The 72,089-nt window shown below is 37.8% G+C and overlaps 1 protein-coding gene and 4 pseudogenes across 1 annotated transcript in view; all 5 read left to right on the plus strand.

Moving 5' to 3' along the window:
• The first annotated feature begins 11,780 nt into the window (after positions 1–11,780).
• Positions 11,781–12,829, plus strand: LOC116109765 (annotated as a pseudogene).
• A 4,245-nt stretch (positions 12,830–17,074) lies between these two features.
• On the plus strand, positions 17,075–18,194 carry LOC116109766 (annotated as a pseudogene).
• Positions 18,195–23,111: 4,917 nt separating this feature from the next.
• LOC116109768 lies at positions 23,112–45,025 on the plus strand (annotated as a pseudogene).
• A 21,913-nt stretch (positions 45,026–66,938) lies between these two features.
• On the plus strand, positions 66,939–67,910 carry LOC116109769 (annotated as a pseudogene).
• Positions 67,911–71,602: 3,692 nt separating this feature from the next.
• LOC116109840 (PR5-like receptor kinase) overlaps positions 71,603–72,089 on the plus strand; it is a 3,294-nt gene continuing 2,807 nt past the window's right edge. The window contains exon 1 of the mRNA XM_031396077.1: positions 71,603–72,089. This exon is cut by the window's right edge and continues 334 nt beyond it. Within this exon, the coding sequence (XP_031251937.1) occupies positions 71,730–72,089 (360 nt within the window). The 5' untranslated portion in view covers positions 71,603–71,729.

Raw genomic sequence — 72,089 nt, forward strand, 5'->3', positions numbered from 1 at the left:
CAACATAGAGGTTCTCTGCGATGGGACACACACAGCCCGGCATCCGCCAAGTGGGATGGCCGCGATCTCTGAGGAAATATTCAAGGGTGGGGGGTTGATCCCTTTCCACCCTTTTGTCAGGTCGTTCTTGGATCACTTCGTGGTCGCACCGATGTAACTCACGCTGAACGCGTACACGATCACTGTCGGCATGTACATTGCATGCTGCGACAACGGGTTGGGCGAGCTAACTGCGTTAGAGCTCACCTGCTCGTATATCCTGAAGAAAAGCAAAGACAAGGATTCATATTACTTGTCTAGGTGACCCACAATAGCGGCGGGGATACACAGTTATCCCAGCAATGCAGGGGCCTACGAAACGAAGTTTTTCTTCTTTCATTATGATGGCCACTATCATTTTCTGGATCCGAGTAGGTCCTCCTTCCTCGAATTCATGGATTTCGCTGTAGTTTTTATTACTAACGACCTGTTTATTTCTAGTAGTTAATAAGACGACCGATTTGGGGCTGCTCTTTGACACGAACAGGATCGTTTCCTTTGGTTTTCTGCCCGAGGAGAGTTGCAATGCGAAGAAGCTCATGACGACCGCAAATCTTAGGCAGTATGGTTTCTTCAACGTCGACGCGACCTTAGAGTCCCCAACTCGTAAGTAGTGCTGACTCGATTTGTTTCATTTAAATGAATCGTTTACTAATGATGTTCATGTGCAGCGACCATGCCTCCGAAGGCACCTAGGTCATCAAGGCCGAAGTAGTACATCTTTCCTTGGGTGAGGATGACCAAGACTGAAGCTACTCCCCGCGATCCCTCAACCGAGGGTGGTACGTTGGGAGCTCCGATTGAACATGCTAGGGCTTCCCAACCTCCAGCGGCCATCTCGATTCGACCTGAGGGTGCTTCTCGGCCATCAGCTGTCCATCCCAGGTCGAAGACAATGGCTGAGTGGCCTAAGAAGAGAAAGAAAATCTAGGTCGAAGAGTCAGAATCTGAGTTTGAGGACGATCAGGCTGGGAGGTCGCAACCACATCTTGGGTAGAGGTCAGGTAAGGAACCGACAGGTGACACGACCTTTGCTGGTGGCATCGGTGAGGATACTCTGGTGTTGGATTCAATGGGAAACCTGCCGGAGCACCTGCAGCTGGTCATCTTCACCCTGCTAGAGTGCGGACTCGTCAAAGTGTTCGAGGAGATCATGGGCTCCAGCGACGTGGACCTGATGTCCACATCAATCCAACATTTAAGCAAGGTAAAGGGGCTGTCAGCGGACTTTCTTGCTTTATAACCAATTTTGATACTAACTTTATTCTGTGTTCGCAGGCCCTGTTCTCCATGCAATTATCCATGTAGAAGGTTCGGCTGGGAGCTGCTGAGGGGGAGGTCGCGCTTAAGGAAGAGAACGCCAAGCTCAAGCGGGACCTCAAAGCTGCTGTAACAGAAAGGGAACGATCCTCAGCGGAGGTAAACTGGCTCCTGGGAGAAAGGAACGCGGCTCTTCGCACTATGGATTTCCAGAAAACCGAGCTCGAGAGGCAAAGGGAGGAGGTTAGAGAGCACTAGAGGACCATAGCTAGACTCTCCAAGGAGGTCGGAGATAAAGATTAGGAGCTCAACGCTACCTTCCAACGGGCCCTATGAGCAGAACAGGATAGAGAGGCCCTCGAGAAGCATAGGCAGGCTCTTGAGGATGAACTCCAAGTCAGTCAGGGAAAAGTTACTTCCTTGACCGAATAGATGAAGACCCAGGGAGCGAAGGTCGAGGAAAAGGCTGCTGAATCGGTGATTCAGTCTATCTACACCTTGCGGTCGAAGAATCTGCATCTAGACATGTTCGACCTACTAGAGGAATGGCGAGATATGCTCTTATCCATGGCACAGCTCAATGACAAGGATGCGGAGGAGGCCGCCTGAAGAGTTGACCTAGGAAGGAGTTCGGGACGACCCTCGGAGCCTACAGCCGACCAGCCCTGATGTGAGGTTGGGCCTCCCGGAGTTCATTGATACAATAATTTCCCTTTTTGTTCGTTGCCCACTATACTCCATTTGCTAATGAAATACATGGCCTTTACAATTTCTTTTGTTGAGTTCGCATTATTACAACTTTCCTAACTGATATCATTAGAACAAGTTTGCGAACACAATCATAACACGCCTTTACGAACGTAATTGTATGCGAAGATTATTACAAAAGAACGATACGTTTTTTATTTACATACAGAAAGATGACAAAAAATATTTACAAGTAAGATGAGTTCGGAATTACTAATAATATGGTCAGAGATGCTCAGCATTCCAAGCTCGAGGTACTTTGAAACCATTCAGCCGTTTGAGATGATAAGTCTTCAGTCTTATCACTTCGGCGATGCGGTATGAACCTTCCCAGTTCAGACCTAGAACTCCCGCGCTTGGTTCTTTAGTGCCGAGAAGAACTTCTTTTAAAACGAGGTCGCCGACCTGGAAGTCTCTTCTCCTAACCTTAGAGTCGAAGAACCTTTTTGCGCAATGCTGATAGGCCGCTATTCTTAGCTGGGTCTTGCTGCGATGTTCTTCAACTAGGTCTAGACTTGCACGCATATGCGCTTCATTATCTGCTTCATTGTAGAGGTCCCTCCGAAGTGAACCGGTTCCTACCTCCACCGGGATCATTGCTTCGCAGCCATATGCTAGCGAAAAGGGAGTTTCTAAGGTAGAGGTTCTCAGAGTTGTCCTGTATGCCCATAAAACTTCGGGGAGGTCGTCGGCCCAATTTCCCTTGGCTGCGCCAAGTTTGGCCTTCAAAGCATGCTTAATAGTTTTGTTGACGGCTTCAACTTGACCATTTGCTTGCGGCCTTGCGACAAAGGCAAACTTTTTGTCATCGTAGAACTGCTTGAACTCCTCATTATCAAACATTATACAGGAGGAGGATTTCTTGCGGTAGAGGCGTGGACAGGAGGGGTGGCTTCCCAAGGTGCTCCGTAATATTCTGGAATGCCTGTTCACACTTTAGAGTCCACTCAAATTTTTTGTTGGCCCTTAGAACATTGAAAAATAGCAAGCAGCGATCTATTGCCCTCAATATGAAGTGACTTAGCGCCGCTATTTGCCCGTTGAGGCTCATGACCTGTTTTTTATTGGTCGAGCTCCTCATATTGAGGAGGGCTTGGATTTTTTCGGGGTTGATCTCGATTCCTTGCTGGTTAACCTTGTACCCTAGGAATTTTCCTGAGGATACTTCGAACGAACACTTGAGGGGGTTCAGCTTTATTCGATACTGTCGGAGGATGTCGAACATCTTAGCGAGATGTGCTATGTGACCCGAAGCGACATGCGACTTGACCAGCATGTCATCTACATAGACTTCGATCGATCTTTCGATCTGTTCGGAGAACATTCGGTTAACCAACCGCTGGTAGGTTGCGCTAGCGTTCTTGAGGCCGAAAGTCATAACTTGGTAGCAGTACAGTCCTTGATCTGTAAAAAAGGATGTATGCTCTTCGTCCGATGCGTACATCAAAATTTGATTGTATCTCGAGTACGCGTCTATAAAACTTAGCAGCTCGTGCCCTGAGGTGGCATCCACGAGCTGGTCGATCCTTGGCAGGGGAAAGCTATCTTTTGGGCAAGCCTTGTTGAGGTCGGTGAAGTCGACGTAGGTTCGTCATTTTCCATTAGGCTTCTTTACTAGGACCGGGTTGGCAACCCAGGTTGGGTAGAGCACTTCTCGGATGGATCCATTTCGAAGGAGGTTATCTACCTCAAGTTTCAAGGCAGCATATCGCTCTGGATCCATCGCTCTCATCTTTTGACAAACCAGCTTGGCTTCACTGTCGATGTTCAACGCATGACAAGTAATATCCAGGCTGATCCCGACCATATCTGCTTGCAACCATGCAAACACATCGATGTTCTCCCTGAGGAAGCTGGTCAGGTCGTTTGAGAGCTGGGGGTTCAGATTGTTCCCAATCCTTAACACCCTGTTCGGTTCGTTCTAGTTGACCAGTACTTCGGATAGGTCCTCAATTGGCCCACTGGAAGGGCATTCCTGAATTCGAGGGTCTATATTATCCTTGACTGGGCCAGGCTGTGGCTCGATTTGGCTGATCGCCATCGCCTGTCTGGGAATGTCGCGCGAGATGCCTTCCCTTTGCACGCCATCTGCATTGCTTTCACATAATATTTGCGAGATGTGCGCTGAGATCCGCTGACTTCCCCTATCCCATCAGGGTGGGGAATTTCATCTTCAGATGATATATTCAAGTGACTACCTTGAAGTTTCTCAGCAAAGGTTGCCTGAGGATTCCATTAAAAGCGGATGGGCAATCCACTACCAGGAACTCTGTTACCTTGGTCACTTCGTCAAAATCACCTAGTATGACGAGGAGTAAGATAGTTCCTTTAGGGATCAGGTGGTCCCCTATAAAACCGTATAAAGGGAACAAGGCAGGCTTCAGTCGGCCTCGTCCAAGTTCATTCTTTTGAAAGTTGATGTGAACAGGATGTTCACAGCACTTCCGTTATCCACCAGCATTCTTTGGATGTTATGGCGCCCTATTATGGGCGTGATCACAAGGGCGTCGTCGTGGGGATGATACAATTGAGCTGCATCCTTTTCGGAGAAGGAAATTTCCTCCTCCCTGCGAACATTTTGTGGTCGCTGCGTCGCACTCATCACTCTGATAGGGTCGTGATGGGCTTCGTGAGCATGCCTTTCCTGGGCACCTCGCGAGTTTCCCGCGAAGTGTGGTCCCTCGAAGATCAAATTGAGGGTGCACACCCCTTTGCGATCATGATGCTTCCTACTCGATTCCCCCTGATTTTTATCTTGTGAGGGAGCTGAGTCATCAATATACTCTTTGAAGTATCCCTGCTTAATGAGGTATTCGATCGCTTGCTTGAGAGCTTGGCACTCATTGGTATGGTGCCCATTATCCCGATGATAGCGATAGTATTTTTTACTGTTCCTAGCTGATAGAGGATTTTTCATGGGCTCGGGTTCTTTGAGCAAGCTGGCCTTTTCTGATTTGTCAAGAATAGCCGATACGGATGCATTCGAGGGCGTATATTGGTTTCTACCGTGATCGCGACGAGGAGCTGGGGCATAAGACTTTTTGGGCTCATAGCGCGACTTCTTTTCTTTTCGTTGATCGTCAGGAGCCTATCTGTGATCGACTCTCCTACTTCCATCTCGACCAAGCGCACTACCTAAGGCGCCGCGGTCGCGGCGGTGGAGTGCCGCTACTGAATTTTCAATACAGAGGTACTTCTTTGTGAGGTTGTAAAAGCGGGTGAGGGAAACATCATCCTCAGCCTAGAGCTCTTTCCACAGGTCGGTCTGTGGACGAACTCCTGCAATGATGAGAGTCTGAACAGACTCTTCGGGAGTGTGAGCTACTTTGTTGAGTTCTTTGTGGAATCAGTCTATGTACGATTGGAGGGGTTTGTCCCTCTCTTGCCTTATATTGCCGAGGTAGCTCAAAGGCATTGAGAACTTTCTGTTCGTTTGGAAGTGTCTGAGGAACGTCGTGCTCATCTCAGGCCACGAATTGATCGATCCTGTCGGGAGCGACCTGAACCATTGTTTGGCATGGGAGGTTAATGTCACTGCCAAACAGCGACACTTTGCCAAATCCGAGACTTGGTGAAGCTCCATCAGGTCGTTGAATTCATATAAATGATCCTGCGGATTAAAATTTCCATCGAACGCCCGCATGTCGGGCATCCTAAATCTCGATGGGAGTGGGGCAGCTAATACCACTGGAGAAAATGGAGATGCCGATGCGACCTGCCCTTGCTCATGCTGCTGAGCTTTTAACTAGTCTAGAGCTCGCTGCAGCTCTTCAATCTGGGGCATCGGAGCCATCTCGGGATTGCTTTTGCCCACGCAGGTTTGACCCTTGCAGTGGCGATTAAGAAAAGTCTGAAGGTCGGACTCCGCTTCGCCTTGGTCGGCTGCTCTTGACACATGTTGGCTAAAGCCGTGTGATGGCGATGAACGGTGCGGAGAATTTTCACGACCTCCACGATGGTATGAATCGCCCCGTGGAGTGGGGGAAACTCCCGCACAACTATGATCAGGTTTGCTCTGGCGGTGATGAGAATCGTCCAGCCCAGCACTTTTATAGGGGCTTTCGCGTGACCTGCAAGAGTTTTTGGCGGTTGCACCGCTTCATTTGATTTGGGTGGTACATCCTGGTCCAAACGGTCCAGTCTTTGCACGACCGTTTGGAGGGTATTGTTGAACCTTTCCAGGTAGCTTAGGATGGCGGGGTCAAGTTGTGAACTTGATGGGATATCCCCCGCGGTAGTCTGTTGGACTGAGGGTACCCCGGGAGAGGTGTCCTCCTGTATTTGGGGGATCCCCTCAGTACTCTGGTTGGTTCGCTCAGGTTCAAATCGGCGAGCCATTTGCCGTTGTGGGATTGGTAAGTTAGAGATTCTCCTGATGAAGGATGAACACTAAATCAGGCCCTCCTTCTAGCGCCAAACTGTTGATGCTGGATTTTGACACCAACTAAACGCATGTGTGAAATGCTGAGCTGGCCTAGAAGACACATGTGGACGGTCAAAATGTGAGTGAAAGACTGTGACAAGACAATGTTTAAAGTGGTTTGGATGCTAAGGAAGCAAATCCTACGTCCACTTATGTATATTAATGATAGTGACCTGGTCGCGGTCAGCGAGCTGACTTTACAAGTGATTTTACAGATGAGAGAGAGAAAGTATATGTGGTTTCTTTCATAGATTAGCTCATCTCAAAATTGAGAGAGGAACTCTCAATTTATAGTAGGATGGATCAAGGTGATGATTGTTGAATCTGTGAGTTGGTGGGATTATTCGTACAAATCTCCCTTTATGTCCCATTGCCCGTTTTCCAGAGTGATTCGCGCCATTTGGTGCATGCAATTGGACACGTGGAAGCTCTCCAGCTCATGGATAGCCTGGCGCACCCCCACTACACTAACAGAAATAGGCTGCTCCTCCATCACGTGACTCGACTGTGGGTTCCCAGGTTCTGACTTTTGCATGCTGACTTGGTCTACGTCAGCCCTGCTTTCTTAAGGCATAACAACTATGACAAAACGTTTCAGAAGATTCAACCGGGGAGTCATGGGCCATAGTTTTATGTTTCAAGCATCTCTCAGGATAATATGGTCACGCTGCGTGAGCAAGAATATCCAAATCACTTGGACAGTGATAACTGCGGCTCCTTAACAAAGTTAAGTCTTCCCATCACTCCTTTTCTCTCTTTTGAAAATCCCTACAACCAAACCTTATTCAGATGCCCTCTAAATTATGTTAAGCCCACAGAGTCCGGTTCGGTCTGCAATGACTCCAAATACTTGTTTTTATACTTTTTCGCAACTGATGAAATGCCAAGTTTTATATTTCAATCATGTTCACTTATTCCCTTCCATATGAATAAGACAGAACACAGTGTTGAATTTTTCAATTTGTCAGCTTATGATTTCACCCTGGAAGTAAATGTGACAAAAGAATGTCGTGATTGTTATAAGGCGGGAGGGCAATGCCAAACTGATAGCGATGGAAATTTAATTGTTTAGTGACAGTTATTATAGTGAAGTACTAGGACTCGTTCCTGGGTACTACTTGTCTTACTTTCCATGTTTTACTTATTGGTTTCTTGTTCTTAGTTTACTAGCATTTTTCATGGATTGATGTGAACTGCGTTTAGTTTAGTTTAGTTCAAGTCTAGTGAATTTGGACTGATTCCTTTCTGGGTTTAAGAGAAAGTAGCTTAGTTTGCTCCACTTCGATCTATCATCTATATCAAACAAGAAACAAGATTGTGATTGACGGTTAGTAGAAAGGATAAACACAGAAAAAAAATGTTAATCACACATATTTCATATTTCTTATTCTGCATGTGTCATTACACTTATAAAAGTTCAAGAGAGTTCAGATGAAGGAAGGAAACCATCATGCTGATATCATCTTCTTTCATAAATTCAATGACTTGTTTTCTGTCACTAACACAAAATCTAAGGATGAGGATGTGAATTGGAGTAAAATTGCCTGTAAATATTTAGTTGCTGCACCTGTTGAATTGGAGGATGTGAAGTTGTTGAAGCATGAATTTATACTGAAATGGACTAGACACAGTTGGATACTGTCAATAGAATAGAGTCCTATGATCTGAGTCCATCTAACTCACAATTCTTTGAAAACTAATTCTAGGTCTAGGTGCAAAGTAATCCTTTCGAATTTCTAAGGTACTTGATAGAATTAGAAGGATACATAAAAGATTAGCATGGTCCTGCACAAGCTTAGTATGACATGCATGTTTCCACCTGTGTATAGAACTCCTGTAGAGCAAATAGCTACTCATAAAAGCCGAACACTAAGCGATTCTAAGTTAATGGATAACTTGAGATTGAACCTTACCAGTTTCTATATTGTTGATCGGTAAAACCACCATGTTCAACAGGATTCTGTGGTGTGATTGTATTGCTTGCTGTTGCAGAAACATGTTTGTCTGTTCTGTATGAATTATTTGTTCAGCCTTGAAGTTCAACTCTGAGGTACTAAATCCTGTGTCTCTCATCAGATTTCCTTATGCATACATTTTTTCTCTGCCCCGCTACCTACTTTAACTGCAAAGACTTTTCAAAGAAACAAGTTTGTCCTCAATTAATAGTCTCATCACAATGATAACTTGAATTTAAATCCTCTGCTTTATGAGACATAGTTAGAGAAGATAACCTCTTCCAAATCAGATAAAGATTCTTGAAATGTCAATAGATTTCCTTGTGCTTACATTTTGCTGCCCCATTGTCTACTTCACCTGGAAAGACTTTTCTTTATCACAATGAAAACCACCACTTAAATTTAGAGATTACAATGGCCCAATTTGCACATCACTTTCTTTGTAGAATTTGTTCCTTTCTTGCCTCGATTATCAGGAAGCAATTAACCCAAAACACCACCTTATCTATTTATATTTTTCTCATAGATGTCAAACTCGTTTTCTCTTTTCACAACGTTTTCTGAACTTTTGTCACAGGCCCGCCAAGAGCTTCGCTTCTCCAAAGTTTGTGGACCATTTAGCAAAGTTTCTCTTTTGTTCTGTAGAGAACTTGTGGTGCATACAAGCTAATCCCTTAGACCAGCCAACAATGAGTAGAGTAGTGGAGATGTTGGAAGGGAGCATCAATTCCTTGCAAATTCCACCCAAGCCTTACCTATCTTCACCGGGATCAACCCCAAGAGATTCTTCAATTAACCTACTAAGTTAAGTAGTTCCTGAAATGATGTATTAATCAACATGCCTATCTTCATACAAAGAACTGTGGCTTCAGATATATTAATACATTTTCAAATTTCTCTGTTGATTAAAACCTCTTCTTTTTGACTCCATTTTGATAACTACTTTATTCATAGGCACTAAATGATCATTGGCTTGCTTTGCTCCTTCACCTACACTTCAACCCAAATCGCTAAGAAAACTAATATTAGTTTATATATAAATTAGCTCTAGATCAGCGGATCAATCTTGTTAACAAATTCCATAATGATTGAAATTATGTATTTCTCCAAAGAAGAAAACTACTTTTAGTCTTTTTCTTGCTTTAGTAACTTTGGCCTTAATTAAACCACTCAAATTTTCTCCAAATTTGTTGACCATTTAATAAGAAGTTATCATCGTCAATCACATGTCACAGTTTCTGAAGGCAATGAGTCGTGTCTTCCCTGTACTATTCTACGGGAGAGTAGTTGGAAGTATTGCATTAACTATTGCCGGAATAGTAAAAAGATTGTCCATTGGGCAGCTTTTAAGACTGTTTCTGCAAGACTTTCCTACACAAGTTCAAGTCAACTGACGTGTTTCAAAGGATAAGGAATTGAATGATATGATTAAAATATTCAAAGTTCCTATTCTTTTTTGTAATGAAAAGGATGGACAATCATTTTATGGCCATTATTTTGTGAATTTTCTGATCTCACGAGAGTCATAGAGCCAAGATTTATGTAGGCTTTCCTTTATTTAATTAGCTTGAGGGAATCACATGGCCATGTTTTAAGTTTCTTTCTAGGCTTTATGTAGATGTGTCAAGTGAGTCAGAACAAGACAATTGTGGTCATCATCATAGTTTTTAAAGAGTATGAGTCAAATCTTCCCAGTATTATTCACAGAGAAAGAAGGTGTGCAAATGTTTTGTGATTATTGGCCGAACAATCAAAAGATTACCCTTTCCATTTCTTTTAAGTCTGTTTCTGCAAGTCTTTGAAATAACTGAACATATTGAGAACAGAACCACAAATAGAAGTAATACAAGGATTTGTTAATAGTAATAGCTGATGGGTCGTGCAACTTATCATGTGTTCTTTCTTCTTTCTCATATTTTACTTCTTTGCTTGGCTCAAGAAGAAAAGAGGTTGAATCCTAGATGTCCAAGTTTCCATTGTGGTTTCCTGGGTGATGTTGGATTCCCCTTCTCCAATCGAACGCATCCGGAGTGTGGGTTGCTGATTGTAGATGACTGCACTGAAGATGTTCAGAAGATTCAGTTGGGGAAGGGTGAGCCGTGGTTTAATATCACTGCCATCTCTCAGGATAATGTGGTGGATCTTAAGGAAGGAGATGTACTAGAACAATTGAAGAATTGTAGCCCCAAATCCTTCAAAAAATTGATTCTTCCCATCTCTCCTTTTCTCTCTTTTAATTTGCCCTACAATCAATCAGCGTTCCAATGCCCCCCCGGTTACAGGCCCCCCAAAAATTTCAGTTTTGGCTGCAATAATTCCCAACACTCTTATATCTTCTACAGTAAGCCAAGTGATCATTTTCCAAGCCCACCTCATTGTTCACCGGTTAACTACCAAGTGAATAACGCTCGGAAAAGTGTTGAACATTCTGATTTGTTCCCAGGTTTCTTCTCTTTGAAAGTGAATGTAACGGATGAACGTTATGACTGTTTTTTTGCGGGAGGGTAATGTCAAACTGATAGCAAGGGAAACTTTTAAATGTTCTGTGACAGGAAGAACTCACATCACAAATTACGGTGAAGTACTACGATTTGGTCTTGGTTAAATACGTCTTGCTTTTCTATGTTTTACCTACCGTTTTTTCTCTATCTTATTTGTAGCCTTATATAGATCTATGACTTTTGTTTCATTCATAATCTTGAGAAGAACTTGGATAATGATAGGTTGATCAAATCGCTCTAGTTTTTATTGTTTCAACTAAAACCATTTATTTGTAACTTCTTGCAGGGGATGGGAAAATGAAATCAGGAATGAAGCTAGGCATCGGACTTGGTAAGATACCCCTTTCACCAAATATCTTTGTGACTATCTTTTCTGCTTATTCTTTTCTTTTAGTTTTCCGGAAAGCCTGAAATCATCTAGACAATTGATTTTAAGAGGCAATCACTGTATTCAACTCAATAGTCTAGAATTTATCTGAACCAGTTGTTGAAAACAAAACAGAGGATCCTTCTAATAACCATTCAAAATTGTCTAAACAATTTTCCATCTTTATCTTCTGATGTCTCCTTTCAAAATAGTATTATGGTCTCTGTTCATGTTAAAGACTTATCAAAAGTTGCAGCAAAAATATAGCCATCAAGTCCCTTTTCCTAGAACTTGAACAATTTCAGTTAGTCTTGCATGAGATGTATATATTTGTGGCATTGATGCGCTTCAAATTAACCATTCAAAATTGTCCTAACAATTTTCCATTATTGTGTCTTGTTGATTCCTTTCTTCTATTAATTGCAGCCGTATCAGCCACTGCAATTGGTATAATGATATTTTTGGCCTTTTGCTTCTGGAGAAAATCGTCACCACATAATGCCATGGTTTTCTGCATGAAGAAAACTAAGAATTACCAAAATATTGAGGCATTTTTAAGGAATCATGGATCCCTTTCTCCTAGAAGATATAGTTATTCAGTTATTAAGAAGATGACCAATTCATTCAGACACAAAATTGGCCAAGGAGGATATGGATGTGTTTACAGAGGTAGGCTACTTGACAGTCGCTATGTAGCAAAGAAGAAATTAATTGATTCCAAAGGTAATGGTGAAGAATTTATCAATGAGGTTGCTAGCTTAGTAGGACTTCCCATGTCAATATTGTCACTCTTTTAGGTTTTTGTTTTGAGGGTCGTACAAGAACTCTCATCTACGAGTATGTGTCTAATGGATCTCTTGAGAAGTTCATATACGAAAAAGATCAATCCCAAACAAATAATTCACTGAGGTGGGAAACATTATACCATATTGCAATAGCCATAGCTCGAGGATTAGAATACTTGCACCGTGGTTGTAGCACACGAATTTTACACTTTGACATAAAGCCTCATAATATTCTCTTAGATGAAGATTTTTGTCCAAAGATCTCTGATTTTGGTCTCGCTAAAATTAGCCCTAAGAAAGAGAGTATTGTGTCAGTGACAGGTGCACGAGAGACAATTGGTTATATTGCTCCAGAAGTATTTTCTAGAAACTTTGGAATAGTCTCTCATAAGTCAGATGTTTATAGCTATGGAATGATGGTTATAGAAATGACAGGAGGAAGACAAAATAACAATGTTGAAGTTGATAATAGTGGTGAAATATATTTTCCACAATGGATTTACAAGCGTCTTGAAGTAGATGAAGAACTTGGATTGCAAGGCATTTCAAATGAAGAAGATAAAGAATGTGTAAGGAAGATGATTATAGTGAGCCTGTGGTGCATACAGACTAATCCTTCAAACCGGCCAACAATGAGTAGAGTAGTGGAGATGTTGGAAGGGAGCATCAATTCCTTGCAAATTTCACCCAAGCCTTTCTTATCTTCACCGGTATCAACCCCAAGAGATTCTTCAATTAGCTTACTAAGTTAAGTAGTTCCTAAAATGATGTATTAATCAACATGCATATCTTCGTACTGAGAACCGTGATTTCAGATTTATTGGCCATTTTCAAATTTATATATTATTAATACCTCTGCTTTTTAACTCTGTTCTGGTAACTACTTTACTCGTAAGCACTAAATGATCATTGCCTTGCTTTGCTTCTCCACCTACACCTAAACCCAAAACGCTAATTAAGAAAACTACATATTAGTTCAAATATAAGTTAGCTCTAGATCAACATATCAATCTTGTTAACAAATTTCTGATTCCATAATGATTGAAACTAGTAATGATTTTATACTTGAGTCTCAATCAAATATTTTCTATGAGCGTGATGTAACTTACCGAAAGTTATCATCGTCAATTAGATGTCATAGTTTTTAAAGAGTCAATGAGTCAAGTCTTCCTAGTGATAAATTGGCTTGGGTAGAACTCAAACTCAAAAGCTAGCTCAAGGGAGGAGAGAGTCTAACCACTTACATACAGCATAAGTGTCCACTATTAGGGCGATCTGGGACAAATTTAACTTCTAACCTCCATCATGCTGGGCGATGTGGGACAAATTCAACTTCTAACACAAAGAGGGGAGGTCCAAAACCATCATCGTCCATGAAGAGGAGAGAAACAAATATGACTCTAATATGATCATAAAGTGGCCTTGGGTAAACTCACTTCCAAAAGCTAGTTCAAGGGAGGAGAAAACTATATTACTTATATACATCATAACAGCCCACTACTGAAGCGATGTAGGATAAATTCAACTTCTAACACACAATACTATCTATTGGAAGATAAGTTGGAAATATTAGCAGAATAGTCAAAAGATTGCCTATTGGGCCGCTTTTAAGTCTGATTGCCTATTGGGCCGCTTTTAAGTCTGTTTATGCAAGACTTTCCTACACAATGTCCAAGTCAACTGACGTGTTTCAAAGGATAAGGAAAGCAATTTCTTTGCTTATTATAGTAAGAAATAATAGAGAATAATATGATAAAAAAGATTCACCCAAAAGACTACTTTATTAACAGTATTATTAGTTGAGAGTTGTGTAGCATGTTATGTTCAGACGCTAATTTAAGCAAATAAAGCTAATAGAACTTAAAATAGAGTGAGTAAGAAAGAAGAAATAGACATCAAATTTACGTGTTTCGATCGTCACAGAGACAATCTACTAGACGAGGAGGCAAAAGAAAACAAAGTTCACTATGAATGAAAGAATTATTACAACCTCACTAGCTCTCAAGAGAAAGAAAAAACCCCAGAAAAATTGATACAAGGCAAAACCCAATAAACCCAAATTTTCTTATATTTTTTTATGCTCTCTCCCTCTCATATTTATACACAAAATATGATAAGGTTAGGATAATCTCAACCTAGGATCAGATTTCTCTTTGATCTAATCAGCCTATGATATCAGCAAAGTCCAAAATAAAATCCCAAAGGAAATCAATCTGCTATCTGATATGTTATATCTTCAATTCTTCATTCATATCTCTAAAGTAATGCAACATGATAACATAGCAGTTGCAGCTTTTCTCGCCAAATGGAGAACTTTGGATTGAAGAAGATAAAGAATTTTCCAGAAATATGATAATAGTGAGCTTGAGTAGAAATAGTCATGGAGATTTTAACTTAGGATCTTTTATGCAATACACCCAAGAGTTTGAAGTAAATTGTCAAACTAATTAGAGGTAGTTATCATTGTTATTTTCAGAAGTTTATCCCAAAAAATTATATTTGACCAATAAATGGTGGAAAAATAAATTAGTTGCTGTCTTTTTTGGAAGACTATATCTATCCAGTTTCCAAGACAAATAATATATTTTATATTGAGTGGAAAATTAATCATATATGGGACATGACATATAAAACAAAAGGGATCTCTTCTAACATATAGAAAAATAAGTTAAGGAGAAAGATTCAAAATCTTTCGCTTTTACGTTTAATTAGTCATATCATGGGTCCAACAATCAACAAGATGAATTCCATGCACTACAGTACACAACACGTTTGATTTTCAATACTACCCCAACTTTAACTTTACTATCGTCCAATTTCAACACGTCGGTCTTCCTATCCATTTTCCAAACCGTGTGTTTTAGACGATAATTAAAAAATCATTAATTACGTGGTTAGAAATAATAAAGTAAATCAAAGATTTTTTGATGGTGGAGCTTTTGTTAAATCTGTTAGCAATTAGGGAACTTTTGAATGTCTCGTGTCACTAACCTTCTGTTCCTTATTATCTGTCGTCTTTTTGTTCTGTCCTTGGCTCAAGAATATGGAATCAACCCCAGATGTCAACCATTTGAATGTGGACTTGTGGGAAGCATAGGCTTTCCTTTCTTCAATGGAACGTATTCTGAGCGTGGATTCTGGAAGGTAGATAAATGCGATAAACAAGTTCCGAGGATTAAGCTGGATAAAGATTGGCCATGGGTTTATGTTGCAGCCATCTCTCAGACTAACGCAGTCACGCTTCAAGAAAACAATACATTTGCATCAAATCTTTAGAAAATTTATGCCTTCAGAAATTTGAGCCTTCCAAGGTCTCATTTTATCTCTGTTGAACCATACAATCAAACCTTATTTAGATGTCCCAGGGATAGAATTCCTTCAAATTTCTTGCCGGACTGCAGAGAATGTAAACACTTCAATGTTGGCTATCAAAACGGTTCAAGTAACAATGAATTCCAAAGGCTTAATCCTGATTGTTCTGTGATTCAGTTCCCAGTGAAGAAGTCTCAAAAGCATGTCGACTTAATTTATATACTGGTTGGTTCCGTCTTCAACTGAATTTAACCAGAGAATGTCTTGAGTGTTTTCAGAGAGGAGGCCAGTGTCAAATTGACCACCAGGGAAATTTTCGGTGTTCAAAAGAAGGTATAATATAAATAATTACATTATGTTTTTGAAAATTAGTAGATAATTTAGTTTCATTTCCAGTAAAATTCAGAATAACAAGAGCATATTAATTGCAATAACATATTTGTAATTTCATATCTCATCTAGCCAAGAAAAGTAACAGCTCCAGATCTGCACGTGTGTTGATTTGTATCTTCTGTTGCAGGCCGAGATGGAGAAGATGGAAAATTCAGACTGAAGTTAGGCCTGGGACTCGGTAATGTATCTGTTTAATCAAGTTCTTATTTGTATTTTCTACTCATTAATTCAAAATTATAATCTTCTTTTTCTCTTCTTTGTCTGTCTCATTTTATAATATAATGTTATTGTTTATGTAATTGTGTAAATATTGATTGAGAGATGAAGAATAAAAGCTACTCAAAAACCTTGTAAAAGTTGAACCTTTTTGGTGAATTAATCTTCAGCTAGGAACCTACAAAAACCGTTTGGTTCTCTGTTTCATTCCTCTGTTTTTCTGAAAAGTTTTAGATAGTATGTAACTTAAAAATATACCACTTCTACAAATAGCTCATAATGCTGCATCTCTTCCGAGACCCGGACCTTTTATCATGACTTCTGCTCGTTGCATACCTTGATCTGCTACTGCTCGAATAGCATTTCCTGCTGCGGTTTGAGCAGCAAAGGGTGTCCCTCTTCTTGTACCCCTGAATCCACAAGTCCCGACAGAGGATCAAGAAATCTCCCGCTACCGTACATCTGTAATAGTCATAATGGCATTGTTGAAACTTGCTTGAACATAAATAACGATTCAATATGCATTTTTACGTGAACCAATCCGTCTAGTCCTATGGTGAAACACTTTTTGGTATAGAATTTGCCATATTATACCATTTCATAAATATAAGCCAGATATATGGATATATCCATTTCATGTCAAAATAGATCTTTTATTTTGATTTGTTCATTAGTTCCTTTAGAGAGTCCCTTTTCAAAAGATTATCTTTGTCTTTGTTAATGTCTAGATTGGAACAAATTACTATAATGCTTCTTTCATCTTTGTTTGCTTATGTAATATTTTTTGTCTGCACAATTTCAAATGATATGATCTTCGTCTTCTCACCTTCATAAAATAGACATAAAAAATTTATATCAAGTCCTTTCTCCTAGAAATTTATTTTATCTTGTTTGAGAGTCTTTAAAAATCTATTTCTACATGAATGACCCTTCTAACCATACAAGATTTTCTTCTACCATTGCAATCCTCATGTTCTGATGATTCCTTTTCTTCAATTAATTGTAGCGTATCAGCCACTAGAACTGGTATATTGATAATACTAGCCTTTTGCTCCTAGTAAAAATCATCCGCATGTAATTCCATGATCTTCTGGAAGAAGAAAACACAGGATTACCAAAACATTGCAGCCTTTTTAAGGAACCATGGATCCCTTGCCCTTAAAAGATATAGTTTCTCAGATATTAAGAAAATGACCAATTCATTCAAGCATAGACTAGGCCAAGGAGGGTATGGAGGTGTTTATAAAGGTAGATTGTTTGATGGTCGTTACGTGGCAGTGAAGGTCTTGACTAGGTCCAAATTCATTCAAGCATAAACTAGGCCAAGGAGGGTATGGAGGTGTTTATAAAGGTAGATTGTTTGATGGTCGTTATGTGGCAGTGAAGGTCTTGACTAGGTCCAAAGGTAATGGTCAAGAATTTATCAATGAGGTTGCTAGCATTAGTAAGAGTTCCCATGTCAACATTGTCACTCTTTTAGGTTTTTGTTTTGACAGTCATAGAAGAGCTCTCATCTATGAGTATATGTCTAATGGATCTCTCAAGAAGTTTATACACGAAAAAAAAAAATCAATCCCAGACAGATCAATTAAAGTGGATAACATTATACGAAATTGCAATAGGCATAGCTCGAGGGTTAGAGTACTTGCACCATTGTTGTAGCACCCGAATTTTGCAATTTGACATAAAGCCACATAATATTCTATTGGATGAGGACTTTTGTACAAAGATTTCTGATTTTGGTCTTGCAAAAATTTGCTCTACGAAAGATAGTGTTATATCGATGACAGGTGCACAAGGAACTATTGGTTATGTTGCTCCAGAAGTATTTTACAGAAGCTTTGGAGTAGTCTCTCACAAATCAGATATTTATAGCTATGGAATAATGGTTTTAGAAATGGTTGGAGGAAGAAAGAATATTGATGTTGAAGTTGAAGTTGATCGCATCAGTAAAATATATTACCACATTGGATTTACCAATATCTTGAAGTAGACAAAGAATTTGAGCTACAAGGCATTTCAAATGAAGAGGATGAAGAATGTGCAAGGAAGATGATAATTGTTAGTTTGTGGTGCATATAGACTAACCTCTCTAATAGGCCACCAATGAGTAGAGTGGTGGACATGTTGGAAGGAAGCCTTGGTTCCTTGCAAATCCCACCGAAGCCTTTTCTATCTTCTCCAGATCTCAGGTAGATTCTTCAGCACATTTGTGAGACTAATATTGTAATCCAATGGCATACTGAAATGCACATCTTCCCACAAGGAGAAATGATTCCGTATTTATACTTTTCAGGCTATTCATTGACGATTTTTACAAATATAAGAAGAATATTCATGTGTCAATTGAAGTTATTCTCTAAAAGATTTGTTGTTGATATTTGATGATTGCCTCAACTAGCAATTTCAACAATCTATTCATAAGTTAAGCTGCGGTTGAATTCATGTCAAATTTATCTTATTTCTTTTCTATTTACTACTTTATTGCAACATATAGGGGCTACAAAGCAATGAGATATACAATTGATACTCTAGATTGAGATATATCTAATTACTTAAATGAATGTTAAGTGGCTGCAGTTTTTTAATTGACATGGGAGTTTAAAAGCATTGAATATAAACTTATCTTGCATGGTTTTATAAATTCTTGTATAGGTACTTGCCCTAAACTCTCATTAATGGCCAAAGAACTACCAGAAATTAAAGCCCCGAGATTGACTTAAGCATATAATTTTTCAACCATGAATAGGCTGTAGCAGACCGAAAGTAGTTTCAAGATTTTCCAAAGAGGCCCCCAAAAAATTAAAGATCCTGCTCCTTAATCAATCCTCATTCTCCTAAGTGCAGATAAATCAGCTAGAGTTAATGCTCTGTTTGCACATGGAATAGTATTTGAATGTTGAAGTTTCAGCATACTTATCACTTGTCGGCCTGTCCACCCCATGTGTGGGTTTGGACACAAAATAAGCCCAAAAGCCCAAAGTAAATGTGCAGCCTGTCTGTTTCCAACCAAAAAAAAAAAAAAATGTGCTGCCTGTTACTTTTCATTTAGAGAGTGGGCAAAGTTGTAGAAAGGGGTAGGGAGAGAGAGAGAGAGAGAGAGAGAAGGTGTCACTTTTTATTTTTAACTGTTCTTACGTTAGAATGAAGTTTATATATATCTTTTAAAATACTACCCTAACTCACAACTTTCTCTTTTGGTTCAGTTTGTCCAAGTCATCCTTTCTCTATTCACCGAGTCAACAGTGCATTTTAGAAATTAATTTAAAAACTAATTTCTGGGTAGCAATATTTGAAAAACATGTTTAGAAGAAACAATATAAATAAAAAGTAAAAAAAAGAAAACTATTAAACAAGTAATTGAAAGATTTCTTAGTAGTAATATTTGATGCTTGGTGTAGCTCACGAGCTACTGCTATAATTACTTGCCAGATAGAGGATTGTCAATGTCTCGTGGCATTTACCTTCTTCTCATCATTATCTTTCGTCTTTTAGTTCTGTCCTTGTCCCAAGAAGTAAATAAATTCAACCCCAGTGCCAACCTTTTGGCAAGCCGGGTATTCAGACATTAAGAAAATGACCAATTCATTCAAACATAAACTAGGACAAGGTGAGTATGGATGTGTTTTTAAAGATAGGTTACCAAATGTTCATTATGTGGCAATGAAGGTCTTAACTAAATCCAAAGGTAACGAGAAGAATTCATTAATGAGATTGCTAGCATCGGTAGGACTGCCATGACAACATTGTCTCTCTTTTAGGTTTTTATTTCAGGGACATAAAAGAGTTCCTATTTATGAGTTTGTGTCAAATAGATCTCTAGAGTAGTTCATAGATGAAAAGAATCTATTGAAAGTAGATCATCAATTGCAATGGGAAAAATTGTATCAAATTGCAATAGACATAGCTCGAGGATTAATTAGAGTACTTGCACCGTGGTTGTAGCACACAAATTCTACACTTTGACATAAAGTCTCGTATAATCTCCTAGATGAAGATTTTCATCTAGAGATCTCTGATTTCGGTTTAGCTAAAATTTGTCCTAGGAAAGAGTATTGTATCGATGATAGGTGTACGTCGGACTATTGATTATATTGCTCCAGAAGTATTTTTTAGAAACTTTAGATTAATCTCTCACAAGTCAGATGTTTATAACTTGTTAGAAATGATTGGAGGAAGACAAAATAATAATGTTGGAGTTTATAATAACAGTGAAACATATTTTCTATAATGGATTCACCGGCGTCTTGAAGTAGATGAAGAGCTCCTACTACAAGGCATTTCAAATGAAGAAGATAAATAATGTGTAAGGAAGATGGTAATAGTGAGCTTGTGGTGCATACAAACTAATCCATCAGATCTGCCAACAATTGGTAGAGCAGTGAAAATGTTGGAAGGGAGCATCACTTCCTTGCAAATTCCACCCAAGCCTTTCTTATCTTCTCCAAGATCAACCCAAAAAGATTCTTCAAATATTCTAATCAGGTAGGTCCTACAATGATGTATTAATCAAAATGCTATCTTACCAATAAGAAACATGACTTCATATGTATTAATACATTTGTAGTTTCATATTTCAATTAGCAAAAATATCACTTGCACTGTATGATATATATATATATATATATATAGAAAGAGAGAGAGAGAGAGAGAGAGAGAGAGATCAATGATTTCCATTTTTTACTGCGTGTTTTAGTAACTGCTTTCTTCATGGTCACTGAAATGGCTATTTTTCCTCCTCCACGTGCACCTCTGTGTTATAACTTTCGATATCTCATCTAGCCAAGAAATTTAATAGCTCTGGCTCTAGATCACCACGTCTTGTTGATTTTTTACAACTTTGTAACTTTAGCTTTCAGGACCGCCAAAAACTTACCGGAAGTTTGTAACCCCTTTACACAACAATTTATTTGATTCGATCTTCTTACCGTGCGAGAATATGATAAACTTTCTAGAAAATGAAAGATCTTCTAGAGAAACAAACAAAGAATTGAGAGAAAATGCAGAACTTGAAAAACAGGGGATTTTCTGCAAAATGGAAATTTTATTGAATTTGGATTAAAATTATAAACTGATTACAATCTATTTTTATAAGTAAAGTACACGCTGGCAATCTGTGTCAATCTGCCAAGTAAACAAACACACTTCATCAGCATCTGAAAATTGAATGGGCTTCAGTTGCGTTTCCTTTTACAGAAAGCAGCACTTCATTAATTCAGTGATCACCAAAACGCAGCACTTCAATTAAACTCAAAACGCATAATGAAAAACCCAGCAACTTTGATCTGAAACGGCAGCGTTCAACTAAAAGAATTTAATGCCACTTAACAGAAGCTGTTAATCGAACGGTTGAGCAGTGAGCATTTTTTAAAAACAAACGAAAACTGATACAGAGAACCGTTGAGCAGTGAACATCTTTTAAAACTGGAATCTATGTCAACATATATTACACCAATGAACCCTCTCACATGAAACTAGGATTTTTTTTTTTTTTTTTTTTTTTTTTCATGTGAGAGGGTTGGAAATATTATATCAATTATTGGCAGAATAGTCAAAACTCAAAAGTTGCCTATTGGGCTGCTTTTAAGTATTTTTCTGCAAGGCTTTCCTACACAATTTCCAAGTCAACCGACGTGCTTCAAAGGTTAGGGAATTAAACTTCTTTGCTTATTATAGTAAGAAATAATAGAGAATGATATGATAAAAAGATTCACCCAAAAGACTACTTTGTTAACAGTAGGTTATAATCTTAGCAGTGTAATTGCAATGTGTAATGCTACATGCACAAACAAGTTTTACAAAGATTTATGTATAAACTGATGTGGTATAAAATAAATGGAAGAGTGAATATAATGAGTTTGACTTTTTATATTCACTCATCCATTCACTTTATGCCACATCAATTTGTAAACAAATTTTTGTAAGATTTATTTGTACATCTAGTATTATTGAATTGCAATACAATAAACTATACAGCAATTTATGTCCATTATCTGTTTCTGATCTTTTTTAATCGGCAAAGACTTCTCTTTTATTTTGCTAGCCCTTCTGTGGATTTTAAAGAGTCAATGAGTAAGTCTTCCAGCCCGAAGGTGGAATTATTTGTTCTATGAATTATTTGCAGAACAGTCAAACAATTGCCGACTAAACTTTTTTTATGTCTTTTTCTACAGCACTTTCCATACAATTTCAAAGTCAATTGAGCTACCATAATGAAAAATAAATGACAATAAAGCTACTGACACCGAAAAACTTATACCGAAATTGTGTATCGGCTTACCTGTAACACGCCTCTGATTTTTTTAACAATTTTTTTCTAGTGAACGGTCATCCATCAAATTTGAACGGCTGTTCACTCACATGGACGCCCGTCCATATTATATGGACGGGGGTCCATATATCAGGGACGGAATGGACGCCCGTCCATACTTTAAAAAGAAAAAAAAAACATTCTAAACGGTGAACACCTCTTCTTCTTCGCCATCTCCTCTCTTTTTCTTCGTCTTCATTCCCCATCTCCTCGCTTAATGAGATAATTCCTGCAAGAACATCTCCCCATTCCCCAAGACCTTGAGATGCACTGCTTGCATCATACATGGAATTACTTTTCTCAGAACATCTACCCAAACCACTAGAATGAGATAATTCCTGCAAGAACTTGACGATCTTTCTGAGCTGGGAAGCTCCCAAAAAGCATATGCACATTGGCGTTTGGTCCAGACCATGATTCAAAAGTAAAACTTATACATCCATTTCCTTTACTCGAACCATAAATTTTGAGAAACTAAAACTTATAGCAACATTAAGCTATCTCCAACAGAAACTATCATTTTTAGGCTTTAAACACTAAAAACTTAGAAAAATTAACCCCAAAAAAAAAAACTTTTTAATCAGTAAAATTAATAAAGTGGTACAGAAGATCATAAGAGCTCCAGTCTCTTTGATAACAAATAAACATGCAGCAACCTTAACCAGAGGATAAATTATTATTCGAACAAATCTTCTGATAACAAATAAACATACAGCAACCTTGATTTTTCATGCAAGTAAAACTAAACCATTGATTAACCGTACTCAAAAGCGCATTCACGAGACGGACTCCAGTCCATAAATATCCATGAATATCTTCAACTTCCCCAATTAGCTCTCTCACTTCATTAATCATTCATTTCTTCTCCTTTCAAAATTTTTATATATAATCCCTCGCTTCACTTCATTTTATCTCGTCAAACCCTGAACTGGAAGCTCTTAGTTGTATTAATGGCAGTTGTCAGGCAGCGCAGACAGTTGAATCTGCAACCGTGCCATTGCCCACGTTTCCCCTTACCTCTCCCTTTACCGTGCTTTACCAGAATCCGACCGTTGCCCACGTTTCCCCTTACCTTGTAATTTATGCATTACAAGTAGCTCGATACAGAATATAATTCTGTGGTCCTCCCATGAGAGCGCCATAATATAGAGCTGTCACGACTCACGAACATCTTCATCTGCTTCTAACTTCTAAGGAACACTGCCCAACAAATCAAACCAAAATTTAATTAGCATGCATATTAACGAAAAAAAAGAAGTTAAAATGACGTTAAATATGTAAGAGAATATTATGTTATATCGTAGAATGTTAGAATTATGCAGAATGCAAATGCACAGAAGCTCACGTGCTACAATCGACGTCCTTGGTGATGGGAACGCCGATCTGAATGCCACAAGCTTGTGGAAGTTGGCTGGCCTTGTCCGGCTTGAGGCTGGCATAGCGACCGACAGCATCTTTCATACACTCACAGGCTGCTCATCTATCACCGGTGGTTGGAGTCATTGCTTTCAGATTCCTGACACCATCGCAGCAGACCGGTGAAGGGCCTGGTCCGCCGGTGAGAAACTCCAAGCAGTGAGCGAGAGCTGAGTCAACTTGTCCGCAACTTATGGCCCGGCCAGGCTCCACCATCAAGAGAAGCACGATTAGCACCTTTACCAGAATCCGACCGTTGCCCACGTTTCCCCTTACCTCTCCCTCCAGCTGTCGCCCCCTCCGGCAATTCTGCCGCCGTGGCCGCCGCCATAACGTGCGCAGACTTGGAGGCTACAAGTCCTCGGCCACGGAAATGGTGGAACTGTCTACAAAGTCCGTTATAAATGGATTGACAAGATATTTGCTTTGAAAGTTGTCCACGGCGAGAGCGACTCCACCCTCCGCCGGCAAGTCTTCCGTGAAATGGAAATCCTCCGCCGTACCAACTCTTCTTTCGTCGTCCAGTGCCACAGCGTGTTCGAAAAACCGTCAGGGGATATTGCCATGGTGATGGAGTACATGGACGCCGGCACTCTCGAAACATTACTGCAAAAAAAGGGGACTTTCTCTGAACAAAAACTCGCATGCATGGTTTCTCGCACTCACTGATAAAAACCAAAATAATGGACGGGCGTCCATTCTTAATGACGGGCATCCATTCCTAATGGATGCCCGTCCAAATTTAAGATGGCCGTCCAAAATTTTTGGACGACCGTCCCAAATATTCTTTTTTTTCATATATGGGTCAAGGACGGGCGTCCATTATTTATGGATCCATAATGGATGGACGGCCGTCCCTAACGTTTAACAAATTTGTTTAATTGTATTTTATTCAGGGACAGACGTCTTTTAAATGGAGACGTTCATCCATATAATATGGATAGGTGTCCATGTGAGTGAATAGTCGTCCAAATTTGATGGATGGTCATTCACTAGAAAAAAATTGTTAAAAAAATCAGAAGCGTGTTACACGTAGGTTGGTACACAATTTTGGTGTAAATTTTTCGGTGTCTGTAGCTTTATTGAATAAATGATAAGAGAATGATATGATAAAAAAGGAGTCATCCAAAGGACTTTACAGTATCATTAGTGATGCAGTGACAATTTAATTTATTCTTTTTCGTTAAATTCTCAAATATGTACGTTGATTAACTAGGCTTTAAGTAATAAAAGATGGTCTTGAATATTTTATTGAAGTTAGATTTTGTTCTTAAAATATTTGACTCCTTACTAACCTAGTTTAATTAGATAGAGAGTAAGGAGCCTCTTCAAAAGCTTAAAAAGATTCCTGAAATATAATTAGATTTTCTTCCCAACTGCAACTGACAACTGCAAAGACTTTCAAAAATATAAGTTCGTCTCAATTATTACCAATAATGGTTCATTAACAACCAATCACAAGTTTTATAGTCCATATCTTTGTCGTCTTTCTGTCTGACCTCGCCATGTTTAGCTTTTCCTTATACATGTCAAACCCCTTTTCCCAATTTATACCTCTTTCTCAACTTTTGTAATAGGACCACCGAAAACTTCTCCATAAGTTTGGAGATAAAGTTTCTGTTTGTTCTTAACGAACAAGATGGAAAATCATTTTATGGCCATTATGTCGTGAATTTTCTAAACAAAACAACTAAAAGCCGTAAAAGAGGGAGCTGAAAAGGTTTACTTTCATCTTGGGCCGAACAATGAAAATGGCTATTCATGCACTGTACGTGTGTGATTTACGTGGCTGCCGCAACTTACATTTCTTCATTCTGTTATTCTCAAGTCTTCCCTACGCAATTTCCAAGTCAACTAGCGGGTTTTGTTTTGAAGGGAAATAATTAATAAGCTCAACTTCTGTGTTGAGAAGAAACAATAAGAGACTCGTATGATAAAAATGAAGTGAAGCAAAGACTTCTTAACAGTATTATTTGTTGAGAGTTTGTGTAGCTGTTGAAGTTTTTTTCTCCGATGGAGAACATTGGAGTGGCTCGTGTCTCCTATGTTGTGTTCTTTGTTATCTTTCATTTTGTACTTCCTTGCTTAGCTCAAGAAGGACAGAGAGTCAATCCAAAATGTCCACGTTTCTCTTGTGGTTTACTTGGCGATATCGGCTTCCCCTTCTCCAATCGAACACATCCCGAGTGTGGCTTATGCGTAGTGGATGCGAAGATTCAACTGGGGAATCGTGGGCCACGGTTTTATGTTTCAAGCGTCTCTCAGGAAAATCTGGCCGAGCTTCATGACGCATGTTAAGAAGAATGTCAAAGTATGCTGTGTTATTTTGCAAAGATTAGAAGTTGGATGGCTCTAATTCCAATTAAGCAAAATGTAATACACTGTCGTTTTATACAGTGTAACAAACTATAAATATGTTTGTTTTCTGTTAAAGACTTAGTTAATAAAAATTAATGAATTCCAGAGTGTTCATCTTTCTTCTCAGGTTTGTATTTCGTTCTTCTTGATTTCTTTAATTTTCTTGATTCTTCATCTCAATACTGAATTTCTACATGGCATCTTAGAAATTTGTTACAATGCACTAAGAAAGAAAATTGTAGTGTTAGTGAATATGTATTGAAAATGAAGGAGTTGGGAGATGAATTGATAGCTAGCGGTGTGAATATAACTGATGAGGAGTTGTTACTCTATATACTGGATGGCTTAGGGCCGAAATATGATGTAGTAGTGGCCAATTTGACCTCCACTAGTAGTCAAACGATACTGCAAGAGGCTCAATTTTTATTGCATAAACATGAAATTAGGCTTGAAAGGCAACATAATGCGTTCTCTAACTTTCATGAAGCTCTTCTGGTGTCAAAACAGCAGAGTCAAACTGACTCATTTTCAGGTCCTCATCATGTCAATTCTACCCTAACCCCAAACTCTAAGCCTCAAATACACTCCTAGCCTGAACCATCTCTCTCACAATTCAATCCTAATACTTGTCAGTTTACTGGAAACAATATGCGTCAAGGCTTTTCCAGATCAGGCTTTGGTCTGCCACATCAACAATCACTCTATTAGTTTCCAGCGATGAGTGAAGGCTTTAGTCCTTTTAACCAGTACCAGGTTTTCAACTCACAACTAGTGCGTAGTAAGGGACGAGGAAGGGGTTATTTTAGACCCAAACTGATCTGTCAAGTTTATGGTAAAGGTGGACATTCTGCCTTGCAGTGTTACCACAAATTTGATCGTACTTACCAAAGTTTTGGAGTTGCTGGAGTTGGTTCACCTACTAATTCTCTTGGCTATAATGTTGAATCTGGTTCTCAAGGATCTTCCCACTTTAATGCCTCCTAAGGCCCAGCTCAAATTCCTCAGTCAAACAACTCAGCACAAGCACTTCTGATGACAAAGACTACGGCAGATCAGTTATACAACAAGTCAGCCTCTACTTCTTACAATGGTTTTGGACTTTTGGAATTTATCAGCAGAATAACAGTTACCCTCAACAAAATCTGACCTCTCAAGTGTTTTCACCCACAATTGGATCCTCTAGTGTTATTGCTTTACCTGAAGGAAATCAATCTTATCTGTCCTCTGCACATAATTCTCACAGTATACCAGTTGCCAATCCTCATACAATTATGGATCAGACCTGGTATGTTGACTCTGGAGCAACTAACCACATGACAGCATATATGAGTAACCTGGTTATCAACGACAATTATCAAGGTGGCTCCACAGTTCAAGTGGGCAATGGACAAACAATTCCAGTCTCCCAAACAGGTGTGTCTTTTCTCAACTCACAAAATTCTCCTAGGATCTTGCATCTCAAGAATGTGTTGTGTGTACCACATATAGCAAAAAATTTCTTAAGTATATCACAAATTACTAAAGACAATGGAGTTATTGTTGAATTTCACTCTGACCGTTGTCTTGTAAAGGATAAGTGCACTCAAGAGGTACTGTTGCAAGGCTTCTTGAAGAATGGTCTGTATCAGCTGAAAGGTTCTTGCTCATCTGTGGCCTCTTCTATTGGAGGTGCTTCTGGTTCTAAAGCTTTTTGTCATGTTGCTGCTGTCACCAATACAAGTACTAGTATTAGTAGTAGTGATGATAAGACATGTCATGTTCCTGATTTTTTCAGTTTTACACCAACTGTTAGTAACTCAAATAAAGAGAGTGTATCTCCAATAAGCAAGTCTGATGTACTATTGATAGCATTATGGCATGCTCGGTTGGGGTATCCACAAGTTAAAACTCTCAAGGATATTATGAATAAAATTCATGTACATGGTTGTTTTGATAATAAAATGTTTTGTGAAGCATGTCAATTCGGCAAAATGTCACAAACTTCTTTTCCCATTTCTGCATCCAAATCCACAAGACCTCTTAAGTTGGTGTATTCGGATTTATAGGGACCTGCTCCAATTTGCTCTTCCAAAGGTTTTAAATATTATATATTATTTGTGGATGACTATAGTAGATACATGTGGATATATCCACTTAAGCTTAAATCTGAGGCATTCAAAGGTTTTACACATTTCCATAAGTTTATTGAGAATCAACTGGATGCTAAACTCAAGACTCTGCAAACTGATTGGGGAGGTGAATTCAGGTCTTTTAATGAATATTTAAAAGAGCATGGCATTGGTTTTAGACATCCATGACCTTATCTACACTAGCAGAATGGTAGAGTTGAAAGGCGGCATAGAACAATCATCGAATTTGGATTGACACTGCTAGCAGATGCTAGTATGCCTTTGTGTTTCTGGTGGTAGGCCTTCTATACGACCGTATACATTGTTAACAAACTCCCTTCCTCTGTTCTTCAAGATATCTCTCTTTACCAACAATTGTTTAAGTAAGAACCAAAATACAATGAGCTAAAGGTAATTGGCTGTTCATGTTACCCTTACATTAGACCATACCAGAAGCAAAAATTCTCTTATCACACTGAAATTTGTGTCTTTATAGGTTATAGTCTTGCACATATAGGGTATAAGTGCCTTTCCTCCACAGGAAAGGTTCACATAGTGAAACAAGCAAAGTTTGATGAGACTGTTTTTCCATTTAAGCTTGGTTTCAAATGTTACCTCATTAAGGATGAAACTACAGGAGGGCTCAATTCTCAGACTAATACAGATAGTTTTTTGTCCTTATGGAATCTTGGTCATTGTTTGAACAAAAGCAATGTTTCTTTTGTTACTATGGTAGCTTCGTCTAACACTATTGTTTCAGTCCAAACTTCTACTCCTTTTAGTTATACAGTAGATGTTCCTGATCATTCATCAATACCTTTAAGCTCACCATATGACACCGCTACTGATGCAGTTCAAATAAATTTGTCTAAAGCTACTAGTGCAATTCTACAGCAGATGTTCATGGTAATTTATCACTGATTTTAAACTCATCTGATGATACAGCTACTTATGCAGTTCAAACAAATGCGTACGAAGCTACTGATGCAGTTCAGCCTATTCCTCCTTTTAGTTCTACAGCAGATGTTCATGGTAATTCATCATTGTTTTTAAGCTCACCTGATGATACAGCTACTGATGCAGTTCAAACAAATGTGTATGAAGTTACTGATGTAGTTCAGACTACTCCAGGATCAGTAATCCTGGATTCTGCTACTATCTCTCCATCATGAGAACCATCTATTTTCATTAATCAACTGGAACCTTCTTTCAATCAACATCATAATACACATCCAATGCTTACTAGGTCAAAAACCCGGATCTTTTCAAAGCCTGATAAGTTACAATCTCAAGGTTGTTCTGGATGTGCATATCTCTCTACTCTATCTGTTCTAGCTGAACCAAAAACTGTCTCAGAAGCTCTTCTAATTCCAGAGTGGAACGTAGCAATGAATGATGAGTTTTCAGCACTGGTGCGAAACAAAACCTGGGAATTAGTTCCTTTCTCTTCCAATACGCACGTTGTAGGATGCAAATGGGTTTTTAAAACCAAGCTAAAGTCTGATGGCACTCTTCAAAAATACAAGGCACGATTAGTGGCTAAAGGCTTTCAACAAACCCCAAGTTTGGATTATTTCGACACATTTTCTCCAGTTAGTAAACCTGCCACTATAAGGATCATATTCTCACTTGCTGTTCATAATAGTTGGGATATCCAACAAATTAACATTAACAATGCATTTTTGAATGGAGATCTCACATAGACTGTGTTCATGTTTCAACCTGAAGGTTTTACTGATCCTTAACACCCCAAACATGTTTGTAAACTCAACAAGGCCCTCTATGGCCTAAAACAGGCGCCAAGAGCCTAGTTTGACAAGTTAAAGGCGGCTCTTACTGATTGGGGTTTTCTTGGTTCAGTTTCTGACACCAACCTATTTTTCTTTAAAAAGGAGTCTCACATAGTGTATTTACTAGTGTATGTGGACGATATTCTCATTACTGGGAATGATTCTGCATTGATTACTCAAATAGTTATAGATTTAAATAACAAGTTTGCTTTGAAGACTTTAAGGTCTATCAACTATTTTCTTGGCTTTGAAGTGCAAAGAGACAAGTCAGGTTTGCTGCTTTCTCAATCAAAATATGTTCTTGATCTATTGAACAAAGCTGGAATGGTAGAATGTAAGCCCTGCAATACACCTATGGCCACTGGTACAAAACTGATGAAAGAAGATAGTGAAGCTTTCGATCAGCCCTCTCTTTATCGAAGTCTTGTGGGAGGTCTTCAATACTTGACCTTGTCTAGACTTGATCTGTCCTTTGCAGTGAACAGATTGAGTCAATTTTTACAGTCTCCTACTACAAATCACTGGATTGCTTGCAAGCGAGTACTTTGATACATTAAAGGCACTGTTAGACCGGTCGTCACGGTCACAAAATTAAACCTAAATACCGTAGTTAGCGGTAAGCAGGGTCGAATCCACAGAGAGCAAGACTAATGACCTAATGTAAATTTGAGTTAACGAAAGAGAAATTGACAGAATGATTAATTAAAACTAAAGAAACTAATTACTTGCAGGAAATTAAAAAGCATTAAATAAATTGCTAACTAAAACACAATATTAAAAGCGTTATCGCTACGGGTTCGGTTTGACTCAAGACCAACTCTCACAATTCCTCTCCTCGCTCTTCAATTTCCTAAACCTACAAGGCTAGGCAAATCAATAAAAATATCTCCCGGCAATCTAGGCATAATCTATCCTGTCTCCCCGCGCTTAGTTACAGATCGATTGGTTAAAGACTATCATTGACTAACCGAAAAATGCTAAACCCTTAAACACCACAGTTGGTACAACGTTAACAAGTACAACCTACTAACTGTATCATCCAATCACTAATTCACAATAAATGCATTCCTAGTAGAAATGATATTAAACGCTACTACAACTTGATTGCAATCAGTACCGAAGCAATTTAAAGTCATAATCAACATTTAAAATCTCAAACCGACATTCAATTATGCAAAAATTATATACATAACGTTCTCATGGACATTATCAATTCAACACGTCGAGTATCAGAATAATATTAAGTATTGCAAACACTGAAACGAAAACAAATATAATCTGAATACAAGAAACTTAACCAAATACCACATTCCGGGCTCATCAACTAGTCGAGAGCTGATGAGGAGATTAGTGAGTCATCTTGATCTCGCCTACACCGTAACGGACAACCGGAACTCAGCCGCTCATGGTGGTGATGACGGAGGCTGAAACAGTGGAACGAGCTGATCATGGCGAAGAGGAGTAACCGACAGCGATATGATGCGAAGAAGGGCCGAAACAACCAACGGACAGCCCGAATACGAACAGCCGCGGTTCGCCGGAAAACGTTAATTTTCCGCGGTCTCCGAAAAACGGTGGCGGAAATGGGATCCAAGGTACCGATGGAAAGCTCTGGTGATGGGGATTCAGATCAGTCCTGGGGGTGAGAAGTCCGCCGGAAATGAGCAAGATCTGGCCTGGAAGATGAAGAGGCGCGACGGCAAAACCGCGGATTCCGGCGTTTTCGCGGCGGCTGAGCTTGGAAATGCTAGATCCGGCTATGGGGAATGAAGATCAACCGTTGGGGAGCTGAGAATCAACCGGAAAACGGCCAAACTGGCCGGGAAGACGAAACGCGCGGGGGTGGGAAGGCGAAGCGTCGCGCAGCGCGTGTTTCACGGTGGTGGCTTGTGGTGGCTTGATATGGCTCGTGCAAGGGGAGATGAATCGTCGCCGGAGAAGAAGAAGGGTCGCCGGAGGAGACGAAGCGTCGCCGGAAAACTGGGTGAACGCCCCCTGGAACGCGATCTGCATTTTTGTTTTATAGAAGAATGTGTAAAATATCAGTTTAGTCCCTGCACAATTGAAAAGTGACAAAATCAGCCCCTTAAAACATGACATTTTACCCCCTAAATAGCATAAATGAGACAAAATCACCCTTAATCCATAAACCACAACCCAATATCAACTCATATATTTTCCAAAATCATTCCAAACACGTTAAATTCATAAGAAAAATATTAAGAAGCGATTTTCGTGAATAAATTCATAAATTCTTTAATTGTCTCAATATACTTCAATTTAATCACAAGTGGGGTATTTTTATCACCAAAATAGAGTCACTTTCATGACTCTAACAAGCACCCTACAACATGGTTTACTCTTCCAAAAACATCAGAATTTTGCCCTGGAGGGCTATGCTGATGCTGACTGGGTAGGTGATGTTAGTGATAGGCGATCCACAACACGGTATAGCATATTTCTTGGGGGCAACTTAGTAAAATAGGTGTCTAGAAAACAGAAAGTGGTGTCTCTTTCTTCAACAGAGGCTGAGTATCGGGCTCTTAGACAAGCAGCCATTGAACTTGTTTGGATCCAAAATCTATTCCAAGAACTTGGCATCCAAATCAAGAGTATTCCAATTTTGTAGTGTGACAATATGAGTGCAGGAGCACTATCTTCTAACCCTATTTTCCATGCTAGGACAAAACATATTGAGATTGATGTCCATTATGTGAGAGAACTGGTTATTGAAAAGAAACTTGCTATTCAATAAGTTTCCTCTGAATTTCAAACTGCAGATGTGTTAACAAAGGCACTTCCTGCTCACAGGTTTCAAGTTCTTAAAGAAAAACTTACTGTTATGTCTTCTTTGCCAACGTTAGTTGCTACAATCAAAGACTAATTAAGTCTTATGCAAACTGAAGTCAATATGTTGCGGAAAGCTATGTTTTCAGAGGAAGATAGTGTAGTTTACGGGGAAATGTTGAGTAGGAAAAATGTTAAAGCATGGCAGAAGTGAAGATGAGTTTAGAGAGCAAGATAGTGTAGTTTACGGGGAAATATTGTGAAGGAAGAATGATAAAGAATAGTAGGAGTGTTCTGTTTACGGAGAAATGTTAAGAAGAATGTCAAAGTATGCTGGGTTATTTTGCAAAGATTAGAAGTTAGATGGCTTTAATTTCAATTAAGCAAAATGTAATACACTGTCGTTTTATAAAGTGTAACAAACTATAAATATGTTTGTTTTCTGTTAAAGATTTAGTTAATAAAAATTAATGAATTCCAGAGTGTTCATTTTTCTTCTCAGCTTTGTATTTCGTTCTTCTTGATTTCTTTAATTTTCTTGATTCTTCATCTCAATACTGAATTTCTACAACGCAGAAAGTCAATATCTCTTGGACAACCATAGTTGCGGCTCCTTGAAAATTTAACTCTTCCTATTACACATTTTCTCACTTTTGAAATGCCCTGCAGTCAAACCATTTTCAAATGCCCCCTCAATTATAGTTTCCCCACAAATTCCGGTTGGTTCTGCAATAGCTCTCGACACTCCTTCATGATTTATTACCCAAGAGTTGAAGTGCCAAGTTCTCTTCCTCAGTGTTCACGTATTCCCTTCCAAGTCAATAAGACACAAAACAGTGTTGAATTCTTCAATTTTTACACTGCTCTATTCGCCCTGAAAGTGCAAGTAAGAGAAAAATGTTAAGATTGTCATTTGGAAGGGGGCCAATGTATAAGTGACAGCAAGGGAAATTTTCATTGTTCAGAAGAAAGAACAGGTATCACAAATTACAGTAGTATTAGTAACTGCATTGTCATTTGGAAGGGGGCCAATGTGTCATCTTTTCCATGTTTTATATATTGGTTTCTTGTTCTAAATTACCATCTAATTTTCATGCATTTATATGAACTGCATTTAGTTTAATACCATATTGCCACAAACTCTTCTCTAGCTTTCTACTTAGATCACTTTATTGGATTTTGATCCATTCTTTACCTTGGTTAAGAGAAAGTATTTTAGTTTGTCAGAGCATAAAAGTCCTTTTCACAATCTTGTCCACATGTAGTTTTCATTGTTTCTCCTTTGATTGTGCTTCCCTCAACTTCAGACCCTACCACGCTGATCTAGTCTCTTTTCATAACTGTAACGATTCGGTTCCTGTCAATTACATAAAATCTATGGATTTACAGATAGGTAGAGCTAAACTGAACTGGATGATACCAATTTATTATATATCTAAAGTATTTGATAGAATTAGGAGGATTCAGTACTACTCGTTGTGAGTAGATGTTTTCCACCTGTTTATAGAAACTCTTCTGGAGCAAGTACCTACTCCTAAAAGCAGAACACTAAGCACTTCTAGGCTTTTTGATTGTCTAACATTGAACCTTACCCGTTACTACAGTTTTGATAGGTAAAATCGCTGTGTTCATCATGAATCTTGGGGCAAAATTGCTGGTACTGATTTGTGGCCTGTGATGTGATTGAATTGCTTGCCATTGCAGAAACCTGTTTGTCTGTTTTTTATGAATTGTGTGCTCAGCCTTGAACTTCAAGTCTGATGATTCTAAATCCTCTGTTTCATGAGAGACAGAATTAGAGAAGAGAGCCTCTTCAAAACCATAGAAACATTCCTGAAATATCTTAGATTTTCTTGTGCATGCATTTTTTTTTCTGCGTCCTTTTCCTTTCTTTCAAAGTAGAAAGTTTGTCCTCAATTAATAGTCTTATCACAAGGGAAACTTGCAGTATTTCAACACTCTCGAGAATTTACGAAAGACAATGCCCCAACTTGCACATCCCATTCTTTCAAAAATTTGTTCTGTTTTTTCCCGATTGTCTGGAAAGTTCATATTTTAGTCCTCCCTGACACCGCCACGTTCAGATTTTCTTGTACATATCAAAACCCTTTTCTCTTTTCACCCCTTTTCTATACTTTTGTCATACGACCTCCAAAAATTTCTCCAAAGTTTGGGAACCAAAATTTCAATTTTGTTTTGTAATGGACATCCAGGCTATTATAAATTTTCTAATCTCACGATAATCATGGAGCCAAGATTTGTCATTTCTCTGGGTCTTTATCTAAACGCGGGTCAATCCAACTTGAAACCCCTCATAAAAAAGGTTTTTGTAAAGTAGTCAATCTATCAGGGCTTCTGTAGTTGTACTTATAATAAAGAGGGAGTTGAAAAGTTTTACATCAGTACTCTTTGTTTGACCTTAATTGCCCTTACGGTTTTCTTGGCAATATTGGCTTCCCCTTCTCCAATCGAATGCATCCAGAGTGTGGGTTGCTGATTGTAGATAACTGCAATGAAAATGTTCAGAAGATTCGGTTGGGGAAGGATGGCCCCTGGTTCAGTATGACAGGCATCTGTCAGGATAATATGGTTAAGCTTTATGACCATCCTTGTGAAGAACACGCGAAGTATTATAGCCGCAACATATCCTTAAAACATTTTAGTCTTCCCATCTCTCCTTTTCGATCTCTTAATGTGCCCTAAAATCAATCCCTGTACGAATGCCCCCATAATAAAAAATTCCCCACAAGTTTCAGTTTTGCCTGCAAAAATTCTCAACACTCTATATCTACTACGGTTACCAGGTAAAAATTTGCCACCTTCTCCATCTCAATGCACACCTATTAATTTCCAAGTGAATAACAAGTGTTGAATATTCTGATTTGTTTACGGGTCAATTCAATCTGGAAGTGAATGTAACATATGAGTTTTCTGATTGTTTTTGGGCTGGCGGGCAATTCAAACTAAGGCATACTTTAATTGTTCTGCGACAGAAAGAACAGGTACACAAATTACAGTGGCTGCTGGGACTGTTTCGTGGTTAAAACATGTCCTGCTTTTTATGATTTACATGGGTTTCTGGTATATCTTATTGGAAATATGGAATGGAATTGCATAAGAAAAGGATAAACCTAAGCTCTAGATCACCATGTTCGTTAATTTAATAGTGACTTATATCACTTTATTTGTAACTTCTGTTGCGGGCCAAGAAGGAGAAGATAAAAAATTGGGGCTGAAGCTAGGCTTAGGACTTGGTAATATATCTCTTTAATCTAATTCTTATGGTTACTCTCTGCTGATCGTTTCAAAATTATGATCTTCTTCTTCTCTACTCTCTACTCTCTATCTCTGCCTCATTTTATAATATAATCTTAATGTTTATGTAATTGTCTAAATATTGATAGAGGTGAAGAATAAAAGCCTCTCAATAACCTTGTCAAAGTTGTAAACCTTGTGGTGAGTTAATCTTTGATAAGAAACTATACAAATGCTTCAGTGTCTTTGGTTCTCTGTTTTATTCCTTTCTTTTTCAGCAAAATTCAGATTACATGTTGCAGTTCCATTCTTGTGTGCTTATGTATTATTTGGGTTAGACAACAGCTGAAAATTTCTCCAAAATGTGATCTTCGTTTTCTCGCCTCCACAAAATCAACTTCCTCATTAGTTGGTATAGTTATAATATCAACTTCTTCCCCCAAGAACTTAACTTCAACTTGTTTGAGAGTCTCAAAAACTTATTTCTTAGTGGCATGGATGACCCATCTAACCATAATTTTTTTTTTTTTTTTTTTTTGCTACCCTTTGTTGTCCTTATGTACTGATGATTCCTTTTTTCAATTAATTGCAGCCGTATCAGTCACTGCAATTGGTATATTGATAGTTTTGGCCTTTTGCTCTCGGAGAAAATCGTCACCACATAATGCCATGGTCTTCTGCATGAAAAAAACTAAGAATCATCAAAACATTGAAGCAGTTTTAAGGAATCATGCATGGATCCCTTGCTCCTAAAAGATATAGTTATTCATATATTAAGAAAATGACCAATTCGTTCAGACACAAAGTTGGCCAAGGAGGATATGGAGGTGTTTACAAAGGTAGGCTACTTGATGGTCGTTATGTAGCAGTGAAGAATTTAATTGATTCCAAAGGTAATGGTGATTTTAGGTTTTTGTTTTGAGGGTCGTACAAGAGCTCTCATCTACGAGTATATGTCAAATGGATCTCTTGAGAAGTTCATATATGAAAAAGATTGATCCCAAACAAATCAGTCACTAAAGTGTGAAACATTATACCAGATTGCAATAGGCATAGCTCGAGGATTAGAATACTTGCACCGTGCTTGTAGCACACGAATTTTACACTTTGACATAAAGCCTCATAACATTCTTAGATGAAGACTTTTGTCCAAAGATCTCTGATTTCAGTCTTGCTAAAATCCTTCCTAAGAAAGAAAGCATTATATCAATACGAGGTGCGCGAGGGACTATTGGTTATATTGCTCTAGAAGTATTTTGTAGAAGTTTTGGAGAAGTCTCTCACAAATCAGATGTTTATAACTATGGAATGATGGTGTTAGAAATGGTTGGAGGACGTAGGAATATTGATGTTGAAGTTGGTCATACAAGTGAAATATACTTTCCACACTAGATCTACAAACGTCTTAAAGTAGATGAAGAATTTGGATTGCAAGGCATTTCAAATGAAGAGGATAAAGAATGTTGCAGGAAGATGATACTAGTAAGCTTGTGGTGCATACAAACTAATCCCTCATATTGGCCAACAATAAGCAGAGTGGTGGAAATGTTGGAAGGAAGCCTTGGTTCTGTGCAAATCCCACCAAAGCCTTACCTATCTACTCCAAGATCACAGGTAGAATCTCCAGCACAGTTTTTAGATTAATATTGTAATTCCAAATTGAATATCTTCGCACTAGGAAATTGACTATGTATATATACTTTCTGTCAGGCTCTTCGATGATGATTTTTCAAATATGTAAGAAGGCTTAAATTTTAATTAAAAGTTATGTTGTCACTGAAGAGTTAAAAGATGGTTTTGAAAATTTTATCGAAGTTGGATTTTGTTTAGAGTTAAAAGTTGTGTAAGCTTGTATGTTGTTTCGTTGGGCGTCGTACGTTGGGATTATTTTATTATGTTAATAGATTGTTCGTTGGGTGACGTATTTTGGGATTAACTTATTGAGTAAATGTTTTTTTTTTTTTTTCGGGGTGACTTCAGATTTGGAAAGTGGTATTAAATTTAGTTTTTGTTGTGAAGTATTTTATTAAGAATTATGTATGGAAACATGTTTTCGCCGGTGAGGAGATTAAGTTTTATTATTGTTGGAAACTCAAGGAAATGCTTTNAAGGAAGCAATTTACATATATGAATTGAAGAACTCTTTCTTCTATTATTTATGATATATATAGATACAAGAGAAAATGCTCTAAAACCGACAACATGAATGGTTTCTAGGGCATACACTAATATACACTAACACTGACATGACGGCCCAATCGCCCAGACCGGCCGACCAACTCTGCCTAGCTTCGAAATTTCCAAAAAACTGTCAAAGAGCCACTCGCCCTGAGTGAGCGATCGACCGAAGGAAGATACTCCACACAGCAATCTATCGCCCTTCAGCACCGGTCGACCTACCCGATGACAAGGTCGCTCCTAATCCTCAATCGACCCCTCCAACCGATCGACCCATACCTCGATTCAAGACTTTCTCCTCTCAGACCAAGTGACCAACTCACCCTCAGATTCAGCACTAAGTCTACTCACCCTTGCTCACCGATGGACTCACACGATAACCGACCAACTATTCAATCCACTTCACTCTTTCACCACTCTGTAAGACAAACCGACCGAACCAATACTAAACACGACTTCGTCTTCCTGATCCCGACCAAAAAACCCAGAAAATACTCAAAACTGTCGGATACTTCCCAGATATCCACCAGAAAATTCAAATCTACGCCTATTCTCCAAATCCTAATACCAAAACACTTGGAAGTCCAGTTAAAACCCACTCAAAAATTAAAAAAACCTTCATTCTACCTCCCAAAGTTTCAACAAAAAACCAAAAACAAAGCAGAAAATCGGCCTAAAGAAAAAAAAAATGTTTACCTCGGAAGATTGCAGAAAAGACCACCGTCGCTCAAGAAACTGGGACAAAAAAGAAGAAAAAGGAGAGAAAAAAATTTTTGGACGAAAACACGAAACAAACGCAAATGGAAGATGAACAGTCTGTTCCTCAGTTTTGTAAAGAAAATGCAAACATGTGGCAGTTTGTGATTGGCCAGTTGTCAGGGGTCTCTTCGTTTTCCCGCTCTCGAAATGACGGATCGATCACCACCATACACGTGGCAGCTATCCGGACCACCTGGGAAACCGTAGCCCTGTACGGAAGCTGCGGCTCAGTCGCCCAGCTTTTTCGGCCGACTCAGCATGTACCTCCCGAAATGAGCCCGACGCGCATCCGATCTTCACACCCCAACAAGTCCACTTGGCCACTCGATCCACCCAACCGACTCAGCCTTTCGGTTCAGGAGTCTTGCCAAGCATCCCATGCTCAACCGGCCTGGAAGGCCTGGTCGATCGATGTATGAACTTGGAATAGCCCGGGTCAAGCCCTTTTTAGAACAAAGTTGGAAGCCTCGCCCATTCATCCGTCCGTAGCGAACGAGTGGACAACGTGTAGTTGAGGTGCCTCACCCATTCTATCATCCCAACATCCCGACCGAGTGAAGCTATTTAGTAAACTTCCTGAACTCGTCCGATCCGGCTTGACGAATGAATGCCTCGTCTAACGCAATTTTATTAAGAGTTGTATGAAAGCATGTTTTGGTTGGAATCATTAATTTTAAATTGGATAGGAAAGTCTTGCGCAAACAGATTTCACTGGAAAGACTTGGACCAAAATTCTGACTTGTCTCACACTAAATGTTAAATTCAATAATTAATTAATTCTAAATCTCAAGAAAAGTCTAAATGGGGATTTATTTAGCTAGTGCATTTACAACTTTTGGGGTGGCTTGAGATTTAGAAACATGTTTTGGCTGTTGACGAGGGTTATTCAGAGTTCTTAAGGAACTTAGTTTTATAAAGAGTGTGTGTTGCCGCAAACACCGCGTATTAGATTACCTTGATACATGCTCTAGTTTTGTATATAAACAAAGTCAGTCAATGAAATCATTAGTGACAATTTTATTCTTTTTGTTAAATTCTCAAATGTGTATATATGTTGATTAACTAGGCTTTAAGTAATAAAAGATGGCCTTGAATATTTTATTGAAGTTATATTTTGTTCTTAAAATATTTTACTAAAAGTTTTGTAAGCACGTATGTTAGTGATGGATTTGAAGCCATGCACCCTTGGTGACGCATTGGCTTGAGAAATTTGACTTACTAGAATTAATGTTTTCTTTTGGGGTGACTTGAGATTTAGAATTAAAAATTGTTTGTGAAAACATGTTTTGGGCGGTGAGACGGTCAGTGGATAAGATTTTAGTCAGTTGGAAAGATTTAGAAAGCGGTATTAAAGTTACTTGGAATTAATGATTAAGTTTTACTATTGTTGGAAAGTGAAGGAAATTAATGCTTTTGATATCTAATATTCGAGCTGTTCAATATGGACAGAATATTTTGATGGAATGCAGAATTTATAATATTAGACAATATAATTTTTATTTTTTGAAGAAAAGCAATACTTTAGTATTATGCAAATCATATACAACACTTTAGTAAAACTTGATTTTTGAAAAGAAAAATAATTATTTTTACAATAAAATTACACTTATAACTTTTTCATTCAACTTTTTTATACAACCCTACGGTGGTAACTCGCAAGTAGTTGATTTGCATTTGGGCAGACGAGACCCTCTTACGAACTGATCAATCGCAAGTTGCTACATTAAAGTTGTATAAAAAAGTTATAAGTGTAATGCTGCTCTTATTTTTATATAGTATACTGAAAATGTTCAAAAATGTTTTACAAAATTATCCAGTTATACTGCTTTCTTGTAATTTGTAATATACAAATATTTTAATTCAATCTTTTATAGTGCCTTGAGCATAAATATGTATAACCTGTCACCCATAAGTAAAAATTCTGGCTAGCCATAAGTAAAAATTCTGGCTACACTATTGACTAGGAGGGATCCTGTCAAAAAGTATTCAAAAGAAGTTAAGTTTCAAAAGAGAAGTAAGATTAGGGTTATTTAATATAATTTCTCTATTTCTTGTATGTTTTTGAAAGACTTTAACAATAATATTTTAGAAGAGTTTTGCGTAATTATTTTTAAATAGAATACTTAAAGTGTTCAAAAATGTTTTACAAGTTATTTAGTCAATGAGTCTTCCAGTGGACTCTTTTATAAAAAATTTCCCCTTCCAAGTCTGTACTGAACAATGTTGTAAGATCATGACCGGGCCAAGGGGCCGATTCCTAGGTTGGTCGATCGGATCGATGACATCAACATGATGTCAGCATGGCATAATAAATTTTTTAAAATTCTAATAAATTTCCAAAAATAATTCCATCCAAATCCAAAATTCAAATAACAATATAACATGAATAAAATAAATCGAAAATGCAAATCTAAAGATGAAATTATTTTGGAAAATTATTAGAATTTTAAAATTTTATTATGTGATGCTAACATCATGCTGACATCACCGGTCTAACCGATGGTTGAACCGACAATTCGGCATTGTTCCTCCTGTTCAACCTAGGTCAATTCGGTCCAATTGCTATAACCGAGTTTAGGATGTACTCAGACTGGATAACGGTCCAGTTCCCAGTCGAACCAACTAGTCCGATATGAGTTTTAAAACAATGTTACATAAATTGTGTTAAACATTTATCAGTTTGAGCTAGGTTGGCCCACACGAAGCTGTTTAATTTTTGCATTTCCTGTTGCATGTCTTCATAATAAAACTAGATAGGGGTTTACTATATGTTTCCAAAGACTTTACTACATAATTTCCTAGTCAAACAATGCATTTTAAAAGGTATGGAAATTATATTTATGTAAACGATAGACTAAAAAAATAGTAGAAATAAAAATAAGATATCATTTTCATTTGTTAGTAACAAAATATTGTAATACAAAAGTTAAACAAATATAAGTTAAGAAGAAAATTCACCTTTTTCTTTTTTTCGTCAGTCATTGTTAGGATGTTATAAAGTTTGTTAAAACAGATAACTAATTCTGTTACTCTGTTAATCACATGTTAGAGTTTGTTAATATTGTTTTAAGTTTGTTAAACAGATGGTTATTAGTTAGTTAGTGCAGCTTGTATAAAGAAAAAACTGAAGCTACCATTTATTGTTAATAAAAAAACGCAAAAAAACAGATTACACTTTCTCTCTCAAACTCTTCCTTTTTCTTCTCTGCACTTTATCAGTTAACCTTTCGTTCCTCTGCATTTTACCAGCTGCTTTAACAAAGTTCAGCTGATTTTCACCTCTAATTGTCATGGGTGAAAATCAAAAGATGAATTAATTCAATGCAGCGTGTTGTAGAGGACAATTGAAATAATTACGTTGACTAGCTACATGCATGAAAGTTTAGAAGAAACAAAACAATAAGACGAAATTAGTATATATAATTAATGAATGAACAATTGCTAATTAGGGAATTTCGGAATGTCCTGTGTCAATTGCCTTCTGTTAATTATTTTCTTTAGTCTTTTAGTTTTGTCCTTGTCCCATGAACATAAATGCGACCATAAATGTCCACCTTTTCAATGTGGAGTTCTGGGAAGTATAGGCTTTCCCTTCCACAGTGGAACGTATTCTGAGTGTGGCTTCTTGAGAGTAGATCGCTGCAGTAAACAGTTTCCGAGGATTAAGTTGGAGAAAGATTGGCCATGGTTTGATATTATAAGCATCTCTCAGGATAACACGGTCACGCTAGGAAATAATCAACTTGCAGCTTTGACAGAATTTTTTGACTTCAGAAATTTGAGCCTTGCAGATTATCCTTTTATCTCTGTTGAACCATTCTATCAATACCAGTTCAGATGGCCCCCTTGATAGTGTCCCACAAAATTTACTAACACAATGCAAGGAGTCCAAACACAAACTTGGCTACCAAAAAGTCTCAAGTGATGTTGAATTCCTGATACTCAATCCTAATTGCTCGTTGCTTAAGCTTCAAGACAAGTCTGTAGAGGGTGTTGAATTCCTTTCTGTATATACAGGGTTGTTCCGCCTTCGAATTAAAGTAACGGGAGAATGTCTCGAGTGTTTTCACGAAGGAGGTCAGTGTAAAACTGACTACAAGGGAAAATTTCAGTGTGCAAATAGAAAAGGTACGAAAAATTATTTTACTATCTCTCGTAATTTAAATTAAAGTTTTGGGTAAGCCCATCTTCACCATTTAGGGTATGTTTGCTAAAATACCCTTATTTCGTAATAAATATATCACCCAGCCAAGAAAAGTAACAGCTCTAGATTAGAAGGTGTTTTAATTTTATTTGTAATTAACACAATTCTATTTGCTATTTCTGTTGCAGGAGATGGAAAACTGAGACTGAAGCTAGGCCTTGGACTCGGTAACATAACTTTTTAAACAAATATCTTATTGATAATTTCTTCTTATTCTTTGGTTAATTCTGTTCCTAGGATTCCAGGAACAATTGAATATCTTACGAGTTAATTGTTCTGGCATTACGTCAAATTCTATTACTCTAAAATATGAGATAGATACTAAAATTGTGATAAGGCTTGAATTAAATCAAACATACCCTAGAAAATTTCACAATTAAAATTCTCTCCACTGTTTGGGCTCCATTGTGTGTTGATATTAATAGACTCCTTGTTTGGATGAATCATTTCTTCAGACAGAAGAAGATTATGTAAATACTTATTCGGAAGCTTATCAAATTTTACTGTAGAAGACACAATTTTTCTTAACAATTTGTCATAATATATAAGATCCATGCAAATATTATAAAAAAAAAAATGGATACAAATTAATCTTAATGTTCATGTAATTTTGTAACTATCCAGTGTGTGATTCTCATTCTTGTTCGCGTATGTATTGTTTATGTCATTCTAATTCTAACCATGCAAAATTTTTGTCTACCATTTGCTATCTTTTTTTATCTTATGGTTCCTTTCTTCAATTAATTGCAGCTATACCGACCATTGGAATTGGTATATTGATAGTTCTAGCCTTTTGCTACAAGAGAAAATCATCACCGCATAATTTCATGGCCTTCTGGAGGAAGAAATCTAAGGATTACCAAAACATTGAGGTATTTTTAAAGAACCTCGGATCCCTTGCTCCTAAAAGATATAGGTATTCAGATATTAAGAAAATGACCAATTCATTCAAGCATAAAATAGGACAAGGAGGGTTTGGAGAGGTTTACAAAGGAAGGCTACTTGATGGTTGTAATGTGGCGGTGAAGTTCTTAACTAAATCCAAAGGCAATGGGGAAGACTTTATTAATGAGGTTGCTAGCATTAGTAAGACTTCTCATGTCAACATTGTCACTTTTTTAGGTTTTTGTTTTGAGGGTCGTAGAAGAGCTCTTATCTACGAGTTTGTATCTAATGGATCTCTTGAGAAGTTTATAGATGACAAAAATCCATTGAAGTGGGAAACATTGTCCCAAATTACAGTAGGCATAGCCCGAGGATTAGAGTACTTACATCGTGGTTGTAGTACACGAATTTTGCACTTTGACATAAAGCCACATAATATCCTCCTAGATGAAGATTTTTGTCCAAAGATCTCTGATTTCGGTCTGGCAAAAATTTGTTCCAAGAAAGAGAGTATCGTATCGATGTCAGGTGCACGAGGAACTATTGGTTATATTGCTCCAGAAGTATTTTGTAGAAATTTTGGAGCAATCTCTCATAAATCAGATGTCTATAGCTATGGAATGACTATTTTAAAAATAATTGAAGGAAGACAAAATAACAATGTTGGGATTGATAAAAGCAGTGAAATATATTTTCCACAATGGATTTACGAGCGTCTTGAAGTAGATGAAGAACTTGGACTGCAAAACATTTCAAATGAAGAAGATAAAGAATGTGTAAGGAAGATGATAATAGTGAGCTTGTGGTGCATACAAAATAATCCATCAGACCGGCCAATGATAAGCAGAGTAGTGGAGATGTTAGAGGGGAGCATCAATTCCTTGCAAATTCCGCCAAAGCCTTTCCTATCTTCATCCCCAATAGATTCTTCAATTCTAAGTAGGTCCCAAAATGATGTATTAATGAGTTTTAATTAAAGTTATTATGTAAAAAAAGGTTATATGTTTGCTAGACGCATATGGCAAATTTTAATATAACCTATCGTGAGCCTGATAACATGAGAAGTGGGCGGACTACAATTAAATATGCCATCGGCCGAAGGGTTGGGCAAAATTTTACTTGAAATTCTGAACCAGCCACTTATCATGTTATTTGTGCCTTCTTTAGCTAGTGACTAACTAAAACCCATTGTTTTAGATCATTGTGCCCAATGGGCTTTGTGAATAAAAGAGGCCTTCTTGGATGATTTTGAGCCCTCATAATTGTAATCTTGATCTCATTAGGTTTACCTAGACTTGGCAAAACGAACAGGTAAACCGGGTTTGGGTACGGGCCCAATATAGGTTGAGATATATGGGTCAAAAATATTGGGCCCGTACCCTACCCTATGCGGGTACTGGTGAACCCGTGGGTACCCATTTTTTCTCTCTCCGGGTTTTGGTTTTTACAGTTCACCCCAATAGTTTTTTATTATGACAGTTACACCCCAAAATTCTTGTAGTTTTAATTTTTTACATTTACACCCCAAAATCAACTACCCTAAATTCAATTCAATTTAGAATATAAACAAATACGAACCAAAATAAACAAATAACACATAGACAAACACAATAAGTCAATAATATAAAATACAAAACTATAAATACCAACCAAAATAAACAAATACATAATCAGTAATAGTAATACACATAAACAAACACAACAAATCAATAACATGTAATACAAAACTACAAATACCAACCAAAATAAACAAATACATAATCACTAATACACATAAACAAACACAATAAGTCAATAACGTAAAATACAAAACTACAAATCCCAACTAAAATAAACAAATACATAATCAAATGTTCAACAAAAAACATTCTTGGGCAGCAAATGTTCATCCCACAGTGGGGGTGATAGAGTCTCTTTATTTCACAGTCCCGAGATTAATTAATGGCACATCAAGATCATCATCCGAATCATCATTCACATCATCATCTACAAAACAATGATTAACTACAAATATTAATAAATGTAAATAATAAAATATATGAAATATTATGTTAACATGTTACCTATAAACTCATATCCATATAGCCAAGTCCGAGTGCATATCAAAGATTCTTCATTTTTTTGGTTGAAGTGAGCTTCGATATTTGTTAAGCACTTTACTGCCAATACTAAAAGTGAACTACGAAACAACGAATGTTATTGGTATTGCCATGATATCATGAGCCATCACGGCAAGTACCGAATAACGATCACAATTGTTCTTCCAATGATCGAGGATATCCAAATTCTGATATTTGATGCAATCAAACCTCATCTCTTCCAAATAAAGATCTAATTCAGATTTCTTAGTGGAAATGAAATCACTCTCATAGTTGTCAAAATCTTGCACCATTTAAATAGTTAAGTGTCAAAAATTAAAATTAAACAATAAACAATACTTTATTTATCATAAGAATATAAAAACTAAAAAGTATAGTGACTTACAGAAGAATGATCTACACGCCTACCAAGAGTAGGACCACTCGCAGGAGAAATAACTGAAGGTGAGGCAGGAACTTCTTTGGAACATTGAGCCTTGTAAGCTTGAAAAAGCTTTTGCCAGTTATTCTTAACAACCTCCAACTTCCGTGTGGCAGTAGTTAAATTATAAACTTTCTTGAAAGCATACTTCACAAACTAAAACTTGAGACGTGGGTCAAGAATAGTTTCAATCGTCAACACAAGACTATAAGAATCCCAATATTTTGTAATTTTGGGATCATTTGTTCCGCCATGCTTCTAACAACTTCATCCTCTTTTCAATTAAACGCAACTGAATTTCCCACACACATTTCAGGTACAAGTTTGCTGTAGGATATTTGAAACTCGAGAATAAAGTCATAATATCATAAAATGGTTCCAAGAACTTGCATATCCTCGCCCCCCCATCCCATTTGTCGTCTGATGGATAAAATTTATAACTGAGATCTATTGTTGATAAAGCCACAAACACATGACGATATATTAACGCTGTTTCAACCATTAAAAGTGTTGAATTCTATCTTGTGGAAACATCCAATCTCAACCCAATTGACCTTTTCACTCCCATTTGTACAACAAGTTCTCCAAACTTGATTCTTCTAGCCTCAGTTGCTTTAATATATTTCACACTATCTCGAATCTTATTTAAAGCGACACTAGTAGCTTTTAACCCTTCTTGAATAATAAGATTCAAGATATGTGCAAAACATCGCACATGGAAAAATTCACCCCTACACAATAAAGCATTCTGCACACAAAGCTGGTTCCTCAAGATATCCTCCATCCTATCATTACTGCTTGCATTATCCAAAGTAATTGAGAAAACTTTCTTTTTAATTCCCCACTCTTGCAAGAAATTCATAATATTATCTGCTCAAACAACCCTAGACCGTGGAGGAGGAATATGGCAAAAGTTCAGTATTTTACTTTATAACTCCCAATCCTCATATATATAATGAGCTGTCAAAGAAATATATTCCTCAGTTGTACCAGAAGTCCGAGCATCAGAAGTTAAGCATATTCTACTAGTAAGCCTCCCTAATTCAAGCTTAGTTTTTTGCTTCATCCTTTCGTATATTTTTAAGCAATCTGCCTTAGCAGTGTTCCTAGAATAATGCTTAAGCTCTTTACACACATACAAAAAAACTCTCCTAGTTCCTTGATTCTCCACATATGAATATGGATAATTATGTTGAATAATTGATAAGGCCATATATTCATGATAAGTCTGTTGACTAATCTTTCTACTTTGCTATCTATGATCATGATCAATCAATAATTGCCCTACATCATGGTTGCCACGTTTTGGACAATCTCTCATATGACGCTTCAAATTTTTAGTCCCATGTGTGGCACTACCATATGCATAAGTTTTATTGCATGCTGGTAGCATGCCGAATGCTCCAAATTAATAACCTTACTAACCTAACTACTAAATTGCATATAGGGTGAGCAAGGGTCGATCCCACAGGGAATGATTCGATTAAATCCTATATTCTAACCAATAACCACAGCGAAAACAACAGAAAAATAAAATAAAATAAAATCCTAAACAGTAAACATGACAACAGAATAATGAAAGGGGTTGTAGACAATGTAATCTAAAGTGAAACGAATAAATCTCCAATGGTAGAAAATATCAAATTAAAAACAACCAGTTCTCGGCTCAAGATCTACCTAAACATGCATTGGACATGAACTAACCATAGCATTATTCTATCTCGTTATTATGGAATTATTGACCCTAGGAAACAACAAGCTCTGTTACCCGAATTTTCCCTTAATTGTCACTACTGAAATAAGCTCTTCAATTAGATCTTAACCTTTGAACAACCTAGAATAAGCTCTCTAAGTTTAATACAATGGCAGCCTTAAGAATTAGGAAAATAGACCAATCCAAGCAACAATCATGTAAGATCGGATTATTTAACTTAGGTTATGTTATTCAAGGTGACAGACTGAAAACTTGTCCGTAATCATCTATCATCATGTGTTACTCATTGAATAGAAAGAGGACAATTACATATCACAATTCCTAATTCTAACAGATAAAATTCTGATTAAATAATTTAGTAGGCCATTACTAAATCACCCAAACAAGAATCATAAACAATTAAAACAGAATAACATAAATAATTCCAATAAGAATGAGATTAAGAACAATGTTACTGAAGTTAAGTTACACTAATGATGTGAATTCAGGCTTCAAAATCCCGTTGAACTGCAGAAGAAAGATCAACCGCCCATATTGACATAGAAAGTAAAAAACTAAAAAACAAACCTCTACTGCTGTTCTCTCTCCGTTTAACCAAACAACTCATAAATAAATAATGTGTTTTTTCCTTAGTTATGCCCCATGAAAAAAAGAAATTACTTTCCTAGACCTTTCCTAAACGATAGACTTCCAAAACTGTCAAATCCTTATCAGATATGGAAAACAGAATTCGTAATCCAGCTTGCACTAGGATTCTCACAATGTAAAAGAACTTTTCTGGGCTTGGTCACTTCATAAAAGTTGTAGTCCTGGATGTGTAGATGAATTTGGGTTTTTTAATCACCTGCTTTCGATATGTGAAGCTCCATTTAGGCCCATTCGAAGACTCAATACTCAGCTAGGAAATCCTTCCGCGAATAGGATTCCAGGTCCAGTTTTGTAATAACTAATGAGGGCCCAAACGAACTCGGATTCTCGCCCATAATACCTTCCTGGAAGGCTTGACGTGTCTACTTTACTTTTTCTGAAGAACACTTTTGCAATCGAGAAATCTGACTCCATGAAAAACCTGAAAAATGCAGCACTGGTCAGAATAACAAAAAAATCTGGAATTTCCTAATCTTTTCTCAATTATTTCATAAAATCTATCCAAATATTCCAAACTTACAAAATAAACTCTAATCAACTCAACTAGACATAAAACATAAAAAAAAACATAATATGGAAGGAATAAAAATATATAAATTACACTCTTATCACATGCCTTACACCTAGCCCTCTCATTCTTATTCTCATTAACATATGTCTAAAAGTAATTCCAAACTTTTGATGTTTTACGTTTATTTCTAGAACTAGTTGCAAGAATACTAGAATTAGAAAGAGGTGGCATTACCCTAGAAGCATCGTCACTTGCTCTTACGTTAGCTATATCCATATCTGTAGTTTCAGAATCCGCCATGTCAATGCTTGAGACTACCAAAAAAAAAAAAAAAAATTATATTTGTGATTTATGATATAAGATTTAATAATTTAACATGATTCGTAAAGTCTGCGTCTATGGACAAGAGAAAAATCCAAAATATAGAAAAATTACACTCGCAAGAGCAATTATGTAAGACTAGATCTACTAAAACATTATAAGATTATTAAAACTAACATTATACGATTATGATCAGCATGACAATATCTTTATCATGATTATTGTAATAACTCCTTCTAACTAGTATACTTTAGGAAGTACAATATAAAATCACTAAATATGATATAAAAAATATATGTGTATAAAGGTATAAGATAGTGGGCCCAAAAATTAACTTTACTTTCATGTAAAAATTTTTACATTAAGTAGGAAGGTCACATAAAAAAACTCAAAATACAACTAGACATAAGTGCCATTCTCCTCCGCTTCTTGATGTTCCATCCAATCGCGTCTCACCTACCACCTACAAAAATAGTGAAATTAATGAAATGAGCACTAATTTCTCAGTAAGTAAATCCCCTATGCTACTCTTCTTACTCCATTACTCTTATTCTGAATTTCTTTCCTTACAACAAATTTCTCTATTCTTCATTGTTCTTTCTCAGATTTTAGTTTCTCATTTCCTGATATATAAACACACTTAGTGAAACTAATTCTGTATAGAAAAGAAGACATAATGCATATGAACAAATGCATAGGAAATGCATTTTCTTTGATGTTTTCTGCTTTTCTTAGTCTGTTTTCTATTTTCATATGTCTTCTATTTCTTTTCTATTTTCTTTCCTTTTCTGTTTCTCTTCTTTCTTTTCTGTTTTTATTCTTTTTATTCTTTCTTGCTTATCTATTCTTTCTTTCTTTCTTTTCTTTTCTTTTCTATTCTTTCTTTTATTTTCTTTCTATTCTTTCTTTGCCGATCGGACTCGGTCGAGGCATGGATTCAGAACCCTGGCCGTGTGAGTGTATTCTCAAATTCTTTCTTGGGTACAGTCCTCATCCACATGCACTCTTACGGAATGTACAATTTCTTCTTTCTTATTCTTAGGCCACTCACTAAAGGCGGCGTGCATGCAGGTTATTCTTCTTCTTGTCACTCACGGGTCCGCCATCGCAACAACCTTCTCTTCTCTTATTTTTCTTTAAATGTGTTCTTTCATAATTTTCTTTCTTTCTCTTTATTCTTTAATGTTCTTAATATTCTTATATGCATGTATGCATGTAGATGGCCTTTTTCTTGTTACTCTCTATACTCACATATTAAATGCAAGAATGCAATATGGCATGTGAACATGTCACTCTCTACTTTCTCTACCATCTACAAACTCATATTAGTATAACATGCTATCATATTTATACATACACTTCACTTTGAAATTTCATCAAACATTTTGTATGTACAAACAAAGCACTAAGGTGATTACACTTCCACAACAATTCTAACCACCAACATTTGGAGCAAAGCTCCCTAAAAGCAACATCAAACTTGGCCAGGAAAACAGACTCTATAATTCTCCTCAAATTCTTTCTTAACTCATTCAAACTTCCATCAATCACCTTATACACAAACATCACTTCTCATGGTGGAATTCTAACCGTGAATCATCATCAATTCCATCAACAACTCTCAACATTCAAGCACATAAATACATATAAGAATTTCTCTACACAATTATTTCTCAAATTATGACTAGGGTTGGATTTACTTACCTTAAACTTGAGTAAGTCCAACACTATAATCTCTCTTGGTAGATTTCCTCTTCCTCTTAAACCCTAAGCATATAAAACTATTAGAATTCAACACTTTAAAAATTAATCTCACATCTTATTGCAAGAATTCTTACCTTTGGATGCTTAGGATTGAAATTCTACCAAAATCTAGCCAAAACCCTCTAAATTTCCTTGGATATTGGTTGAAGAAATTCGAGAGAATTGGGGATGAAGGTGGCGTGAGATAAGGGGAATATGTCTAGAGTTTTCACTCTTGAACCCTTAATATCTCATAATATTACTTGTACTTTCCCATTTTACCCTTGCACTTTCTATGAAATTCCATCTCTGTCCTTTAGTCAATTACAATAATACCCTCATCTCCATTGTATTCTCCATGAAATTCTACTGCTTTTCACTCCCCACATTTTCAACTAATTATGGGTGGAATGACCATTTTGCCCTTAAGCAAGTTTTTCCAGAATTTTCTCAAAAATTCCAAAGAGTTCTTTGCCCCGGTGAAATTGTTTCTTCGCCTCAGCAAAGCATTCTAGAGTGTACGTTGCCGCGGTGAACTTCTTTCCTTGCTGGGGCAAAGTCTGCAAATTCTAAAACACGAATTGGGCAGTGTGTATAATGCCGCGGCGAAGAGTGAAAATGCCAACTTCAGTTCTTTCACCTTGGAATGAGTAATACTAAGGGCATTAAAACATAAAGAGAGTTACATACCTCGATGTGGGTGTTATAATTATGTGACATGTGAAGGATGAAAAAAGATTGAAAGATGGAGTAGGTAGTACATCACCAACACAAAGTAAGTGGGTGGAGCTGGATATTCTGCATGTAAATCGAGAGAAAAGAAAGTAGAAAGAGTTGTAAAAGAGTAATGCCTTTTCATTAACTAACTAACTTTGATTACAAGAGCGGCTTTTTATACAAGAGAGAAAAAGAGAGTAAGAAGAAGGAGTAGCTAACTGACTTTGTTGAAAATAGTTTCTGAGAAGCATTTACAAATACATTCAAAACGACATCGTTTATGTGAAATAGCAATTGAGTTCTGATACTTTTAGAACTTGCTCTTTGAACCATATTGTCTTTTATTCTTCAACATTTCCCTTGAAACTGAGCTTCTTCTATTCTCCAACATTTCCCCTGAAACTGAGTTGCTTTTATTCTCCAACATTGCTTGAGATTGAGCTGCTACATTTCCCGTAAAACTGATCTTACTATGCTCCAACATTTCACTGAGCAACTTTACTGATTCAAACTATAGAACTTGAATTGAATTGAACTGAAATAGACGGAAACTAAACTACTTCTATTCTTCAGTATTTTGAACTAAAATGGATTGTACTGAACTGCACTGTCTTGAGCTAAAATTTTGGCTAATCTGAACTATTTTAAATTGAACTTAACTGAAATGAACTATATTGAGTTGAACTGAATTGAGCTAAACTTTTGGCTAATTTGAACTAAACAAAAACCTTATTCAAGGACTGCAGATTCTGACTTCCAGCTATAGCAGCAACCAATTTTCTATCAGAGTTGTTAAAAACTGATCATGCAGAGGCCTTAATCTAAGCTGGATTGAGTCTGGAATAAACTAAACTGCAGAAATGAATACAACAACAACATCCAATTACCCTTATTCAGGGACTGCAAATTCCGACTTCCAGTTGTAACAACAACCAATTTTTAATCTGAGTTGTTGAAAAAATGCAGACTTTAATTGAGAATTGTGTTAGAGTAGATGCCCTAGAGCCAATCAATTATTGTAGATTGACTCTTTGTAATAATGTTCATTAATCAATAAAAGGCATTTTATTCTGTATCGCGTAAATCATTATTATTGCAATATGTATTGATATATGTCCTTAGAATGATAGAACCGTGACGAGGGTATCAAGTGTTTCAAATCTTGATAGTGAGAACTCTATGAGCACATATGGTGGCCATTCTAGAAGCGTCCATAGCCCCAGTATTATTCTGAATTAAAGGCACATATAATACGGTAAGGCTATCATAGTCTTGAATGACCCTATCGAAAGGCAGTGACTGATCTCACTTGTCAAGGTTGTTTGGTGACAATCTGGTGCAACACATGGGTTCTTGGTGTACGCGAATACACCACAGCAAGTTCACTGGACTGACCCACTAGAGGATTCCATATGGATGGTAACCCCAGTGTCTATAGAACAAATTCTCTAACGAATGGTGGTGCATATGATCCTTAGACTTAAGATCACCAGAGTGCCTTGTGCACCTATTAGTGTAGTTTGACATTAGCCTAACGTAGTTCTATTTAGAGCTGTCAATACGGTGGTGATTGGCTGCATCAAAGAGTGTATCAAGACTATGGTGGATAAACAGAGGATTCATCACTCCCGGGTATCGGAGAAGTTATCTCACGGTGCAATTCAGTAAATGGCAATGACGCTAAAACTGTGGCCACGATGGGATTGAGTTGGTGCTCTATCCAGCTAATAATACAAGTCATTGGTCCAGTAATTGAATACATAATACTGAGAGTAACCGAAGGTTGACACTATTTCTATGCCTTCGTCTCGTAGAGATAACGTATCATGAAAGGATCGAATTGTACGGTAACCATATCATTGACAGGTAGCTAATTTGTTGAATCCGAGTCTATTGGATGGCCATGATGCCTTCCTAAGGGTCAATCTTGGTCTGTGTATCAGTGAGACGATTAATTGGTGTTAATCGCATTACTATACACTATTGGTATGATGAGGAGCCTATGGGTCACACACATAGAAGATAATTTAAGACTCCGGAAGTAAGAAGGGCGTTTTCATCTTTTTAGGTGGAAGCGTATTTTGGTAATTTCACAGTGCAATTAAATTTGCTGAGATCGTAGCCTTTTATTTAATTTGTTAGAAAAATTAAATAAGTGAAATTACATTTAAATATGTGTTAGCATATATTAAATAAATTATCATTATTGTTAAATGTTAATATATATATATTAAATATATATTAATTGATTTTAATTGAGATAATGATGAATTAAAATAAATATTTAATTGGGAGTGTTTGGAAACAAGGGGTGTTTGGGTTGGAGCTCAAGCCTATTCCATATGGGAATAGGGCAATTAAATTTTACTATAAAAGAAAAAGGTTATTTGTAAAAGAAAAGAGATTTTTCATTCATTCACCTTGATTGAAAAAGAGAAAACACACAGCCCTTTTGCTCTCACCCACGCTAGATTTGTTTTGATTGAAAAATCAAATACTCTTCATTTCTTCTTGATTCTTAAGGCTAAAAAGGATCTAGCAAATCCCTCTTTAGTTCCTTGCGATTGTTGGATGACTCTGGTAGTAAGGTACCTGGAAAATGATGAACTCCCGACTGACAAGAATGAAGCACGCCGACTGAAAGCAAGAGCCGCCAGATTCACCATACATGAGGGCCAACTCCTCAGAAAGTCATTCTCAGGCCCTTATCTCAAATGCGTAAGCCCAGAAAAAGCCCAAAGCGTTCTAGCCGAACTCCATGAAGGCGAATACGGGAACCACGCAGGGGGCCGCAGTCTTGCACATCGGGTGATCACCGCTGGATATTACTGGCCGACCATACGCACCGATTCAACCGCTTACGTAAAGAAGTGTGACAGCTGTCAGAGGTTTGCCCATGTCTCACACCTCCCACCAGAGCGACTACACTCCATCCTCACACCTTGGCCATTCATGAAGTGGGGAATGGACATCGTGGGAAAGCTACCTATTGCACCCGGGCAACGAGTCTTCATGTTGGCTGTAACAGACTACTTTACCAAGTGGATCGAAGCCGAAGCCTTCGCACAAGTAAGAGATCGAGAGGTAAAGGCCTTCATCTGGAAGAATGTCATCTGCAGGTTCGGAATATCGAAGGAGATCGTCACCGATAATGGGTGCCAGTTCATTAGCTCAGGCTTTAGGGATTATTGTGACAAGTGGGGAATCAAACTGAGTTTCTCAACTCCCCGCAACCCCTAGTCTAACGGCCAGGCCGAGTCATCAAACAAGACAATCATTCAGACATTGAAAAAGCGACTGCAGAAAGTCAGAGGCGCGTGGGCAGATGAGCTACCCAGAGTCCTCTGGTCGTACCGAACCACGGCTCTATCATCAACGGGTGAAACCCCGTTCTCCCTCACATACGGTTCTGAAGTAGTCATCCCAGCAGAAGTATCAGTTCCGTCCACCAGGCTCCAATGGGTGGACGAGGAATCAAACAGTCACAACCTCTGCCAGAACCTAGACACCGTGGACGAGCTACGGGAACGGGCTAGCATCCGTAACGCAGTTTACCAGCAACAGGCCGCCCGACATTATAACCTCAACGTGAGGATTCGTACTTTCAAGATAGGCGACTGGGTCCTCCGCAAGGTATTCCAAAACACCAAGGAGATCAACTCTGGCAAACTCGGTCCCACCTGGGAAAGCCCCTACAAGATAATCAAAACAGCAGGGAAGGGCGCCTACAAACTCCATACCCCCGAAGGCAAAGACATCAACAATAGTTAGAATGTCATTCACCTCAAACGCTACTACTATTAGGTGAACTTTGTTTTTCTTTATTTTTCATTTTAAAAAGGATGAGTGGACCTATCCACCTCCTCTTAGGCAGTCGGCCTCATGGCCAAAAATTCAATGAAGTATTATTCAGAAACTTTTGTCTTTCAAACCGACCCTGGTCGATGAATTACTGACACCTTCAGATCGGCCACGCCGATAAACGTACTAATGCCTTCAAATCGACCCTGCCCGATAAACGTACGTACACCTTCGAATCGACCTTGCTCGATTCACGAGGATACCTTCAGATTGGCCATGCTGACAAACATACTAACGCCTTCAAATCGGCCTTACCCGATAAACGTACGTACATCTTCAAATCGACCCTACTCGATTCATGATGACACCTTCAGATCGGCCACGCCGATAAACAACTAACGCCTTCAAATCGGCCTTACCCGATAAACGTACGTACACCTTCGAATCGTCCCTGCTCGATTCACGAGAACACCTTCAGATCAGCCATGCCGACAAACGTACTAATGCCTTCAAATCGGCCCTGCCCGATAAACGTACGTACACCTTCGAATCGATCCTGCTCGATTCAAGATGACACCTTTAGATCGGCCATGCCGATAAACGTACTAACACCTTCAAATCGGCCCTGCCCGATAAACGTATGTACACCTTCAAATCGACCCTGCTCGATCCACACTGACACCTCCAGATCGGCCATGCCGATAAACATATTAATAAGAACCTAAGAGTTGGTTATGCCACATACAGAGCTAGATAACCTAGGGCTCTTAGCTTTGACGGAATAGGTGTAGTTTACTTTATACGGCATAGCCTAATGGAAGACTTTCTTTCTGAGTCGAAAGGGATTCATTGACCAGTTGATCTCTAGAAAACAGCTTTTGAAAGCCCCTTTAAGCGAAGGGGATGAAATTTCATCTTTCTCCCGTCAGATGGATTGATTCAAGCATTCTTCCCGCCCCAACCTTTGTTCATAGAGCTCGCCTTCAAATCGGCCCTATCCGATAAACGTACATACACCTTCGAATCGACCCTGCTCGATTCATGAGGACACCTTCATAACGGCCCTGCCTAACAAACGTACTTACATCGCCGAATCGACCCTATTCGATTCACAATGACATCCTCCAATCAGCCCTACCCAATTCGCGAGTTGCACCTTCAAATTGGCCCCACACGGTCCACGAAATTCAGCACGACTAATGATCCACACCACCTAGTCGGCCCGATCCGACCCAAGAACTGAACTAAAGTTCAACTTCGTTCATCCAAGGTGATGTACACTCAGTCAACCAGACAGAATGAATGGTCCTTACACCATTGACAAGCGAAGCACTAACCCAGCCCAACATAAGGCCTACATGCCTTAGCCAATAGGTCACTCTAAAGTAACATACTCAACGTAGTGCACCTACAAAAAAAAAAAAAAAAAAAAAAAAAAAACAGTTCATTCATCCAAGGAGACAGCATCAGAAGTCAAAATGGTCAAATATTATATATATAACATCAAACGGCCTAGTTCAGAATACAAAAAATGGCACACACGCCAGACAAAGGGCATCGCAGGCCCCAAAATACATAAATAAAGAAAAAAGCTAAGTATCCTCAGCATGAGCTTCATCCTCCATCGCCGAATCGGTCACCATGTCTGCGCCGCCAACGCTCGGCCCAGCAGCCTGACCGCCTGCATCATCAACACCCAATGGCCTCGGCTGGCTGAGGTCAGGCATCTGCTCGTCGTCCTGCCCCCCCGGATGACTACCTTCTTCTTCCAGTAACTCCTGCATGAGCAAGATGTCTTCATCCGGATCCCAATGAGAGGTCTGTCCTTCCTTGAACTCTAGCATGAGCTCACCTCGGGCCTTAATGATAGCATCGTCAGCAATGGAGATGCACTGCTCCCTGAGAGACTCGACCTTTGCGGTTCTCTCGGCCAACTCATGCCTCAGTCTCTCGACCTCACGCTCACTATCTCTCAGACGATGCTGAAACTCTTGCTCGGCCTTCCGGGCCACCATCTCCTTCTGGCGCAGGCTGGTGTTAGCCTTGGACAAATCTTGTATACGCTTCTTCTGCGCCACGACAGACTTCCTCAGGTGAAGACTGCTAGTGAGTACCTGTACAACAAAACATTGCAATCAGAACGAGATCCAGAAACAAAAATCATCAAACACTACTGTAATACCTGAACGGCGCAGGCTACCCCCCAATCAGCCGCTGCAACTGCACCCATCTGGTTAAGCCGCACCTCGTCCGCCGGGAACAAAAATGAATCGGCCAACTTACTCATGCTAGTCGCATCAGAGTAAGTCGACGCATTAATCGGAATCGTGATAGTAATCGTTCCGGCCTCTTCATCCATAACCGCGGTCTAGGACGACCCGACCCCAGCTGCAGGCTGCTGACCTGGCAGTTGCTGACTCGGTGGCGTCGCTAGCACATCTTCTACTCCTTTATCTTCCCTGGCCAAAGACTCCCTCCTCCTCTTCTCGCGGCATCGGGCAATAGATTCGCTCGCGCTCGGGACGGTCAACTTCTTCATGAGTGACTCTGCAAGTGCAAACTCTCCAACAGTTAGTGGGTTCAGCTCGGACTCACCAAAAATGATATGGTTACAGTATCAACTCAGAAGCACACCCAAGTCTGCTTCAGCGAGGGGAAGGGAGTACCTCTCTTAATCGCCTCTACTCCAGCCCAAAGAATGCTAGTCCTGAGGTTAGACTCTGCTAGCACTACTCACCAATCCCTCTGCTCTAATGGGATGGCCAACACTCTCTGGGTCGCTACGTCCAAGCCGTCCCCGCTCTGCCCAGCCCGATTGAACTCAAGCTCTGCAAACAAAAAACACAATCAAGATTTAGTAATCAAAAGTACGAAAGAAACAACTAAGTTCTCACCAGTAGCTCGCCAGCCGATCGGGATCTCGCCCTGTCCTTTCTCTCCAAATACGGCTTGACCCCTAAGGTAGAAATATCAGTCCTTCCAGTTCTTATCACTGGACCGTAGGTCAGTCACCAAGTGAGACCGATCATGCCTCAAGTTCAACAAGTAACGACCCTTTTCTTTATCGTTCTCCTTCAAGAAGTACGAGTACAGCAGCTCGTGCAGCCCGAACCTCACTTGGTTCCGAACACAGAGGTCTTCCAAAGCCATTAGCAGTCTCCAAGCATTTGGCATGAGTTGAGATGGGGCAATCATGAAGTGGTTCAGCACCTCCCAGACAAGGCGGGGCACAGGCAACCTCAGCCCGTCATGAAACCACTTCTCATAAACACTGATCCAGTCCTTTGCCTCCCAGTCAACCCGCTCGTACGACCGCAGCATCCGGATATCAACCGAACTTGGAATGTGATACAAAGTCCGGATGCGCCACACATCACTATCTTTCAGCACGGGCGGATAATCTCTAGTCAAAATCCCGCTGCCTTGTTGGCTCGGCTCTTCCTTAAAGCCACTTCCGGAAGAAGATGGACTATCAACTCCTTCGGAGTCTTCCCCACTCCTCTCATGCCTGCCTGAGCCACTCGGCCCAGCCTCACTCGCACCTGGGGCAGCTACACTAACTCCGGTCGGCACCCAAATCGGGACGCCCTCTTCAGGCATCATCACTATGGTAGGGGCACGCTCATACTCATCCCCAGCACCCACCCCAATCTCACTCAAGCTTGTTGATTCGGTGTCTAACTGAAAGAACAGCATGTATGCATGAAGAGTGGTGGAAATGGAGAAGAAAGCATAAAAAAAATTGGATTCAAAAACCGTTTTTCATACAAAGCATGGAAATGAAATTATACCTTTTCCTTTGCTTTGGATTGATGAAGATTAGCTGCAAAGGGATGAAACCTCCACACTTTAACACCACCTTGAGAGATTAGAGAGTGGCCGTGGGTTATGAAGAGAGTTTCTTGTTTGTGTTTCTATGAACTAGTCAAGAATGAACAAAAATGCAACCTTTTGCACTTATATATACTTGGGCAATATTGTAATTATTTATTTTTCACTTCCAAGCCCAATAAAATCTTATTTTATAAAGGGACCCCACGAATTTAATATGCTACCCTTTGAATAATCAATATTATTCAAGGGCCCATGTAAACTAAACTAGTTTACATTAACAACCCAAAAATTTACCCCTTTTTACCCTTTAACTATTAAAAGGTTATTTTTGTTCATCTCATTAATCTTAACACTTTAAGATATAATAATTAAATATAATTAATTATTGCTTGACCATTTTAACCCTTAAAATGTCACAATGCTTTCTATTAACTAATTACTATAGAAATCCCATTATTACCCTCGAAGGTGCTAGCCCCTCTTCGGATAATCATTTCTCTCTCTCATCTCTCTAACTCCCAAGGCATTGGTGTGACCATGTAGGTCCACCGTGGATTAGCCGTGAGCTGGTTCTGGATGAATCCGAAAACCTCCGGAGGCCCAACCTATGGTAACATCTAGCAATGTGCCAAGTCCCTAAACCACGATGAGAAATACTTCATCGAACCCATTTCAGATCATACGTACCATGCAGGTAAAATCCCTCCATTGAGATACCTATCGAGTATGGATTCATGGAACGTCAAAATCCTAAACTCGATCTTCTACCGAATTGTCGATCATATGTCCGAACTTGTCATCACAACTTACTTTTGTATGACTATAATAGACTCGGCCAGAGATTCAGTTTTCTGACTTTACGATGTTCGTCTAGAACTCGAATCCGGATGGAGTCACGGTACTCTCGATCCTATATTTCCGAGTCAATGGATCCCCTCTTGACCATCGTTCGTTTTCGCATATGAACGCTGACCAATAGGCTTTATTGTACGAAACATGATTATTCTCGTACTTACACCGTATGAACCATACGCATCCATATCGGATCCGACTACAATGTCTCAGGTCAAAGGACTACATCGTGCACTGATATAACCAAACGATAAATCATTGACTACATGCTTTTCCAGTGATTGTCGTTATTCGTCACATTCGAAAAACAGTTCACCAACCGTTAATCCATACCAATGCCCCAGTGACATGACTATCATCGTCATCCGTACTTATATCAACTCATGATATCTTTCGGAAGCATCCGGTAGCCTACTGTACATATAGTTGCCCAAATTTATTTGCTCCCGTAGGGAACCCTTTTCGATAATTCATTACCTATTATGAATCATCTGGACATTCATATACATACTTTATTTTAAATGCATGACTGAATAAAGGAAGCAATTTACATAATGAATTGAAAACTCTTTCTTCTATTATTTATGATATATATAGATACAAGAGAAATCGCTAAACCGCAACAGAATGGTTTCTAGGGCAACACACAATACACTAACACTGACATGACGGCCCATCGCCCAGACCGGCCGACCAACTCTCTGCTTCTGAAATTTCCAAAAACTGTCAAAGAGCCACTCGCCCTGAGTGAGCGATCGACCGAAGGAAGATACTCCACACAGCAATCTATCGCCCTTCAGCACCGGTCGACCTACCCGATGACAAGGTCCCTCCTAATCCTCAATCGACCCCTCCAACCGATCGACCCATACCTCGATTCAAGACTTTCTCCTCTCAGACCAAGTGACCAACTCACCCTCTATTAGCACTAAGTCTACTACCCTTGCTCACCATGACTCACACGATAACCGACCAACTATTCAATCCACTTCACTCTTTCACCATCTGTAAGACAAACCGCACCGAACCAATACTAAACACGACTTCGTCTTCCTGATCCCGACCAAAAAACCCAGAAAATACTCAAAACTGTCGGATACTTCCCAGATATCCACCAGAAAATTCAAATCTACCCTATTCTCCAAATCCTAATACCAAAACACTTGGAAGTCCAGTTAAACCCACTCAAAATTAAAAAAACCTTCATTCTACCTCCCAAAGTTTCAAACAAAACCAAAAACAAAGCAGAAATCGGCCTAAAGAAAAAAAATGTTTACCTCGGAAGTTGCAGAAAGACCACCGTCGCTCAAGAACTGGGACAAAAAGAAAAAAGAGAGAAAAAAATTTTTGGACGAAAACACGAACAAACGCAAATGGAAGATAACGTCTGTTCCTCAGTTTTGTAAAGAAAATGCAAACATGTGGCAGTTTGTGATTGGCCAGTTTTCAGGGGTCTCTTCGTTTTCCCGCTCTCGAAAGACGGATCGATCACCACCATACACTGGGCAGCTATCCGGACCACCTGGGAAACCGTAGCCCTGTCGGAAGCTGCGGCTCAGTCGCCCGCTTTTTCGGCCGACTCAGCATGTACCTCCCGAAATGAGCCCGACGCGCATCCGATCTTCACACCCCAACAAGTCCACTGGGCCACGTATCCACCCAACCGACTCAGCCTTTCGGTTCAGGAGTCTGCCAAGCATCCCATGCTCAACCGCCTGGAAGGCCTGGTCGATCGATGTATAGACTTGGAATAGCCCGGGTCAAGCCCTTTTTAGAACAAAGTTGGAAGCCTCGCCCATTCATCCGTCCGTAGCGAACGAGTGGACAACGTGTAGTTGAGGTGCCTCACCCATTCTATCATCCCAACATCCCGACCGAGTGAAGCTATTTAGTAAACTTCCTGAACTCGTCATCCGCGTGTAACGAATGAATGCCTCGTCTAACGCATTTTATTAAGAGTTGTATGAAAGCATGTTTGGTTGGAATCATTTTTTTAATTGGATAGGAAAGTCTTGCGCAGATTTCACTGGAAAGACTTGGACCAAATTCTGACTTGTCTCACACTAAATGTTAAATTCAATAATTAATTAATTCTAAATCTCAAGAAAAGTCTAATGGGGATTTATTTAGCTAGTGCATTTACAACTTTTGGGGTGGCTTGAGATTTAGAACAATGTTTGGCTGTTGAGAGGGTTATTCAGAGCTCTTAGGAACTTAGTTTTATAAGAGTGTGTGTTGCCGCAAACACCGTGTATTAGATTACCTTGATCTCTAGTTTTGTATATAAACAAATTCAGTCAATGAAATCATTAGTGACAATTTTATTCTTTTTGTTAAATTCTCAAATGTGTATAATGTGTTATAACTAGGCTTTAAGTATAAAAAGATGGCCTTGAATTTTTTATTGAAGTTATATTTTGTTCTTAAAATATTTTACTAAAAGTTTTGTAAGCACGTATGTTAGTGATGGATTTGAAGCCATGCACCCTGGGTGACGCATTGGCTTGAGAAATTTGACTTACTAGAATTAATGTTTTCTTTTGGGTGACTTGAGATTTAGAATTAAAAATTGTTTGTGAAAACATGTTTTGGGCGGTGAGACGGTCAGTGGATGATTTTAGTCAGTTGGAAGATTTAGAAGCGGTATTAAAGTTACTTGGAATTAATGATTAAGTTTTACTATGTTGGAAAGTGAAGGAAATTAATGCTTTTGATATCTAATATTCGAGCTGTTCATAGGACAGAATATTTTGATGGAATGCAGAATTTAAAATATTAGACAATTAATTTTTATTTTTGAAGAAAAGCAATACTTTAGTTTATGCAAATCATATACAACACTTAGTAAAACTTGATTTTTGAAAGAAAAATAATTTTTACAATAAAATTACACTTAACTTTTTCATTCAACTTTTTTACAACCCCCGGTGGTAACTCGCAAGTAGTTGATTTGCATTTGGGCAGAGAGACCCTCTACGAACTGATCAATCGCAAGTTGTACATTAAAGTTGTATAAAAAGTTATAAGTGTAATGCGCTCTTATTTTTATATAGTATACTGAAAATGTTCAAAAATGTTTTACAAAATTATCCATTAACTGCTTTCTTGTAATTTGAATATACAATATTTTAATTCAATCTTTTATAGTGCCTTGAGCATAAATATGTATACCTGTCACCCTAAGTAAAATTCTGGCTAGCCATAAGTAAAAATTCTGGCTACACTATTGACTAGGACAGGAGGGATCCGTCAAAAGGTATTCAAAAGAATTTAGTTTCAAGAGAGAAGTAAATTAGGGTTAATTAATATAATTCTCTATTTCCTGTAGTTTTTGAAAGACTTTAACAACAAATTTTTGAAGAGGTTTGTGTAATTATTTTTAAATAGATACTTAAAGTGTTCAAAAATGTTTTTCAAGTTATTTAGTCACTGAGTCTTTCAGTGACTCTTTTCTAAAAAAAATTCCTTCCATCTCTCACAAAATATGTTTAAGATCTACCGGCCTTGACTTGCCCAAGGGGCCGATTCCTAGTCGCCGTTGGACCGATGACGTCAACATAATGTCAGCATGGCTAATAAATTTTTTAAAATTCTAATAAATTTCCAAAAATAATTCCATCCAAATCCAAAATCAAATAACAATATAACATTAAATAAATTGAAGTGCAAATCAAAGATGAATTATTTTGGAAAATTATAGAATTTTAAAATTTTATTATGTGATGCTAACGTTATGCTGACATCACTGATCTAACCGATGGTTGAACCGATAATTCGCATTGTTCCTCTGGTTCAACCTAGGTCATTCGGTCTAATTACTATAACTGAGTTTAGGATGTACTCGATTGGATAACAGTCCGGTTCCCAATCGAACCGAGTGGTCCAATAGAGTTTTAAAACAATGTTACATAAATTGTTTTAAACATTTATCGTTTGAGCTAGGTTGGCCCACACGATGTTGTTTAATTTTTGCATTTCCTGTTGCATGTCTTAATAAAACTAGATAGGGGTTTACTATATGTTTCCAAAGACTTTAACTACAAATTTCGTAGTCAACAATGCATAAAGGTATGAAATTATATTATGTAAACGATAGACTAAAAAATAGTAGAAATAAAAATAATATCATTTTCATTTGTTAGTAACAAAATATTGTAATACAAAAGTTAAACAAATATAAGTTAAGAAGAAATTCACCTTTTTCTTTTTTTCGTCAGTCATGTTAGGATTTTATAAGTTTGTTAAAACAGATACTAATTCTGTTACTCTGTTAATCACAGTTAGAGTTTGTTAATATTGTTTTAAGTTTGTTAAACGATGGTTATTATTAGTTAGTGCAGCTTGTATAAAGAAAAAACTGAAGCTACCATTTATGTTAATAAAAAACGCAAAAAACAGATTACACTTTCTCTCTCAAACTCTTCCTTTTTCTTCTCTGCACTTTATCAGTACCTTTCGTTCCTCTGCATTTTACCACTGCTTTACAGTTCAGCTGATTTTCACCTCTATTGTCATGGTAAATCAAAGATGATTAATTCAATGCAGCGTGTTGTAGAGGACATTGAATATTTAAGTGACTAGCTACATGCATGTACGTTTAGAAGAAAAAACAATAAGACGAAATTAGTATAATATTAATGAATGAACAATTTAATTAGGGAATTTCGGAATGTCCTGTGTCAATTGCCTTCTGTTAATTATTTTCTTTAGTCTTTAGTTTTGTCCTTGTCCCATGAACATAAATGCGACCATAAATGTCCCCTTTTCATGTGGGTTCTGGGAAGTATAGGCTTTCCCTTCCACATGGAACGTATTCTGAGTGGGGCTTCTTGAGAGTAGATCGCTGCAGTAAACAGTTTCGAGGATTAAGTTGGAGAAAGATTGGCCATGGTTTGATATTATAAGCATCTCTCAGGATAACACGGTCACGCTAGGAAATAATCAACTTGCAGCTTTGACAAATTTTTTGACTTCAAATTTAGCCTTGCAGATTACTCCTTTTATCTCTGTTGAACCATTCTATCATTACCAGTTCAGATGTCCCCTTGATAGTGTCCCCAAAAATTTAATAACACAATCAGGAGTCCAACACAAAACTTGGCTACCAAAAGTCTCAAGTGATGTTGAATTCCTGAGACTCAATCCTAATTGCTCGTTGCTTAAGCTTCAAGACAAATCTGTAAGGTGTCGAATTCCTTTCTGTATATACAGGGTTGTTCCGCCTTCGAATTAAAGTAACGGGAGAATGTCTCGAGTGTTTTCACGAAGGAGTCAGTGTAAAACTGACTACAAGGGAAAATTTCAGTGTGCAAATAAAAAGGTATGAAAAATTATTTTACCATCTCTCATAATTTAAATTAAGGTTTTGGGTAAGCCCATCTTTTAATTAGGGTATGTTTGCTAATACCCTTATCGTAATAAATATTCACCCACCAAGAAAGTAACAGCTCTAGATTAGAAGGTGTTTAATTTCATTGTAATTAACACAATTCTTATTGCTATTTCTGTTGCAGGAGATGGAAAACTGAGACTGAAGCTAGGCCTTGGACTCGGTAACATAACTTTTTAAACAAATATCTTTGATAATTTCTTCTTATTCTTTGGTTAATGCTTCCTAGGATTCCAGGAACAATTGATATCTTACGAGTTAATTGTTCTGGCATTACTGTCAAATTCTAATTAAACTCTAAAATATGAGATAGATACTAAAATTGTGATAAGGCTTGAATTAAATCAAACATACCCTAGAAAATTTCACAATTAAAATTCTCTCCACTGTTTGGGCTCCATTGTGTGTTGATATTAATAGACTCCTTGTTTGGATGAATCATTTCTTCAGACAGAAGAAGAATATGCAAATACTTATTCGGAAGCTTATCAAATTTTACTGTAGAATACACAATTTTTCTTAACAATTTGTCATAATATATAAGATCCATGCAAATATTATAAAAAAAAAATGGATACAAATTAATCTTAACGTTCATGTAATTTGTAACTATCCAGCGTGTTGATTCTCATTCTTTGTTCGCCTATGTATTGTTTGTGTCATTCTAATTCTAACCATGCAAAATTTTTGTTTACCGTTTGCTATCTTTTTTTATCTTATGATTCCTTTCTCCAATTAATTGCAGCTATACCGACCATTGGAATTGGTATGTTGATAGTTCTAGCCTTTTGCTACAGGAGAAAATCATCACCGCATAATTTCATGGCTTTCTAGAGGAAGAAAACTAAGGAGTACCAAAACATTGAAGTATTTTTAAAGAACCACGGATCCCTTGCTCCTAAAAGATATAGGTATTCAGATATTAAGAAAATGACCAATTCATTCAAGCATAAAATAGGACAAGGAGGGTTTGGAAGGGTTTACAAAGGAAGGCTACTTGATGGTCGTAATGTGGCGGTGACGCTCTTAACTGAATCCAAAGGTAATGGCGAAGACTTTATTAATGAGGTTACTAGCATTTGTAAGACTTCCCATGTCAACATTGTCACTTTTTTAGGTTTTTGTTTCGAGGGTCGTAGAAGAGCTCTTATTTACGAGTTTGTATCTAATGGATCTCTTGAGAAGTTTATAGATGACAAAAATCCATTGAATTAGGAAACATTGTCCCAAATTGCAGTAGGCATAGCCCGAGGATTAGAGTACTTACATCGTGGTTGTAGTACACGAATTTTGCACTTTGACATAAAGCCACATAATATCCTCCTAGATGAAGATTTTTGTCCAAAGATTTCTAATTTTGGTCTTGCAAAAATTTGTTCCAAGAAATAGAGTATTGTATCGATGTCAAGTGCACGAGGAACTATTGGTTATATTCCTCCAAAAGTATTTTGTAGAAACTTTGGAGCAATCTCTCACAAGTTGGTCGTCTATAGCTATGGAATGATGGTTTTAAAAATGATTGGAGGAAGACAAATTAACAATGTTGGGATTGATCAAAGCAGTGAAATATATTTTTCACAATGGATTTACGAGCTTCTTGAAGTAGATGAAGAACTTAGAGTGCAAAGCATTTCAAATGAAGAAGATAAAGAATGTGTAAGGAAGATGATAATAGTGAGCTTGTGGTGCATACAAAATAATCCATCAGACCAGCCAACAATGAGCAAAGTAGTGGAGATGTTGGAGGGGAGCATCAATTCCTTGCAAATTCCGCCAAAGCCTTTCCTATCTTCACCCTCAATAGATTCTTAATTCTAAGTAGGTCTTAAAATGATGTATTAATGAGTTTTAATTAAAGTTATTATGTCAAAAAATGTATATGTTTGCCAGGCGCATATGACAAATTTTAATATAACCTGTCGTGAGCCTGATAGCATGAGAAGTGGGCGGACTATAATTAAATGTCGTCGACCGAAGGGTAGGGCAAATTTTTACTTGAAATACTGAGCTAGCCTCTTATCATGTTATTTGGGCCTTCTTTGGCTAGTGACTACTACAACCCATTGTTTTATATCATCGTGCCCGATGGGCTTTATGAATAAAAGAGGCCTTCTTGGATGATTTTGAGCCCTTAGAATTGTAATCTTGAACTTTTTAGGTTTACCTAAACAAAAATTGGGCATCAACAACAATTCAACAATTCAAAAAAATAGGATTTTAGAAATAACAACACAAGGGGTTTATTTTTTGTGGGTTGTGTATATAACTCTTCTTATAAATGATAAAGTTGTAATTAAGAAAAAAAAAATTAAATGGGGTCTAATAAGATAATAGGTGGGGGTTCAACATCATCATTCATATTTAAATTGAATTTATGTTAAAATTTATTACCTTCTTAATTATTTATTTATTTGTAAGCATTATTACTCATACAATAGGTTATATATATAATCAGTGTTGTTCTCTACTAAATTGTTTGTCAATCAATATTTTGACGTTATTTTTGCTTTTATTTAATTATATCATGAATTCCAAACTTTATTTATCTTGATCTTAAATCATTTTTTTTTTCACGTTATATAATCTATTAAAAACGGAATAATGTTTTGTTATTCTATGTTATAACTTATAAGTAAAACAAATTACATATCACATACCATTTTAACATTTATGACAATTACGTGTCTGATCTTTCTCACCTTAAGAAAATCACAGAGCAAAGAGTTTTTTGTGAGTGGAATAGCATAACTTGCATTAAAATCATGTTTCCATTGGATAGTTCATTCTGTATATGCACAATTTAACAATCATGGTTTATTGCAGCCTTTCAAATATAAATCTCTATATTTTGGGAATGAATTTGACATGCATGTGGATGGATTTAAGTATGATGAATTATAGGACCATGGATATGGATTGTAATGAATTTGACATGCATGTATGTATTTTATGCATATACATATAAATTATGATTAGTGACAAAGTTGTTGAATGTGGAGATGTGTGATGTTGAGGAAAAATCCAGCCATTTTGGAAGGGGTGGTGTGTTTGCCGAAATGATTGAGGAGGGAGGAGTTGAAGTGTAAGGGCGAAATTGTCAGTTTTAAGAGGTTGGGGGCCTAAGGGATCTAATCTTGTAATCCTGTGATGTACCAAAATGCGGTTCTTCCCACGCAGAGAAATGACTTTGTATTTCAAACTTGTCAGGCTATTGAGTGATATATTTTTACAAATATTTTTAAGAAGATTATTCAAGTGTCAATTGAAGTTATACTCTGACAGGTTTTCTTATTTATATTCGATGATTGCCCGAAATGATAATTTCACCCAGAAAATGGAATCGCTATAGCACTTAGTTGACGTTAAGCATTTAATTTCAACCGTCAAAAGTTTAGGCAGACTGAAACTTAGTAGCTTCCGCTTTGCGAAGAGACAGCAGAAAACCAATAGCACTACTCCAATGCTCTTCAATCAGCTCTTACTCAAAATCATTTTTAATAATTAATCTAGGCTTTTCAATTGGTATTAAAAAAAAATTTCTATATGTTTGTAGCCCATTTGATATTAACAAACATTGAAAAGAGGATATGTGAAAATCACTTTCCTAATTTGAGGCCCAAAGCCCAAATACATTAACAAGAAAAAAGGAATGTGAAACCTAATTGAGAAAAAGGAGGTGGGGCAACTTTTGCATAAAGAATGAGAGAGTATGGCCGACAAGAAGAGAAAGAAAAGAGAAAATAGAGAAAAAGAAAGAATCACACCTTCATTCAACTAGGAACCTTCCTCTTATCGTATGTTGTCGGCAATCTAACTTACGTATCTATTGGTTTGAATTGTCATTTACACTCTTATATTACTTCTGGTGAGAGTATCTATTGGTTTGAATCGTCATTTAGTTTAATGCAATATATATATATATACTTTTGGATGAAGGAATTGATGATGGTATGCCTCTAGGTTTTTTTTTTTTTTTTCCTTGGGTAAGTAAATATTCATTAGAAAAGAGAAAGAATTTACAAAAGACTATATAAAAACGGTCACCCTATCATAGGACAAACTCTAGATTAGACACAAAATAATTAAGTAATCACAAAGACTATTAACTAATTGCTAATTTAAGCAACTAAACACAAAAGCTAAACAAAACAACAATACAAAACAAAAAAAAAGGAATGCACACCTCAATTGAGGTTGCCTAACAACACTCACTCCTCTTGTTTTACAATCTTATAAACAAAATATTGATAATAAGAGGAGACCAACTAACTCTAAACTAAATACAACTCAATACAAAAAGAAAGGACCACCACCCAACCTCGAGACATGCCAAAAGGGAGCACAAAGCATTCAAAAGGAACAAGCTACACAAAGTCGAGAGCTTAGTTTCATTTTGATATATAACTTCATTGTAACTCATTATTTGATTAGCAAAAGTTAGGAGCGGTTCTTCTTTTTTTTTTTTTTTTGTTTTTATTTTTTTTTTTTACTTTTTGTGGTTTTTCTTTTCATTTAACGTCTTCATTCATGTTAAAAAATTGGTGTCTAGATTTAATATGTTTGCATTGATTTATTTACCTATTTGCTTGGATGCTATTACGCAAAAATATTTACTTTATTTGTATGCTATTGCGCAAAGCGGGAAATTGCTTGGTGATATATATAAATATGCTTCTTATTATTTGTAGGGTAAGGCTCTCAAGCGTGTAACTATTTCACTCAATAATTCATGAGAGAGGGAGAGAAACAAGTAGCGGTAAAATTAAATATTCTCTATATAATTGACAAGTAGAAACCAACAATGTTAAACCCACAAATCAGATTGACAACGTGATAAGCACGCACTCCACTTACGTAAAGAATGTTTGTACATAAAGTAATTTTATGAACAATTTGTCAAGAGTTACATCATTTAATGGGGTCTTATAATAAAGATCAAATGACTATGGACATCACTTCATCCGTCAGCATCTAAAGGGTGCGACTCAGGGTCAACTTGTTAGAGTTATCGACTACTTTAATATTAATTGGTCATGCAAACGTATTTGGAGGTTCTGTTATCCGGTTAGTAGACAGTTTTGGACTTTTTTTTTTCATGTATAACCGTTGAAAGAATTCCTTAAATTATTAATTCTTTATTGAGTTTCGATTTAGGAATATGAATCCTTGTAATATTGGTTTTACTTTTTAAAACCTAATATATAAATATATTTTTCTCTTGTATTGAGTGATAGTAATCATAAGACAAATTACTTTATTGTAAACGAGAGAGGTGAGACAATATTGAAATAATATTGACTTTATTAAATGTAACCCGTTAATTAGATGAACCAGGATAAATTACGCGTTTTCTTCTCTCTCTTTACTATTTGTGTTTGCTTGTTTTCTGTTTATTTTGTTTTTCATATATCTCTATTTTGTTCACAACTTCCCAGGGAAGACCTCACAAAAAGTTAATAAAGTATTTATTTACTGTTTAAAAATTCATGCACTGGCACAATTTGCACTCCTTTCATTTCCTTTCTTCAAATTTTTCCATCCAATTTCCATAAGAGGGACAACAAACAACAGTAGATTATATGATATCTTGTTCACCTGGAGTTTCCATTGCTAATAATATTGAATTTTGTAATGGATCGTGTCTCTTATCTTGTTCTAATCTTCATTGCCTCTCATCTATTACTTATTTCCTTAGCACAAGAAGTTAAGAAATCCAATCCAAAATGTACACCTTTTTACTGCGGAAAATTCGGACCTGTCAGCTTCCCCTTCACGAATCATACTCAGCCGGAGTGTGGTTTGCTGATAATATACGACTGCAACAAACTTGTTCAGAAGATTCAACTAGGAAAGGGCGGGCCATGGTTTGCAGTTGCGAGCGTCTCCCAGGATAACACTCTCAGGCTACGAGATCTGGAGTTTCAAAGTAATCAGATACAAAGCCTGAGCTGTGATACCTTCAGGAATTTGAGCCTTCCCATTTCTGCTTTT

The sequence above is a fragment of the Pistacia vera genome, unplaced genomic scaffold (genome assembly GCF_008641045.1).
Source record: "Pistacia vera cultivar Batoury unplaced genomic scaffold, PisVer_v2 Contig59, whole genome shotgun sequence".
NCBI lineage: Eukaryota > Viridiplantae > Streptophyta > Magnoliopsida > Sapindales > Anacardiaceae > Pistacia > Pistacia vera.